This window comes from Mizuhopecten yessoensis, unplaced genomic scaffold, assembly GCF_002113885.1.
Source record: "Mizuhopecten yessoensis strain PY_sf001 unplaced genomic scaffold, ASM211388v2 scaffold716359, whole genome shotgun sequence".
Lineage (NCBI taxonomy): Eukaryota > Metazoa > Mollusca > Bivalvia > Pectinida > Pectinidae > Mizuhopecten > Mizuhopecten yessoensis.
The window spans coordinates 2,220,870-2,292,958 of NW_018480077.1; the positions used below are offsets into that span (position 1 = coordinate 2,220,870).

Sequence of the window (72,089 nt, forward strand, 5' to 3'; positions counted from 1 at the left end):
GCCCCCTGCCATAACACTAAGTGTAGTGTCTGTCTTAGCTTTTAGTGTAGTCCCCGGCCAAACCACTAAGTGTAGTGTCTGTCTTACCCTTCAGTGTAGTCCCCGGCCAAACCACTCAGTGTAGTGTCTGTCTAAGCCTTCAGTGTAGTCCCCGGCCAAACCATTTAGTTAAGTGTCTGTCTAAGCCTTCAGTGTTGTCCTCGGTCATAACACTTAGTGTATAGTGTCTGGCTAAGTCTTAAGTGTAGTCCCAGGCCATAACACTTAATGTAGTGTCTGTCTAATCCTTCAGTGTAGTCCCCGGCCAAACCACTAAGTGTAGTGTCTGTCTTAACCTTCAGTGTAGTCCCCGGCCAATCCACTTAGTGTAGTGTTGGTCTTAGCCTTCAGTGTAGTCCCAGGCCAATCCACTTAGCGTAGTGTCTGTCTTAGCCTTCATTGTAGTCCCCGGCCAACCCACTTAGCGTAGTATCTGTCTTAGTATTCAGTGTAGTCCCCGGCCAAACCACTTAGCGTAGTGTCTGTCTTAGTCTTCAGTGTAGTCCCCGGCAAACCCACTTAGTGTAGTGTCTGTCTTAACCTTCAGTGTAGTCCCCGGCCAACCCACTTATTGTAGTGTCTGTCTAAGCCTTCAGTATAGTCCCCTGCCATAACACTAAGTGTAGTGTCTGTCTTAGCCTTTAGTGTAGTCCCCGGCCAAACCACTGAGTGTAGTGTCTGTCTTAACCTTCAGTGTAGCCCCCGGCCAAACCACTTAGTGTAGTGTTGGTCTTAGCCTTCAGTGTAGTCCCCGGCCAAACCACTAAGTGTAGTGTCTGTCTAAGCCTTCAGTGTAGTCCCCGGCCAAACCATTTAGTTAAGTGTCTGTCTAAGCCTTCAGTGTAGTCCCCGGCCAAACCATTTAGTTAAGTGTCTGTCTAAGCCTTCAGTGTAGTCCCCGGCCATAACCACTTAGTGAAGTGTCTGTCTTAGTCTTCAGTGTAGTCCCCGGCAAAACCACTTAGTGTAGTGTCTGTCTTAGGCTTCAGTGTAGTCCCCGGCCAAACCACTTATTGTAGTGTCTGTCTAAGCCTTCAGTATAGTCCCCTGCCATAACACTAAGTGTAGTGTCTGTCTTAGCTTTTAGTGTAGTCCCCGGCCAAACCACTAAGTGTAGTGTCTGTCTAAGCCTTCAGTGTAGCCCCCTGCCATAACACTAAGTGTAGTGTCTGTCTTAGCCTTCAGTGTAGTTCCCGGCCAAACCACTTAGCGTAGTGTCTGTCTTAGTCTTCAGTGTAGTCCCCGGCCAATCCACTTAGTGTAGTGTTGGTCTTAGCCTTCAGTGTAGTCCCCGGCCAAACCACTAAGTGTAGTGTCTGTCTTAACCTTCAGTGTAGCCCCCGGCCAAACCACTTAGTGTAGTGTCTGTCTTAACCTTCAGTGTAGTCCCCGGTCAAACCACTTAGTGTAGTGTCTGTCTAAGCCTTCATGGCAGTCCCCTGCCATAACACTAAGTGCAGTGTCTGTCTAAGCCTTCAGTGTAGTCCCCGGCCATAACCACTTAGTGAAGTGTCTGTCTTAGTCTTCAGTGTAGTCCCCGGCCAAACCACTTAGTGTAGTGTTGGTCTTAGCCTTCAGTGTAGTCCCCGGCCAATCCACTTAGCGTAGTGTCTGTCTTAGCCTTCATTGTAGTCCCCGGCCAAACCACTTAGCGTAGTATCTGTCTTAGTATTCAGTGTAGTCCCCGGCCAATCCATTTAGCGTAGTGTCTGTCTTAGCCTTCATTGTAGTCCCCGGCCAAACCACTTAGTGTAGTGTCTTAGTCATCTTTGTAGTTCCCGGCCAAACCACTTAGTGTAGTGTCTGTCTTAACCTTCAGTGTAGTCCCCAATTAGTGTAGTGTCTGTCTTAGTATTCAGTGTAGTCCCCGGCCAATCCATTTAGCGTAGTGTCTGTCTTAGCCTTCATTGTAGTGCTAAGCCTTCAGTGTAGTCTCCGGCCATAACACATCCTTCAGTGTAGTCCCCGGCCGTAACACTAAGTTTAGTGTCTGTCTAAGTCTTTAGTGTAATCTCCGGCCATAACACTTAGTGTATAGTGTCTGTCAAAGTTTTCAGTGTAGTCCCCGGCCATAACACTAAGTGTAGTGTCTGTCTAAGTCTTCAGTGTAGTCCCTGGCCAAACCACTAAGTGTAGTGTCTGGCTAAGTCTTCAGTGTAGTCCCCGGCCAAACCACTTAGTGTAGTGTCTGGCTAAGCCTTCAGTGTAGTCTCCGGCCATAACACATAGTGAAGTGTCTGTCTAAGCCTTCAGTGTAGTCCCCGGCCAAACCATTTAGTTAAGTGTCTGTCTAAGCCTTCAGTGTTGTCCTCGGTCATAACACTTAGTGTATAGTGTCTGGCTAAGCCTTCAGTGTAGTCTCCGGCCATAACACATAGTGAAGTGTCTGTCTAAGCCTTCATGGTAGTCCCCTGCCAAACCACTTAGTGTAGTGTCTGTCTTAGTCTTCAGTGTAGTCCCCGGCCAAACCACTTAGTGTAGTGTCTGTCTAAGCCTTCATTTTAGTCCTCGACCAAACCACTTAGTTAAGTGTCTGTCTAGGTCTTCAGTGTAGTCCCCGGCCAAACCACTTAGTTAAGTGTCTGTCTAAGCCTTCAGTGTAGTCCCCGGCCATACCACTTAGTGTAGTGTCTGTCTAAGCCTTCAGTTTAGTCCTCGGCCATAACACTTAGTGAAGTGTCTGTCTAAGTCTTCAGTGTAATCTCCGGCCATAACACTTAGTGAAGTGTCTGTCAAAGTCTTCAGTGTAGTCCCCAGCCAAACCACTTAGTGTAGTACCTGACCAGACATTTCATTGTTGCTCCTGATTAGAACTTTCGGAATACTCCCCAGCTGAACCATTACTGAAGTCCCTGGTTAAACCATTAGTGTAATCCCTGATTTTGCCATTAATTAAATCCCTGGTTAAACTATAAGTGAAGTCTCTGGTTCAATTAGTGAAATCCTTTGCTAAACCATTAATAAAGTTCTGGTAAAACTATTAGTGAAGTTCCTGGTTAAACCATTATAGTGAAGTTCCTGGTTAAACCGTTATAGTGAAGTTCCTGGTTAAACCGTTATAGTGAAGTTCCTGGTTAAACCATTATAGTAAAGTTCCTGGTTAAACCATTAGTGAAATTCCTGGTAAAACCAGTATAGTGAAGTTCCTGGTTAAACCGTTATAGTGAAGTTCCTGGTTAAACCATTAGTGAGGTTCCTTGGTTAAACCGTTATAGTGAAGTTCCTGGTTAAACCTTATAGTGAAGTTCCTGGTTAAACCATTATTGAAATCCCTTGTTAAACCATTAGTGAAATCATGGTTAAACCGTTAGTGAAATCACTGGTTAACCCATTAATGAAATCCTCGGTTAAACCATTATAGTGAAGTTCCTCGTTAAACCATTATAGTGAAGTCCCTGGTTAAACCATTAATGAAATCCCTGGTTAAACCATCAGTGAAATCCTGGTTAAACCGTTAGTGAAATCACTGGTTAAACCATTGGATGTAATTAATTACTAAACCATTAGTGTAATCCCGATTAAACCATTGATTTCTATTTCTGACTAAACCATTCAGTGAAGTCCTTTCTGAAAACTTCAGTGTATTTTCCGAATAGCTAGGCTCTGCAGTGTCTCGTACACTCCGGTGATTGGGAGTGATCACAGATCTACAGGGTGGCATTAAGTGTCAGGAAACTAACTCCCTGTTTTAATTTGACATGCACACCAGATGTTATACCGCACATCTAAACAATGGCGTAACAATTCAAACTATTCGTGCGGTCGTCTGTTGGAAAGAGTATTACATATGCAATATTGTGGCTTGTGATTCATATCATGTGCATTTCAGAAATAGCATGTTTGTTTATATAAATACATTGTTTCATTCACCTTTGCCCATAAAAATTAATAAACATTAGCATATGGTTTTATTGTGTAATAAATGACTTAACAAGATAACAAGCTGCCATTTACGACATTCGTCATGTGACATTTGTTTACGACCGGTTACGTCCCATTCCGAGATGTATATAGAACAGCAGTCTTTTTAAATCACTGCAAATGTGAAAAAAACATCAAATATAATGAACTCACCTTTTAAACATTTATTTTGCGGTTTAATTTGCAATATACACTATAATAACTTCAAGAAGTTTAAATTATTTTATTACATTTATGGTTGAATTTGCAGTTTAATTTCATCTGTAAATGTAACTATATTTGGAGATAAATGTTTGAGCATCTGGGAAGTTATTGCATCATTTTGCGGTTGAGATTACACTTCAAATTCATCCGTAAATGTACTAAATTGAAACAATGAACATTTTGAAGTCACAAAAAAAAAGGATTTTAATTGATAATAGACACTGACTGATTACATTAGTTGAAGTCGATTGATGACATTGCTTCAAGGTAAATACACTGTTAAACTTCGGACTTAGTTTTGAGTTATATGGCATCGAGGAAACAGTTTATTTTGCCGACTACTATATGTGCCATTCAACACCGTCCCTCTGTTCGTCGTTTTAATAACCAGGAAACCCCTGAGGAAACTTATGGAAATAAACAGAAAAAAAGGCAAACTGAAATAAGTTAAGAATTCAAATTAAGAACATTGTAAATTTGAACTCGGCCAGTCAGGATGGTACAGGAAGAGGAAAATTTCCGGATCTCGCGGTTACACCTCTGACGTGACGTAGTTACCAAAAGCAGTAACATTACTCAGGAAGTGAGTGTTCCTCAGTGATCTGCCGACTTATTACACAAACGTTGACAGAGGCAGATGCCTACTTAGAAACATGCGCCTCTTCCGGACATATTTCTGTTAATTTGTTTTCAAAGAAAGTGAGTCAACCGTAATGAGTTCACCGTGCAAAAAGGAAATTTTCCCGATTGAAAGTTTTCGTTGATTGAAAATTGCGAGAAGCTATTTTGATTTCTGTGGTATTAATTGTCAGAAAAGAAGACTTCTATTCGGGAACCTAGAAAAGCTAAAAAAACACAAATACATTTCAAACGCGGAAGTTTATTAGTCAAATAGACCTAAAATCGATATCGGCACCATCAAATGGAGAAAAGACTCATGGAATGGGTCAAAGGTCAGGAACAAAAAAAATACCAGCTGAATTAAGACGTCCTATATCACAAGAACATTGAGAGAAAAATACACCCAGAAGATAATCTTAAGCTATCCGTATCCATTGTTAGCTTGTAGTAATCGGGTTTTTTTGCAATATAAGTGGTACACTTAATTATTGCGACTTCTACAACTTTACCAACAACTGATGTTATAATTTTGACGCTGCAGCCAGTGGTTGTCTTTTCCAGTTTAACGTGGATGTTTGTGACACGATTATTTATTCATTTGGTTATTACATTTATGCACATGCACCCGTTTACCCTCACTGGAACAACCAAACCCATCCAAGACCAGTCACATATGTAGTACACTTGCGTGCATTTGTAGTGCTCGGCTCGGGGTTTAACCAATGGTCGTTACATCCCCGATGGGATACAAATACGTATAAAGAAAGTTATTAAAGGATTAAATCTTTTAACATTTTTGATAGTGTGAAACACAAATCCGTTCAAAAATAGTCCGTAATTCGCGATATTATAGCCGAGCACAATAACCTGTACTCAAATATCTTAAACCTATTTATAACCGTATTGCCAACTATAGGATAGGTATGGCACGGTTTTAGCTTGTGGGAAACCAACAATAAGTACATAATGTATCGCATGGCAGTATCATAACCGTTTAATATGTATGCACATTTTTGATGGCAGTATACTATTTTATCTTGAAATTAAAAAAAAAAGTGAAAAAAGCAAAAATGAGCCTGAACAATTGTTATTCATTGTTCTATTTTCCGAAACATTCATGTCGTTCTTTCCCTCCCTAACAGAAAGTGTAATACTTTTTCTGTCACGTCAGCGATATAACAACACCTTCCATTGGTTAATAATAACTATCATTAGGCAATAGATACATTATGTACGTGCGTGTTCCATTTACCCTAATAAACCTACATAATCCACTGTTCCGAAATCTTCCCCGACCTCCTTGCTAACTGTTAACAAGTGGGCCATGTGTTACTGGTCTTGGACGAGTTCTCTTTGCCAAGTGCGGTTACAGGTATGCATGTACACAACTTATCGTTTCCGCATACATCCACGTTAAAATGGCAATATGACCACTGCATGGCTACAATGTCCAGAAAATATTACATCAGGTGCGCGCGACTGGTTGCTAAAAGACATATAAGGTATCATGTTATAAATAATTGCAGGAACAACAGAACAGCCATATCTACAGTATTTGGATAATCTAGGTCACGTTGCCATGTAAGCAATGAGATAGGCACGAAAGCATACTCCAATACATTTTGACGTAGTAGAATATGTATAATCACCATAGTTATGCTTGTGTATTTTTGTTGAATATTTAACTCGGGATTTTAAAACTGTTTGAAAAATGATAAATTATGCCGAAGCGGCTTATGTTCATTATATTTTCCCCAACATTTCTCCTCATTCGTTATGTATTCCGCCATAATGCACGCACATCGTAAAGGTACATTTTGCGGCGTTCCTCAATTACGATATGTGACTTCTTAGATTTCCAAACAAAAGTATCATTTTGTGGTTCTGTTTCTCTATGTGTTAATTGTGCATCACACATGTCCTAGCTAGAGCTGTCTTGTGAAGATGTAGATCATGCTGATATTTCCTTTTTGAATACGAAAATAGCACCAAACCTTGTAAGATGCCTCTACAATGCGTCGAAATCGCGTCTGCCAACACGTACGTGTAGTGTACATGACGGAATGTCATAGATACGTAAGTATCAAGAGTACATGAGTACCGGATGGTTGGGGGAGGGCCATTGACACGGTCAAGTAGACCCATATCCTGTAAACCACTCAAAACGTTATCAGTATATTTATAGAAGTATTACGTACAACTAGTAGCTGAACGGGGGCGTGCACCAATCTCGGCTTGTGTTTACAACAATATTTATAAATTTTAATCGTTCAACAATATTTTACTTTTCAAAAAGAAAACATTCGCCGAAAACGGTTTACACTATTTCAGAATATACTTTTTTCTGTTAATTTTGTAACGTGCAAAAGTAAGATGAAGAAAAAATATTGACAAACGAAAGAAGAATGCACGCCATTGCTAGTACGCCGTGTTACGATGTCCGCAATACGTCACGCGCGAGAAGGTCAAGTACTTGCATCAGCTCATATCCGTTAAGACATATTGCCTTCTATAGCCTACTTTTATTGGAAACTTTCCGATTTTTTTTCTTTCTCTAGATTGAAAAGCGCAGTGTTCCATTTCATGCTAAATGAAAAGTAATAAAACATTTAAAAAGAAAAGCAATATAAAGGAAATTTTGCTGATTTAATTACAGTAAACCCGGGATTAAACAACAGCCAAGCCTATATAAACTTAATAAAAATGCAAATGAAAAAAAAACTTTTGAAAATTGGATGAGATTCAGTCTCGAAAAAGGAAAAAATCCATACGAAGCTTCGTGGCACGGCTGTAAATAATTTACCGAGACCTGCTCCCAACGTTGATGTATGACCCGGCGAGCACTGCGGGTTGCAGTGTTAATTAAAATCCCCTACAACTTTTGACTGCAATTAAACTTGACGATAGAAGATTAGGGCTTTCCTGTATCACCCTGGCCCTCGACTGACATATAGGTTCTCCCTCCGCGATCCCCTCATCCCATCCATGCAGTGACAGAGGGTCCCTACGTCGTTGTCAGTCTGTCGCACTCCTCATTCACCGGACAAGCTACCAACTTGATTAAATTCCATGTGTCAAATATAATTCAACTTCCGCTCGTTATGTGTTCGAATTTTTGTTCCGATGACTTTGATCTCGGGTAGCTATAATCATATAGCATAGCCATGCTATTTCGCATTTAAAATGTATAGATTTATTTCATATAATGCATTTTTTTATTTGTTTTGGTTTACGGCCAATCGATGATTGAAGTAATTTCGAGCCAAAATGACACATGATAACATTGCCGTTACAACGCCGCCCTGCTGCACATGTTCTGTTTTGAGATATTTGTGGACTGTCGTGTAGATTAATTGAACGGCATTAACCATTTCACCCCTATATAACTTCAGTAGACTCTACCAAGCATTGATATGGATGAGTCCATTATGGTCTACAGTGGTGAAAGAGGTAATTAAAACGATACACGCACACAATTATAAGTTTTTATTATAGAAAAAAATGCTTTGTTCAAACCAGAAAAGACATAATAATCAGGGATTGAAATGCATATTCTTAATGTTATGATGGTTTGGATTGGTTTTATTTTGTTTAACGTCCTAATGTCATTTTTTGACTAACCTCCATGTGTGTAATGTATGCGTGCTTGCGTGTATGTGTTCTGGATGTATTGCCTTCTTGCGATAGCGCGCATCTGATGCCGACTTTAAAGTGCTACCTCACTGAAATACCATGCCGAAGGCACCCAGCACAGTATTCCACCCGGTTACTTCATCCTGACAAAGGCTCAATCAGTTGTTTCCATTACTCTAAATACTGAAGGTTTTTAAGGACTTTGGCATGTCCCAGCCTGGGGACAGAACCCATTACCAACCTCACTTAGGCGAACGCTCAACACTATGGCCAAAAGCGAGGTATTGTGCTGATAATATGAAAACCCATCAGCTTACGGAAATATACTTCAAGATGCCCTTCTCTAATCGGAATATGTTGGATAATTCTTTAATACTTATATTTACGTCAAAAACAGCAAAGACAATTCTATTTATCTTTCTGAGCGTCAGCATATATTTTAAACAAACTATTTCACCAAACAGCAGAACGCGTTTTCGGCAATGTCCGTCAAAGTATGAATATGACGTCACGGCATGATCATTCACCGATTATTATAACTGTATGACGCAAATACCCGAGCTCTCGGTGTTATGCTTTTGATAGCATCATTTTGTACTTTCGTGTAGGTATAACCAAGTTCATCGTGTACGGAATTTCATCAGCGTCCGCTGCAATTATCACCGGTTAACTTAATGTGATTCATAAAAAAGATCTATGTGAGTTTGTGCAAGTAAACTTACATTTGCCCTGATATTTGTAGTGGAATAGTATTTGTCCTTGGGTTCCCAAACAATGAATAATCATGTTAACTCATAAACCCCGTTCAATATTTGTGTATGTCCCAAAACAGCAATACAACTTTCAAATTTTCCGAATGTCAGCGATACGTTGGTACGTCCCGTGCTTCACGGTCCCACGGTACCAATATATCTGCCAGATATGTCGGCTGTTGTCAGGTTGGGAAGATCTCCGCGTTATGAAATAGGCAAATTTCGATGATGACATCAGAACAGTGATCAATATGTGATAAACAATGATGATAGAAATGTCTACAACTGAAATGTCTGCTGTGTATAACTGACAATGACTATTAAAATAATCCGTGCAGTGCATTCCGTGTCCACCAGAACGAGGCTGTCAGGACAAAGTACACCCAAGAGATGTGGGGCGGTTGCTGTAACAGTCGTAACGGACATTTGTGATTCTAGAATAAATATGGACACTTCATGTTAAAAACAATATACATAATTCCTTCAAAACCAGACCGACCAGATAACACACACACACATCAATATTTTCTTTCGCACTAACATCAAAACCTCATGAACACGCACTTAAAAAACCCTCCTTCAAACACACCTCAACAACCTCCTTAACAAACACATCAAAAACCTCCTAAACACACCTCAACAACCTCCTTAACACACACCTCAACAGCCTTATCAACATAACACAACAACCTCCTTAACACACACCTCAACATCCTCATCAACATAACACAACAACCTCCTAAAACACACACCTCAACAACCTCCTCAACACACACCTCAACAGCCTCCTTAACACACTCCTCAACAACCTCCTAAACACACTCCTCAACAACCTCCTTAACACACACCTCAACAGCCTCCTTAACACACACCTCAACAACCTCCTCAACACACACCTCAACAACCTCCTAAACACACTCCTCAACAACCTCCTCAACACACACCTCAACAACCTCCTTAGCACGCCTCAACAACCTCCTAAACACACTCCTCAACAACCTCCTCAACATACACCTCAACAACCTCCTTAGCACGCCTCAACAACTTCCTTAACACACCTCAACAACATCCTTAACACACTCCTCAACAGCCTCCTTAACACACACCTCAACAGCCTCCTTAACACACTCCTCAACAACCTCCTAAACACACTCCTCAACAACCTCCTTAACACACACCTCAACAACCTTCTAAACACACTTCTCAACAACCTCGTAAACACACTCCTCAGCAACCTCCTTAACACACACCTCAACAACCTTCTAAACACACTTCTCAACAACCTCCTTAACACACACCTCAACAACCTCCTTAACACACCTCAACAACCTCCTTAACACACTCCTCAACAACCTCCTTAACAAACTCCTCAACAACCTCCTTAACACATCAACAACCTCCTTAACACACTCCAACAACCTCCTTAATACGCCTCAACAACCTCCTTAATACACCTCAACAACCTCCTTAACACACCTCAACAACCTCCTTAACACACTCCAACAACCCCCTTAAAAAACCTCAACAACTTCCGCCTAATACATATTTCATTAACACACCATAAGAATTCTTCTGACACATATATCACCAATATAATATCCACACACATATATATCACCAATATAATATCCACACACATATATATCACCAATATAATATCCGCACACATATATATCACCAATATAATATCCACACACATATATATCACCAATATAATATCCACACACATATATATCACCAATATACTATCCACACACATATATATATCACTCAATATTTAAGAATCATAATAGTGAGATGCATGCGAGGTTTTAGGACAAAGATAATGTGATGCAAAGGAGAGAGTGAGAGAGGATGGGGATAAGGAAGGATGTAAATGAGAGTAAGGGATCAAACATGCACTTATAGAAAGGGAAGAATTGTATAGCATGTGAAATGTATCAAAATCTAGTGAAAGCACATGTTTAATACGTCATATATAGAATGTAGGCCACTTGTGCGAACTTGAAATTGAAAGTAAACACAACGGTTTTGTGGAAACATGAAGTGCAGCATGTCCTCCTTATAAATAAAGATACGAGTACAAATGCGTGTCTATGGGGTATCATCTCCTGCCAACACTGACAGGCCATACACGCGCATCGCCCGACAATAAACATTTCATCTGCTCAACTTCGCCGCGCCTTTTGTTTCCCCCATTCTCTATCGCTAGTTCTTGGGATTAGCGCTGGTCTGTGTTCCCGCCAAAATCAGAACGGGCTTCAGCAGCTGGTGAGATGGCACGGGATCTGAGGCAGGGTCGCTTCTAATCTCGCGACTTTTATTGGATAATCTCGTCTGTGTTGTATCATTTCATAACAAAAGTTGCCTTGTACCGTCTATGTCTTGGAAGCCCTTTTAATCTTATGTTTTATGGCAAATACATAATGCATGGAAAGTGACTGGCAAATTACAGTATTGTTGGTTTGTCTGTGATTTCACACAGATGTACACGCGCTAAAGGTGTTGGTGAGATTACGTCCCGCTATCAGCGCGCGTGTAAAACCCTTATGTCCAATCAGCCTAGACTAAGGCTTGTGTGAACGTATGACCTTGGCCACGTGACATCGGCTTTAAGTCCGCAAGTGAAAAACCCTTATGGTTTTATAGAATAAAACTATCATTAAAAAGAAAATGCGTAAGAGAAAATGACATTGTTTACACAAAGAACAATAACATTGATTACTAGTACATACATAATGTTACCTTTTTACACGAGAAATTCACATAGTTTACACAGAGATAGTAATAGCTAATGTTTGCTGAGAAAAGTCACCCGTTAAATAACACAGAACTAAGATCAATTGTTTATAATGATAAAATCGCACTGATTACATCGATAAAGTTACATTGTTTACAACGATAAAGTTACATTGTTTGCATCGATAAAGTTACATTGTTTACATCGATAAAGTTACATTGTTTACATCGTTAAAGTTACATTGTTTACATTAATAAAGTTACATTGTTTGCATCGATAAAGTTATATTGTTTATACAAACAGAAAGTGACATTGCAACACTGAGATAGTGACACTAATACATACAAAAAGTTAAATCGGCTACATGCCATTAGCCTGAGCAATATTGCATACATGGAGACGTGACAGTCCATAGGTTTACATATATAATTAAACAAATTACACGTGTTACATATAGTACACCTATTGAAAATGACATAATTAACACAGGGGACGTGTTAATGCTTCGTAGTGAAATAACTCTATTGAAGTGAAAAAGACATCCGGTACAGAGTCGTGATGTCACCGTATATGTAGTGAAATAACACCACTATATAGTGAAAATGACATCCGGTACAGAGTCGTGATGTCATCTGTGTGATGAAATAACACCACTATATAGTAAAAATGACATCCGCTACAGAGTCGTGATGTCATCTGTGTAGTAAAATAACACAATTATAGAGTTAAAATGACATCCGGTATAGAGTCGTGTTATCAGTGTAGTTAAATAACACCACTATATAGTAAAAATGACATCCGGTACAGAGTCGTGATGTCATCTGTGTAGTGAAATAACACCATTATTTCGTTGTGATTTCACCTATGTAGTGAAATAATTACCAACAGTGACTTTCATTGCAAAAAGAAAAAACAAACGCTCGAGACTAGGATTAACACACACTGAATGAACTTTAACAACAACAAAAGATTGGAAAGAACACTAAATCAACTCAAAATACCAGTAGACTTACTTAGAAATGTAAAACCGGTATACCAACATATAACCAGAAATTAAACTAAAAACTGTCTGTTATGTATCGTTGATGTTTTCTTACCAAACAAGCGTTAATCTGATGTTGTTTCCCACCCCTCCTATTGGCATGTAGCCAGGTTTTAGTAAAGAATGGATACACATCAGCGACTAACAAATTGAAAAAGATAAATTATCAACTCGAAATGCTGGTATCAAAATGTGCATATATATTTCATGTTAATGAATTATTCCTGACACAATTTCGGATGCGGTCGTGTCCTTTCATAGCCAAACATTGATAAGAGGTTCGAAGCTGCGTTTAAACTTGAATGTCCTACTTGAAAAAAATGAATAAAAAAATAGCACGTTGAGGACTTCAAAAATGTGTTCTATATTCCTGATTCTTAAAGGCCAGTATCATCTCTCCTCAGTAAATTTCACCAAAGTACAAACCGACGTTCAGTAATGTCATTGGAACCTGGCTTTACCGACACCGAAATTAACCGATATTCTACAGTCACCTGACTTGAACGATAGACTGTAATATCCGATATGTAAATACAACGATACCTGCATTTATCGAAATCTGACCTAAACGACATGTTTTTATGTAAAAAATATGAATAGAACGAATCCTGACTTGAACGACATTCAGTAATATAATACAAGTAAATACAACGATACCTGCATTTATCGAAACCTGACATAAACGACATGCTTTTATGTCAAACATTTTAATAGAACGAAACCTGAGTTTATCAAAACCTGACTTGAACGACATTCGGTAATATAATACAAGTAAATACAAAGATACCTGCATTTATCGACACATGACCTTAACGACATGCTTTCATATAAAAAAAAATAGAACGAAACCTGAGTTGATCGAAAGCTGTCTTGAGCGACATTCTGAAATATCCTACAAGTAAATACAACATTATCTGCATTTATCGACACCTGGCTATAATATCCTACAAGTAAACACAACGATACCTGCATTTATCGACACCTGGCTACAATACCCGACAAGTAAACACAACGATCCCTGCATTTATCGACACCTGGCTTCAATATCCGACAAGTAAACACAACGACACCTGCATTTATCGACACCTGTCTACAATATCCGACAAGTAAACACAACAATACCTGCATTTATCGACACCAGGCTACAATATCCGACAAGTAAACCCAACGATACCTGCATTTATCGACACCTGGCTACAATATCCGACAAGTAAACACAACGATACCTGTATTTATCGACACCTGGCTACAATATCCAACAAGTAAACACACCGATACCTGCATTTATCGACACCTGGCTACAATATCCGACAATAAAAAACAACGATACCTGCATGTATCGACACCTGACTTAAACGACATTCTTTCATGTCAGATATTTAAATACTACAAAACCTGAATTTACCGAAGTCTGACTTAAACTTTATTCTATAGTATGAGATTGTTGATGTTGGTACCTCCAGCTTTCACTGTAAATTTGTACATTAAAGGTTGCTTCTAATTTTTAACCGACATCTTTGATCCTCTTTCTTTTAAAAATTTACACTTTTTTGTACCGTGACACGTCTATTGGTTTGATCCCTTAGTCCGGGTAGCAAGAAACATAGTCCCATTGGCTGGCCTAGAACAGCCAATCCTTACTCTTGTTATTGTCAAATTCAGTCATTTGAAATCAGTTAACCTTTAGCTGGGCGGTTTCACTATATAGACAAGCATATAGTCAAAAGTGATCCTATGCGGCCATTATCAGCCGCACTGATCTGCATACATTTGATCAGATACCACTCAGAAATTTGTTCAATCTTAGAACGGCCGTAGATTAGCGAGTTAAAGAATTCCGAGAGGGTTTAATTACCTCCGATACCGTCAGACAACTGACGCGTAGATGCTTTGAGGACAGGAATGAAAGACCGGGAACGTTCTGGCCTGACCCGAACCTAACAGCTAGCGGCGAACAAGAGCTGCGGACGTTTTTTCTCTGAAGCAACCATTTTTGTGTTACTTTGCTATCAAAGTGCCAAACAATTTGTCCTTATTGAAGTTTATCGCTAACAAGTTAACTACAACTAAACCACGAACGCCTTCGGCCATTTTCTATCTGCGAATAACTTACAATGAGACGCTATATTCACTTGAACACGTACGAGGTTGTCTAAGATGTTCCCAGAGCTGGCTACACATCAAGCCCTTATGATAGTATAGGTGATTTTTAGGTCAGAAGAGTATATCACCCAAAATGTACATGCGTGTTTCTGTTAACCAAAATATGCAAGGATTTTCTTATAACAAGACGACCTCTAAGTATTAAATCTATTCTTGTACGTACATTATGTAAATGAGCATAAGTGATTTCTCAGCAATACTAAGTTGCGAGTTTCATCACGGAATGATTTAAGATTAAATTTTCCTATTTCAAATTTTAAATAGAATTTTTACATAAACTTTTACATTTTTCATTATTTTTTAAAGTTGTTTGAAAGTGTCTTGTTATATAGCATTATCATTACTATCATTGGGACCCCTTTGATCAACACGAAGAGAAAATGTATCGCGATGACTAATAAGTTACAAGTTAACGGTCTATTTATAGAATATGGTTCAAATGTCCACCGTTGACAATAAATACAAGGACTCTGACCATTGCACTTTTTGAATACATCAGTAGGACACATGATTAAGGTAAAACTGTTAGAGTTGAAGTCTGTTAGCTATCATGGTACTGAACGGGGTACGGAGTATTAAAACATTTTTTACACTTCTTTCAAACTTTTATTTATCCCATTACCTTTGTTTTACAATGGTATACAGAGATATGTAACATACAAAGATTACCTGTTCACAATAAGAAGCATGTCATTATAATTTTAATCGACACTATACGATGACGTCATAAAGCGTTTTTTGGTTGCACCAACGTGTTGTTGCACCGAGGGAACTTGGCCGCCCGGGGCACGGGATGTACAACTGGATACACTCATTCAAAGTAGGTTCCCTCTTAATATTATCGGTAACGCTATCCTAACCTATTTTAGTTTTCACCTAGAAATACATCCATTTGGTCAGATGTCTATCTGATGAGCCTACAGACATTCTTTCGCCCCGTTTCATCTCTCAAATAACCTTTTTCTATAGTAATTTAATTGAAATGTACGTTTCTTTTAAGTCTACCCTTAGTCACTTTTCAATCATCCGTGTAAAAATTTGCAGTCTTTTCTACTCCATCTGTGTTATGCAAAATAAGTTTTAAAATAATGTATGAAATGTGTTTGCTTACGTTGATCTGTGTGATAGGTAAAGTAGTTTTATTAGTCGCGGTGGGCAATCAGGTCTGTATTGGGGCCTCGCTAATGTGTGAAAGGTCTGCCCTTTTCTTTATCTTGCGCGCTATTAAAAGTTTCTGTCGGGTCACATTCTGGGTGAATTAGCATATAGTTTATATCCAGACGAGATGCGGATACATTAACAGCTAGAGATATCGCAGCCCTGTCTCTTGTTTACAGGTGTTGGGAATACAGATATCGACACTTTACTTATAGTCAGATACGTTCCGTTATGTAGGTATCCATTTAGTCGTTGTCCGTCATTTTGATGAAATAGACCAGTGAAAGCAAAGGGACCTGAGCATTTGTTACAGCTAGGTTTGGACATAAACTCGTATATTTATAATTGGTCCAAATGTAGCTGTAACAAATTCTCAGGTCCCTGTGGGTGAAAGTACCTATATGTTTACAGGACACACCTGCACTCAAAAGGTCACTATGACTAAAGTTATATTCGTTTCACGTGAACCAACAAACAGCTGTTGTTGGTTCACGTGGAACGAATATAACTTAAGTTTCGGTACTCACTAGGTTTCGCGAGGGAAATCCGCATATGGTCAGCTAAACCATATGCGGTGGAAATGGACGCGGTCGAAGGCCGTGACTAGGTTTAGAATTTGCCTAGAGCTCGTAGATCACGGGCTCGAATCTTGATATTTTCCGCCCTCTAGTAACACTTATACAAAACAAGGGCCGTAACTCTGATCGACCATCATAATGCAAACGGTTTGACCAAATTGGTTTATATTTTATACAAAGCTTTATGAAATATATGCTAGCTTCCGATATTTGCTGACTGTAGCAATGTACTTAGAGTAAAAAATGTAAATGTAGAAAATTATATTTTATATGAATTAATAGATTTAGAATAACTTCATACTTTAACTCACATTTCCTACTGAACACGTCTATGTACAATGGCTGGTCTTCGTCAATATACCGTTCCCTGTGTATTCCTACAAAGGCAGGATAGTGACGTACTGCCTGCCATTGTGTTGTGGTATTTTTACGCCAACAATTCTGATAACCATGAGTGTACTATTTATCTAACTAGAACGTCAAATTCCTTTTTTTCAAAAGACACGTAGATAGTGTATTAACCATATGTATAGCCTTCATTTTATTACATCATACTAAAGCAAAAAAAAGGGTTAATCCTAGTGACAAGCCGATAGTTGACCAGATTGAGACGGGGCCTTGAGAGTCTCCGGACCTGACGAGACATTGGGAGTCACTGGACCTAGCAATACATACGGAGTCCCCAGACCTGGCAAGACCTTGATAGTCCCCGTACACGAAAAGACTTTGATAGTCCCCGGACCTGACTTTATCATGGAAGTCCCAGGACCTGATGATACAATGTGAGCTAAAGGACCTAGTGGGACAAATGGGTTTGAAAGATTTATCGAGATCCTGAGAATTCCATGACCTAGCGAGACATTTAGATACCCCAAAGCTTACTTCACCTTGAGGGTATCCGGACATGACGTGACGTTGAGTCACCAGAACTGACGAGACCTTCCCGGACCGGGCGAAACCTAGGGAGTCCAAGGACATAACGAAACATTGGGAGTCACCGGACCTGACGAGACATGGGGGTCCAAGGATCTAACGAGACCATCAGAGTCTCAAAACCTGCAGTAAGCTTTAGTCATCAGAACTGACGAGACCTTGATAGTATCTGAACCTGGCGAAACCTAGGGAGTCCAAGGCCTTAACAAAACATTGGGAGTCACCGGACCTGACGAGACATGGGGATTACATGGACCTAACGAGACCATCAGAGTCTCAAAACCTGACGTAAGCTTTAGTCATCCGAACTGACGAGACATTGATAGTGTCTGGACCTGGCGAAACCTAGGGAGTACCAAGATCTATGACGAGACCTTGGGAGTCCAGGGACCTAACGAGAACTTAAATTTGTTACGTTTTGGCAATGTAAACCTGGCTTTGGATGTAAATTGTAATGTATTCGAACATGTGCAGTCCTTCATAAAATCCAGCGGAAGATTGTGAACATAAACTTTATGTATATATTTATTATAACTTATATGTAATTGACTCCTTTAAATCGTTGAATTTGAAACTAATTGTCTATATCATCACTTGTATATATATATATGAAATATTTGGTTGCTAGGAGATGGCTTCAAAAGTTGCTATAACTTGTGCCAAATCCTTTGTAGCTATTTTGGACAATAAAATATGTTTAAAGTCAAAGAGACCTTGGGAGTATCTAGACCTGACATGACTTTGAGTCCCCAGACTAAACGAGACCTTGGGAGTATCTAGACCTGACATGACTTTGAGTCTCCAGACTAAACGAGACCTTGGGAGTCACCGAACCTGACGAGAACCTGGGAGTCCAGGGACCTTACAGGACCTGGAGAGTCCCCGGAATTGGCTAGACCTGACATGACTTTGAGTCCCCAGACTAAACGAGACCTGACGAGAACCTGGGAGTCCAGGGACCTACGGGATCTTGTCCCCGGACTTGGCTAGACCTGCTGTCATAGGCTATGGGGCTTGTCGAGCGGCCCATGATACAGGTAAACTTAGATATACGCACCTGGTGTCTCTCCAAATAGATAATTTAATTCCGATAAAGAGATGGTTTCCTTTTGTAGTCTATTTTGGGTTGAACTTTGCGCCGCAAGGTCTGTATTTTATCTGTTTAAACTTGTTGTCAATGGTACAAAATGATTGGACAGCAAGTTTTATTAACTTTAGTTCTATTCCTAATACACACAGAAATATACATATTTCACAAAAAGATGATTTGAAAATTAAAGTGAATTATTTAAATAGAATTTAAACTGTTAGATATGAACTTTATCTCCAGTGGTGTTATGCCAATGTCCTTTTGACCTCCAGACCGCAAGGACGTTTAGGCTCTGTTCGGCCGCTTCTTGTAAGAAACGCAGTGTCGACAATAAATATTACGCAAAAGTTGTGATGATCTTAATGTGCAGATTCTTTTCAATAAAAAATGATGCTCCCGCAACAAATGAATTAACGTTAATAAGATAAAAGATTTTGTGCATCGAATTATAAAATAAGTGTTAATGTACATGTACAACTTCATTTCTTTAGTCTGTTATTTGGATAGTGTACATATCCCAGGTGTCGATATTCGTATGGTACGAGGCTGATTTGTGCCATTTCGTTACTTCACGTTTACAGGAGGCGACGGAACAATGGCTATCACTTCGCGATCGTCGCCTTCGTACTGCGAAGGAATGAAGGTTTTATTTAGAGCTATATTGTCATTGTCATGAAGGAACAAATCACTTTGTCGCCTTCGTGTAGTAGAGGGCAACGACACGGAGGTTATATTTATTGTTACTTCGCTACGAAGGAACGATGCTTGGTGTTTTTTCGAGTCATCGCATTCTCGTTGTGCGAGGCGAAGGGATCAGTTCCGTCGCCTCTAAATCTACAAAGGCATAGGGGCGAGAAGACAAACCAATTGAGACGAAAAGCGGACATTAGGGGAATGCTGATTAGCGCTTTGTTAATTTCGTTTCTTCGTTTCTTCCGTCTTTGATCTTTGAGTGGTGATGGAACTAAAGATTACTACTGATGATCGTTTCTTGGTGAAAAATTGGTTAAAATCGTTCCTTCACCTAAAACACAAGGTGATTAGTCGATAATGATCGATCCGTCGCCTCTTGTAAGGCGAAATACCGAAAAGAAGACATCATACAAATCAGCCACATAACTAGGCATATCAAAGTCACAGCGACTCCCACACGCCCACAGATTTATCAAGGTATTATGAAATAGGTCAACATTTTAAGAATGACTTGCTCAGCGTGTTTACTATGAACACGTTCGTGACTTTCCTTGACTCCAAATGCAATTGTAGATTCAACTAAGCCTATGCATTTTTTGCATTTTTTACATCAATGTCCTCTTCTGACGTAGATGCAACTTTTGTTTATTTGTTTGGAGCGTTTCGTAGTTTCTGAACAAGCTCTCTCTTAAAGAACTTTTTTGGTAGTGTTGTTTGTTTTTATATATCAAGTGTATTAATTGGTTTCCTTGACTATGTTGCGTTGATGCATTTGATTGGTTGCAACAGTCATTGTGTCTCTTGTCACAAGGGCTCTGATTGGTTATATCCACTCAAGAGCCGAACATAGAATATTGCGTTTAACTTATCAATGGAGTGTTATTTTGACAATACTTAAAAAACAAATAATTAAAATGAAAGGAAACGAATTAATAAGGAGATATATTCACTATAACATGAAAGATATGATATTTATTCTATGATGTTTATTTCGAAGAGATGACCCATTAATTCAAGTCTAATTTACACAACTGGCAGTAAAGGTCAAGGCCACGACTTACACACTGACCACGTGCTTCATTCACGAGCCGGAGAGCGATAACGAGACTGCAGATAAGGGAAGGTCAGACCACATTTCCGGTACGGTCAGATTATACGCACACAAGGCAGTAACCTGCTATTTCCTTTATATATACTTACATTAATATTTATATATACGTTCTTTACCATTGGCTCAATTTTTTAAACCGATATTTTTTTTAAAATATATTCACGTAAACGTTTGTTTGAGAAGATTTAATTACGCAGACGTTTATATTTTACTGGACACTTCGTGTAGAGAAAGAGAACACACAGTGTCACTGAGGCAGTTGGCTGAGCAATATTACAGTATGGTGTAAAATAATAATAGCCACAAGGCGACACACACACACATATATATATATATAATGTTATATAGGGTACATACCCTGTAAATCTCACACGAGAACCTGGCATGTGACCGACTTCGGCCAGGTTAAGTGTTATTGTTTTATAGCATACTAAAACAAATGTTAAGCTGCAATTTTACCGTAATAAACTCTTCTACTGGCGAACTCGGTGTATTTATGGTAACCAAATAATGAAATCTTCGTTAGCTGTTGCTTAATTATCTGTAAGTCTTATCAACAAGTTTTGTAGTGAATGATTTTTTTTTTTTTTTTTTTTTTACAAAAGGCCTGTTTTGATATTTTTTGATCGTGAACTAAGTTTCAACACTCTATATGTTTTGATGGTGTTTTGTAATCTATCCCAGGGTTCCTTGCGTTGCACTCCATTCATCTCTGTAAACGACTCAGGGAATGGATCTTTGACCTTGAGGTGAGCTATTCATATCGTAACAAGATGGCGGCGCCCTGTGTGGAAAGTAATACCGGAGCTACAAATAATTGTCACAAAGGGATAGAAACATAAGCAATACTTCACCATAACTGGGTTCTTAGATGTTCCGTATAACTACAATTTAGACGTATATGACTAGAAACATCTGTGTATAAAACGCCACATTTATGACATAAATTAGTTATCTCATCTCTGCGGATGGTTACTATTAACGTCATTTAATATTGTACATAAGATTTACAGATAACTTTTTATTTCTGCTTACAAAATCCTGAAATGTAGATGACCTCTCATTGACTTTGGAGTCATACCTAGGGCCCTTGATTTTAACATTCATGTTTCCAATGGAGATTACCCTTCTCTCGGTAGAGTACCTTATATACAATTGCTCTAAAACATCTGTGTGCTCATAGAAAACCTCGATCGGTCTCAATGAAGTGGGCATATAAACAGCAAACAAATACCCTTCGTCTGATGTTTGAACTTTCATTCCAATAATTCTTGGACTATCTACATATATTTCTTGAACATTTAGGCATTCACATTTGTAAAAAATTGTGACCCCTCCCGTAATGTTGCATTTGTTACGAAAGGGGTCAGTTTCGAAAACAGATTTTGCTATACACTTGTAGCCAGAACTCTCAAATGTGTTGAACAAAAGAGACATGGTATGTTCCCTAGACCAATGCTCCGATAAACCACAATTGTCAACATTTTATGTTTTCAAGCACTGTATTAGGTTTTGCGTACCGGCCATTACCCCTTCAATGGTCCAGCACATACTGTTCAAAGCTTGAGCCGCGCCCGTGCTGATCCAGGAACGCATCACGTGATATCCATTGGCGGATTATACCCCTTCCGGCCAGAAATTGCCTTTAGAAGACCATGATACCTTTGCTAACATATTCTGCCTACAATTATCTAGACATCGCTTCGGAGTAAAGACGACAAAGTAGAGTGATGCTAAAAATAATCTGTAAGAAGTAACGATGACCTTGACAAGTCAACGTCACCTGCAACACAAATTCGTTCGAGGTTTTCTAGTAACTAACTGAACTTGGATCAAATCCGTTAAGGACTTAAGAGTCCAAAGTAAAGCGATGACAAAATATTCTATAAAAAAAGGTAGGGTGACGATGAACTTGACACCCGGAAACACCAAGCCGTTCAAGGTATTCTCAAACATGATCCATATACAGTGATGTTTGATCACGATCCTTTTAGAAAAGTCGCTAAAGCAATGATAAAGTGTGAACATTACCAGACACGTCACTCGCACGGAAAAATAGAAGCCTAATTCAGTGTGTGTGTTAATTGTTGTACTATTGTGATCCTCTTTAATTGAATAATTTACCTGATCTTATCTTAATCCTTTTTCCTTACTAGCTGTGAAAGACATTAAGAAGGTGTTACCTAAAGTTTTTTTTCTGAACTGGCAGCTGCGAAACAGTTTCTGCAGATGCAGCTGAAGGAAAACATAGAATGAAATATTGAATTTTTGCAAATTCAAATGATTAGGTCTGTCGTTACAAAACACCATGTGAGCAACATTTACCATTTGAGGACTGACAACACTAACGCGGACAAATAAGCAGACGAAGTCGTATTGGCGGGAAGTGTCTGATCACATTACACCGCTAATCTGTCAATGGTGGACCTAGATCTGATTAACCCCTCCTTTAACAGCCCGGGGGCGTGGCGTCGACACTAACATGTCCCGGGGTGTCGGGGAAGACACTTCAGACGACATCTATCAATAGCTCTTTCCCTAGAGAAAAGACTCAATAATTTAACACATTCAAGAACAGATGGCCAACGACGTAAAAGAAAACACATTTAAAACAATAAGGGGCACAATCATTACTACTTAGAGCGACTAGACAGCTTATTAGCCCTTTCCTGACATACGCTAGTCTGTCGGGAGTGAACAATTCCTAAAATAATCCAATATGTAAAAAAATAAACCCACAACAACAAAGAAAATAAGTGAAGCTTTTGGTACGAGTTTTGTAAAACGTATTTGTCAAGTAAGTATTTGGTGACCTACCTTTCCCAGCACAGACTGTTCTTGCAAGATGATCCCTGAAAACCTATTTAGACGTCAGCTTTCGATCTTTGGTCCAGGTTATATTGCTTTAGATCCTAAATTGGTTATCTCTATGTGATATGTCTAAGTGATAAAGGTTCCTTACTAATTTATTTCTGTTCAGTGTACAATGCTGAATAAAATACATACATTGTACATACCATATCAAAGTCTATAACAGTAATTTAAACTTTGTAGAAATATTACAAACTCTATAACAAACAACACTTTGTAAAAATATTACAAACAATATTTAGTAACAATATTACACACGTCTTATAACAATATAACTTTGTTACAATAGTGTACATTGTTTCATATCAGACAGTTTGTAACAATTTAACACATTTCGTTACAATACTACACACTTTTGTTACTTTTGTAACAATATTGCATATTTAAATTTTTATTATGGACTAGCGTATCATCATTAGGACGCTATCAATTCAAGTTTGCCTTTGATGGAAAACTTAACGCAACACTTTCTATTTCACCAAATAGAGGATTCGTAGCTCTTTTGCTTGGCTATAAGTTATTTGGAATTCGGAAGAAAATGGGGATCATAAAATTGTAATAAAACGGCTATGGTAATTAAAACAAGGAGTATATCCAGACCCGCGAAGGTTTGGTATTTGGTGTCAGAAAAAAATATATCAAGGTTTATAAAAGATGGAACTTGATATATATAGAAGCACACATCAAGTTTAATAAGATAACAAAGATTGTTAATTATAGCAACTGAACGCGTGGGTATTTTGAGTATACTGCTTGTGAAAATGTATATGACAGACTGAACGGTATATACTGGTATTGACGGAAAAGATTTTAGTCACACGAACATTCTTAAGCAGTGGCTGTCGGTCACTCAATGGAATGTTTGATGGTATTTCGTCAAGGATAACAATACTGATGGAGCGGCACTCCAACAATCTTAGTCAATCAAATATACTTATACTTATGGAGCACTCGATATTCAGAACTCGGCTATACATCAGGGTACCGGAATAAGTCGAGGTTAGCCGAAAGATTCATCGATCGAGTTATCTGAAATCAAGGGTTACGCTCTTGATATCATATACCTACTCCGCACCTGCAGAGAATACACTACAAATATATATATCGAGAGCGTAATCCTTGACTTTCCAAGATTGCGTTCATAGTGACATGAACACATGATTCAAACACGCAAAGAGTTTCACATCAAACACCATTGCAAGCCCAATATCATCAGCTCAAGGTTCACGTCATAATCAGAACGCTCATCATTACGGCCTTGGGCTACGATATAGTTTCCTTGTTTGCCATAATGCATAGCAATAAGATTGTAAGCAATGCACTTGAAAATTCCAATAACGTTCATCCGAACAGAAAAATATTTTCAGGAGTGGTAACCAATATTTAACAACGGACGATGTAAGCCTTTTCTTTAGCTATCGAAGGTAATGAAAAATGGCATTTTAACTTCCCAGTTTAGTAAATAAAACCCGGTGTCAATACTGTAATTACATACATTAGTCTTGGTCTACGTGCTGTTTACATGTCGTTATACCCCATTCTTATCTATAAGTAGAAAATAAAGGCAAAAACACTAATCAAAATATCGAGAGAAAAAACACCAAACAAACGAAACGCGACAGAAGCGATGTGTACCACACACCTAATTTGGAGTAGAGAACACGAATCAACGGGCCTATGTTTCAGTATAACGAGGGTAGTAAGTGGGCCCTATAGATTTAAAGTAGTAAACATCCTTTTCCTTCCCTCCGCCCTTAAAAATAGCGTGTTTCCCGCCTCAGTCGATGTTCTTTCATTACAGTACGTCGTAACAGAAGAAATGACTTCCTACAGCGCGTAATTAGATGGCTGTGTATTACGTTATAGGACGAAGCGTAGGGCCGCATACATCATTTGTATAAACGGTGCCTGGCCGCATACATCATTGTAGAACGATAGAGTGGTAAGCGGTGGTGGCTCTCTATCATATTCCTGCTGTGTACATGTATATATAAGTGTCTACCTGGGGGACACAAAACATATATGTACGCTGTATACACTGAGTAACGTCTGCTCCGATCCACGGGCCCAATCATGGAATCGCCGTAACACGATAGGATGAAAACGGGATTTAAAACAATTCTTTTCTGATTGAAAATGATTTTGTGCTTTTAACCATAGTCTTCTCAAAGACTTCAAGGATGGCATCGTCGGACGCCAACTTATGCCATTGGCAAACAGTGTTTTCACGGGGTTTTTTGGTTGTGATTTTCTTTATTTTATTCCCAAAAACATCAGGTCACTTAGACAAAGACCTACGACTGTTGTCAAAGTTCCTGCCAGGACTTTACAGCAATAAGCAGCAGTACCTGGAAGATGTGAAAAATAATTTATCAACAGACCAAAGACATTTATCCATGCAGTTCATCTTCCGTCCCGTTCAAATTCATTTTCTACCCAATTCATTCAACGTGTATGTGGAGCAGTATATTAACTATGATCACACTCCGTTTAAACAGTGGTTGTACAACTTACGTACAGACTATAAAGGTATGATGATAGATATGAAAATCTACAACTTCAACTCTGAGGAGGTGAAAGCAAGGTTGAAGAATGATTTTACCACAATCAAACAATTGGATGTGTCTGACTTAAACTCAAGCGCCGAGTGTAACATGCTTTGGCGCAGACTTGGAGCAAAGAAGTTTATTGGAACCACCAGGCGCCAATGTCTAGCAAATATTAATGGCGAACAGGTAGGTTTTACATTATCGCTTGCTTAAAATTGTATTCAAAATTCCAGGTACATTAAACCTAATTAATCACTGATGATTTGTTCTAAAGAAAGACATCCGATTTAGCCTCCAAACAGTCACTAAAGATTGTATGGTCCAGAGACGGGCAAGACTGTTCGACTACTCCGATTGCCCAAACAAATCACACAGCTTGCGGAAAATCAAAAAAAGACACATGATCTCCCAACGGAAGAAATTTTAACAGAGAAACATATTATGGTACGAGTGTTACTTTCATTCGTGTTAAGACTGAATGTTCGCTCATGTGTTTGAGTAATTTGGAATTTGTGCAATTGTACAATTCGCCCATTCAAAAAGATAACCTAAATTTAGCCGATTATACATATTACAATTTTTTTTTATGTATTTTTATTCGAACGGAAAGACGGGTAAAATTAGTGTTTTTATTCAGAATTTCCCACAATTGTAGATGGGGCAGGTAAGTAGTCGTACCACACACCTGTCAATACGGGGTAACTATCAGGTAAATAGTGGTACCCTACACCTGTCGACGTACCACGTAAATTGTGGTACCCACACCTGTCGACGTACCAAGTAAATAGTGGTACCCCAAACCTGTCGACGTACCAGGTAAATAGGGATATCCCACACCTGTCAACGTACCAGGTAAATAGTGGTACCCCACACCTGTCGACGTACCACGTAAATAGTGGTACCAACACCTGTCGAAGTACCAGGTTAATATTGATATCCCACACCTGTCGACGTACCACGTAAATAGTGGTACCCTACACCTGTCGACGTACCAGGTAAATAGTAGTACCCTACACCTGTCGACGTACCAGGTAAATAGTGATATCCCACACCTGTCGACGTACCACGTAAACAGTGGTACACCGCACCTGTCGACGTACCACGTAAATAGTGGTACCCTACACCTGTCGACGTACCAGGTAAATAGTGGTACCCCACACCTGTCGACGTACCAAGTAAATAGTGATATCCCACACCTGTCGACGTACCACGTAAACAGTGGTACACCGCACCTGCCAATGTACCACGTAAATAGTGGTACCCACACCTTTCAGTGTAGCAGGTAATTATAAGGTATCTACAGTGTTAGTGTACCAGGTTTTATCTCACACCTGTTAGTGTATCAGGTAAAAAGTGCTGTCCTACACCTCCCGCGGTCCTTTCCGTCAAGGTGTGACCCATTCGCTAATTAACACTCTAACGATATAAATATGTATTATATGATATCATCGCAAGGCGGCAGTGATTAGTATATATGTATGCATTCTGCAAGATATGCATTTTAAAAATGACCTTGTCCTGTCAAATAACGTATTATTCTCTAGTCTAAAGCTGTATAAAATTAACACAGTTCGAGAGTATGGTAATATTGAGCAGTTAGAGGACATAGTGTAGGTGTTATACGTCCAAAAGCTAACACCAACAAAATCGCGAGTATCTCTATAATACTGTGTATTACGTCGCCTTTACGTGTCTACCCAACCGGGAACGTATTAGCCGTGTCCACGGTACGACCCAGCATGTGTTCATCGAGTTGTTTTGTGAAAGAAGTCTAAACTGATTTTCTTGTATTATGTTACCAGTGTATCTGTTTTGCGTGCTTTTTGTTAATGTCAAATATAACCTACAAACAAGTTGTCTGTGAGTGAATCATTCGACGGGCACATGACGTTTTTTTGCCTAATCGTATAAGCATGGCGATTGACGGTTAAATCAAAACGCTGACCTTCTTCATGTACTACACACGACCTTCATCCTTTGTGGAGCAGATTTGTAAATTGGCGAATTTACTTGCGGTGCCCCTTGACCCTTACGTCTGTACAAGGGACAGAAATACACTGTGTAACATAAACAATCACTGTAAGTATTGACGCCGTCCGGATCGTAATAGCTCATACATTCGTGACTATAAATTGTAATGTAGACTGCGATTGTTGGATCATTTTACCGGGGCCCTGTTAGCTCAACCCGAGACAACCGTGAAGGTAATCTTAACATTTAATCAACATTTTTTCCCCAAATAATTTTAATGTTAATAAAAATACCAAAAAAGTGTTCCGAAATAAAACTGAAAAAAATACTATTGAATGATAAAGGACTATTGTCTATTGTGTTCTATATGTTGTACCATACAGAAGAAAGCATACTGGACCGCCAATGATAATCTATAAACGTTTGTTGGGTAATATGGTTTTAATTCGGCGGATGCCTGCTGTGCACCGATCTATCGGCTATACCACACAGCTCACGTCCGACAATGGAGCCAAGTCATTAAAGTCCGATATTGCAGCAGTTTATGGATGCAGCGTCCGACCTAGGACGATTAGCGCGTCCCCATCTCGGTGGATTAGAGTATGACGACGTCGTAGTTCCTAGTGCTCCCCGGTATAGGGTAGTATAAGGTACAAAAAACAAGCTAAAGTACAAGAAAGTGATAGCCGCTCATTCATTCCGTCCCTAAATTAGAAGCATTAAAAATCGTTTTCTTTGGAGGTGTACGACAGTATACCAGTATTTTGTTACTAATTTCGATGTCCCGCATTAGGTTTTTAAAGTATGCGAAGTGCATCATTTGAATTTAAAACAAGCTGTCATCACAGAATCAGTCCATCCCCTGTAGGCTCCTCTGTCTTCGCATTGTAATACGTTGTTGTATTTGACGTCGTACGTATGCTAAAAAGTCACAATGCAAATGTCAATGAAAGAAGGCCCAGACGATATTCAGAGTCTGACATTTACTACAATTCAAACCTACACCGCAAAGCTATGAAATAGCTAAACGCGTCGAGGTGTTGCGCAGACAATCTGGCAAATGTTGGGATTTAGATGGTAGACCCTACTTACTTAGTATGTTAAGTCACGCCATAAACTGACGATCAATATGATCGGTATCATTACATAAGGCGGCTACGCCACTGTCATCGAATGCATGGAATTAGAAGTGACAGGCCCGTTGTACCTTTTGACAACATGACCATAAACCTCAAATAGCGTTAGTATCACCGCTCGCGCTCTCCGTGGCACCAGTGCATTTGGTGTGAGGTACAGTGTAGAGTCAGTCATGTGGTGGTGACTAGCGATTTCTACAAGTATAGACACCAAAGGAGGTAGATAATCAGTTTGTATTACCCCTATTAAACAATATTTATAGTATGTAAAATATATTTGAAGATACGTATTTAAGCTGTCATTTGGGAAAAAGCAAATATATGAATCCCGAAAAAAACAATAAAGAGATGTATCGGTTTATCCCGCATTACAATTTGTTAATATTTACGACGAGATTTACGTTTCGTTTCGCTTCTTTATTTACTAATGGCCAAACAAGTTACGACAAGCGATGATCAAACGATAGGTGTTTCACGACCATACCATATGGTTTTCTGTTTCAATAAAACTTGTCTCCTGGCCTGTGCAATATTTCACGGCTTATTGCGTGGAATGTGTTTTTGTCTGGTCATTCTCAATATAATGTCGTCCCAAAGTCCTGCGGAATGCAAACATTTGTCAAAAGTGCCACAAATCGGGATTGAAGTTTGGACAAAATGTAATAATTGACACACAGAGTGATAAAACTGACCGATCAAAGACCGTTAACGCCTAGCGGTCGTCCTCGTCAGGGGGATGATGGGCCGTAGCGGGGGGATTATATGTGTTTTACAGGGTGAAGTAGGGTTTTGTGTGTCCGTGCGAACACTGTTACATTATACCGCTGCACGCCGACTTGATGTTTAAGGGTTTACGATTCTCGGCATGAGTTCTGCCAGAGATCGTTTTTAATGACAAATCGATTAAAAATCCCGACGTTAATAACCATTAAGCGCCCACAAATCAGTGATACTTTTAGGTACGCGTCATAGGTAAGCGTCAAATGGGAATTAACATTTTGGAGTAGAGTCCAACTGTGAAACACGTGACGGTATATTGGTCGTTAGGGGGCGACACTGGCCGCAGTTTTATGACAAATGTCACGTGAGGTCATACCGACGGTTTTACAACCCCATAAACCAACAAAGTTATTAACTGTACGGCCGTTTTGTACTTGTTTATAGTCACCCGGTCTAGACCGTTCAACAATCCCGTCGTCCACGATATGTGCTCCTTTATAACGGCTGTATTTCGTTTTGTTTGTTTTTTACATAAAATCGTTAGTATCGTCCGTCGATGGCGATTAAAGCACTACAATTGTTCTTTTGAGATAGTTAGAATTAATTGGCGTCAAATCATGACAATATAGTTTACGACAGCGTTTTGGTGTTATTTCCCGCTCTGTCCGGAGCAACAGGAGACGTCACCGTATAGTGTTAACATCAAACACTTGATTAGGTTAACCAGTGGTATTACTGTATGTTGTAATTTTCCGACGTAGCCGTTATCAGGTTTTATCTTCGGTTGCTTATTTATGTTGTGCTACTAATGATCCGTTGTTTCTGTGTGCCATTGCTGTTGTTTTGGTCCGTAGTTTCTGTTAAATGTTCCTGTTAGTTTTGTTGTGTCCATTTGTGTTTTGTCTACCTTTGCTGCTGTTAAGATATTTAAGTTGTTTCTGTCTGATGTTGCTGTTATTGCTGCTGTCTGATGTTAATGTTGTGACGTTAAGTTGTTGGTTCTGTCAGATGTTGCTGCTGCTGTTACATTTCACGTGTTGTTTCCGTATGACGTTGCCGACGGGTTCTTTGCCTCTAAGGCTGATGTTGTGACGTTTAGTTGTTGGTTCTGTCTGATGTTGCTGCTGTTGTTACACTTTACATGTCAGCTCTGTCTAATGTTGCTGTTATTACTGCTGTTATTACTTCTGTTTATAGACTGATTTTGCTGTTGTTGTGACGTTATATATGCTTTTTCCGTCTGACGTTGGACAGCTACGTTGTTTTCAAGGCCGCTGTTGTTACATTTCATATGTTGTTTCCCTCAGACGTTGCCGGCGGTTACGTTGTTTCGAAGGCTGCTGTGACGTTTTTTTCGGAATGGTAACCATTGTCACGTAGTGACGGTTTTCAGTATCCTGTTATGTTTAACTAACATTGTGTGTATAGCGATAACGTTTTAGCGATTCTTGTGTTATTTCTAAATAGTTGATTTATGATAACCGCTCAATATAAAATCGCTATATGCATGCATGTTTAGACAGCTTAATCGATAACTCGTGGTGTACATGTGTGTGGCTTGAAAATTGTCGTCGATTCCCATGAAAATATGAGTAAGCCAGTATATATACGGCTACAGTATCGCCGTTCGGGATGTTATTGATATTGTTTGGTTTTGTTGTGGCTGATTGGTGATGTGTATTAATGTCTTAGATACGTTTATATGTCGTAATGATTACTTTGATTGACAGGTGTCAGTAAAGTGGCCTTCATGTTAGTGTCAGTGACAATGACTCGTTACGTTTATACATGCCGTATATGACAGCGGGGAAACATATCGTCCGTGCTACAGTTATACATTAGTTATTGCATGGATCACGTGCACTGATCAAGTGGCAGTTACGTAACGTGCTCGGGCTCCGCCGCCACCTCCGGTTCCTGGGTGTGTGGGACAGAACAGGTTAGGTGCAGGCTTCAACCCCGACATACAGACATATCAAATACAAACAGGCCTATTTACTTGTTAATACGAGCGTGAACTCGGTACGAACAGGTTTAGACGGTTTGATGTGTGGAATTCAGTCAAAATAAATTACCGGGCCAGTTCACATGGATCGAGACAAAGTTCAAAGGTCGAACGGCATGTTAACATGGTTTGTACCTGTCTGGCTAGTTAATTAGCTACATCACCTGTCAGCGGCCACGAGTACGCACCTGTCACAGAGACCTGATTTCAACATAGGATAATCAATAATATGTCAATAATACCTGTTTTTGTTTTAGTTTGATTAGGTATATCAAGGCCAATGACTAACTGTTACGGAATGGATATAAGTTAAGTGAATTCTTTTGTTGAACACACGAATGTATTAATTAATGAAGTTTGTCGACAGAAGGAATATTGAAAGCAAAAGTAAGAAAATAGAAAGAATGTTCTCCTGCGCAGAGAAAACCATCAGGACAACCAGAGACGTATAGAACATAAATGTACGTATCTGGAAAAAACAGTTTATTTTGCGACAATTGAAATATCGAGTAATTTGATAAATCAATTGATGCAGATAACAAAAAAAAAAATCAAAAACCAAATAAATAGAAATGTTTGAGCGTGACATCAGTTGTTCATGACAATATCTTTAAAAAAACCAGGTGCGATGTTTCACACTAGACTTGGCTACGCGAAAAACAACACCTGATATATTGTTAGTTGCGTCAAAATGAGGCGATCACACCGACGAACTCTTCATAGTGCTTAATATCACATGTGTTGGGACATAGAATAATTCTAAATAGGGAATGTTTTTACCCAGCAGGTGTGTAAAGGTCGACATGGTTCCGCGCGTCAGTCGATGATCACTGTAGCATGGCCACATTACGTATAGGCACCTGGTTAGCTTTTTATAAGTGAAACTTACATTTTATTCAAAATAATTGGAATGAAACTAAAAACAATTTTATTTGTGAGATGGAGGTAAACAGAAAATTGATTAGGCAGAGACAATTATGAGATAATTAACATAAAAAAGCAGAAATGAATTTAATGTGAATTCACTTAGACATGGTTGAGGTATCGTTTTGAATTTTTGCTTCAAAGTCGAATAATTTAGTAGTTTTGTACATAATTGATAGCGTCTATCCATCATGGTTACCAAGTAATTGAGGAAATCAAGATTTCAAAGAGGAGAAATTTAACTATTTTTCAAGTTTAACCAAGCCTCAAGCTCTGAATTTGGTCTCGATGTCGAAGATTAACAGTAAAACGTAAAGGTGTAACACATGTGTGGTTTGCATGTAAAATGAAGAGAGCCATATCGCATCCGGTTATAGCAATGTACGGGACAGTGCTGATGATACGCCATTAGTCCGAGCGAAAACATCAATGTGTTCTGTGTATTCATCAAATGGTATTTTGGAATTCAATAAAGATCACGCTAAGAGTTGGGACTTTTTGCTCATTTAAGCATTGCAGATTGATATATGGTCTCTAAAGCTTTACGCCATCGTTTCAGTTCAAAAATAATCGTCTCTTGGTAGTGCCCCCATTTCCCAACGATTATGATGAGATGAGGGCATTCTTAAAATACACGGAAATAAATATCACAGTCAGCGTGGGATATTACACGATAATTTAATTGCAAAAGCGTTGGAGCATTCATACCTCTATGGCAGTTTTCTCCCTATAGAGGAAGTTACATACAAGACGACGACCCGCCTCTTCTCCCGACGACTTAAACCGTCTTTACACCTTGATTAGGTGATATTAAAAAGTATGCCCAATAATTATTTTAGATTATGAAGATTTAACGTCAAAACGCCTAAAAAATTAGGGGTTACCGTCAGAACAAAACTGACAAAATTATGGCTATAACAAACAGCTTTGTAGAAAATGAGAGGTTAGCAACCAAACGTCAGTCCTGGAATGTTTACACAGATGGCCGTGTTCGGGTCGGGCTGTGACGGATGACAACACTTTTTGTCAGGGGTTTGAAATGCTCACCTCATTAAATATGTCTAGGTCCATATCTGTCTTTGTAAGCAGGGCGTTCTTATATCGACTTTCTGGGGCCTTGTATTAAATATCATTACCGACCCACTGCTGTGCGATTTAGCTCGTTTTTATAGGGATGGACACCCCATGTTAATGAAAGGAATCGCACAAAGTGTGTGTATTCACCTAATCATTAACACCTATTAAATTTTGACATTTTAATCCAGTCCTCTCCACCACACCACACCCTGTGTTTACCGCCCACCGCCTTCACGTGACGACTTCTTAACCGTGTATTGATAACATACTCGGACTTAAATCGTCCACATCTTGTTTTTGTATACCAATATATCTACCTGTATGTACCTGTTAGTGGTATTGTAAATTTCCTTTTGGATCGTAAATTTGAAGAAAAGGTAGTAATATTTTCCAACCTTTCAACCTTTCTTTTTTATTAAGCACGTTTGACGTATGAAAGACGGTATAGAACGTAAAATGTCGTGCGTGAGTCACGTAAAGCACGCGCTTCATCAGCGTTCCCTACTAGGCACGGGTAAAGGTAGTGTATTATTCACGTCTATGTGAAGCTGCTGCGCGCCTGTGTTACGTAGCAGGGTAAACTAAGGGTACATAGAGGTTAAAAAGCAAACCCGGGGTGGATATACCTGTAAATATTTATACGATTATTTTCATTCCGAGGTGTTTGGACAGCAACCTAACATATATCACAGGGAGCATGGAACCACTCATAAGATCTTATCTTACTGATTTGTACTCATTAGCGGTTGATATTGGACTTATGTTTGCTGACCTTCCGTGTCTTCTTGCAATTACCCTTCTTTTGATATTTTAACACCGGTACCGTTTGCTGATATTTCATGCAGCATTGTTGATATTTCATACAAACTTACTGATAGTTCATTCTTTTAGCTGATGTTAAACTCTTAAATTTCTACTCGCTGATACATGTAATTTAATGATCTTTTGCTGGTGTTAACAATTCAATTCCAACTTGCTGATAGTTCATGTCTTCCTGCTGATATTTCATGCGAATGGTACAGGAAATGTTGATTATATCTAATGGTATCCACATGCATCGAGCCCGATTCCTTGTTATCAATGTAAACTGAAGAGATTGTCTAAAACTTTACTAAATTGTATTTGATCAATATTACCAGAACATAAACCAAGATGAAGTTACAAACATGGGAATAATCAATATGTATTTATTTGAGTTTGGGATTCCCATTAACATAAATTAACATTTTCCACTGCAAAATCCTCTGTAAGCATAACCAAAAGAAATTGAGCTCATAGAGCCATGAACGCAATTTGATCAGTGTCATTTTGAAGCTTCTCCTCCCACCTCGAAATAGTGCGAGACTGCCGTTAGAAGCAAACATTTTGGAAATGTTACACTTTTCCAGGCATCTCGTTTTCACTGACGACATAGACATTTCCATAACGAAAATATAAAAGAATACCTATATGAAGGTCAAATTACAATGATACAATGTAACTAAAAATTTAGAATACAAATATAAGTATTGAACGGCATTTTTCAATATTCACGCCGGTATGAACACAAATCCAGCATGAAATTGTAAATAACTGCCACTCAATCCTGATTTAAAACGTGCTTTTACATATTTCACGAAGAACTAATGGGATAATCAAATTTCACGTGAATCTAGCGCATATTATTGTGATAAGGAGACTGTGCACTGTCATACAAAGCTACGGTAAACATCGGTGACCAATACGAGTACTACCTATAGGTAAAGAAAGAGTGGATTATGTCGAGGTACGTCAGCTCTAGCCCGGTCATAAAGTACGTGTGGGTAGAGTGCTGACTTGTTCGTCCTGTCAGCGTTTGTAGCGCGCGAGGACGATCTAACTCAACCTGACGGTAGGGAGAGGAGAAGAACGACGATACATCGTACGTCGGTCATTGGTGAAGGTGACGTTAACTGTGGGTTGTAATTACTAGCAGAAACGCTTCACGCGCGAGAAGGTACGCACAGATGACAAGAAACTAGCTCATCTCATCCGAGCGTCAAATTATTTATGGCGGGAAAGTGTCAGGCGTTAATGGCCGAGCATTGTTTTGGGTCCGTGTACTTGTCCAGTGTAATTAGCGTAATGTGTTAGTGTCATTACTTATCATAACATACAAATTGTTTCGTGTCTGCAAACATATTGAATTTTCTAAGTGCGACAAGGAAGGTCCTTATTTTAAATGTCATAAGTGACGAGAGATGTTATTGGCGACTCTGTATAGTCGCCACGCCTCCCCATGGTACACAGAAAAGGCCATCCCTACTCGCAAGAGGCAGTAATTTATTACACTAGATGACGTGTAGAGGAGTAAATAACCGTTGGTAAAACATGTATATATGGATATGTCTATAATAAAAAAAGTCACTTCTTCATAGAGGTCGAAGGTCACATCCGGTCAGAGGTCTACACTCGTGGTAATATAATTTTTCCTGTTTTAACTTGACTGCACTTTATGGAGTTTTTATGTTAAAGGTTAAATAATATAATAACCCGCTACATCACAAACATTGATCTAGATAAACACTGGAGAGATACATTTTAGGATGATCATTACAATAAAATAATTCAGGATAATACAACGAAAATTGTTATGCATTATGCTCCAGTGCGGTAGGCCTAGAGTAACAGCGGCGCTCTAAGATCCTCCTTTCGACAGAAGCTCACGTTTACTATATAACTGTTTTAGTTCCATAAGCTCCTCCCCGACATGGTAAAGACAGCGATTGAATAAAAACACAACTGAAATTTACGCCTCTACGCAATTGAGAGTGTGTCTTGTTCAAATGACAAAGATAAATTACGATGTCCTTACAACGCTTTAACCAAATACAAAATCAAAGGTATAGCGACCTACTTGAGTAGATAAAATGACTGCAACATTTATCATAGACGCGAAATCTAAATCCCTGTGACAGATTAAATGAATTAATTTATTTCAAATCCGTCAGTCGCTATCATTAAGATTACAGCATTGGACGCCGTGTACATATCCCTGTGCGGTCTGAGGGTGATTAATATCAAAGGTGCGGAGTCTGGACACAAAACCCGGATTACGGTACACACTAAACTCCAAAACGAACACGGACTAGACTGTGATTAGTGGCACATTGCGTGACATTACAAGCCACATATCAAACGTCCGTGTATTACCGGTGTGAGTCACGTGAGAAAATTTAGAGGGTTAGTAACAAAACATGGCGCAAGTGACAAATACCATGGAGCTAAATGACACAGCCATTGTTACAATTATCAAACCGTCCCCGACACGATTGTCTTGTATTGCAGCCTGTATCCCGGCGACCAACTCGTCCGTCTTGTCCCGTCTCCTTCAGAATTTTTGCATTTACCCATTTTTTTTATAACGTAATGGGAAAAAAATCAACAAAAAGTGTTGAATTGGTACATTTATAACATTTAAAATTCCCGGGATGCCAAAAACAATGACAAAAACATTAATGAATTTTGACACGTGACCTCTCAAACGATCTCACCACGTGCTTGGCAATGGTACGCTTAGTTATATTTCACTAAAAAACAACGACTTTAACATTTTCATTTTGTATCCTTTCCACACAAATTATAAAAAAACGCAATGAATTTACAGTTTTTTCTGCAATGATCTTAAACAGCACGACACAGCCTTTCCTCAAAAACATTATAGTTTTCAATGTGACGCGTCAATTACCTCATGTGTTAATTTCTTTATCTGCAAAACAAATAAGTCTCAAAATCAAAAGAAGAAAAAACCTGCATATCAGGCTCTTTTGATACAACAAGGATAAGCAGTTATCGTGTAGCATCATACGGTTATGACACTTGTATCATCATTCAAGTATCGTACAGGTATCATACAGGTTTCGTACAGGTATTTTACATACAGTTACCATACGGATACCATAGATATATAATGCAGATATCTTACAAGTATCATACACGTATCATACAGGTAGCTAGGCCTTCCATAAGTTTTCATACAAATACCATACATGTACAGGTACCATACAGGTACTTTACATACCGTTACCATTTGGATACCATAGATATATAATGCAGATATGTTGCAAGTACAGATAGACCTATCATTTTTTTTATACAAAATGAAATATCATACATGTACAGGTATTATACAGGTTTTATAGATGCATGTATCATGCATATATTACATCTGAATCATGCGGGCTCCATATATACCAGGCTGGTATCAAACTGGCATCATACACTTATCATACACATCATACAGTAAACATACGAGTATCATTTATACAGGTATCATACAAGTATCATAGTGTATCATATGTAGGTTCCATACATGTATCATATTGATATCATGCATGTACCATACAGCTGTGCTACAGGCACCATACACACGCTTTGTGTGAGGCCTGTGAATATAGGCACACGGGGTCAAACACAACTCGGTGGTAATCATACGCTCAGGGCTAATCACTACGTTATATTGTAAGATGGGGACGATAGCAGGCCAAATCATAAAGTGTTTATTCAGGCCGTATTGTTTATAATCTTTACCGGCAATTTTAGCACCGACTATTTATAGACCACATGACTGTACATTTTTAAAACTTTCGAGATGTAATAATTATAAAGGGCAATAACTCTATTATTTATAGTAGGTGCGTGGGAGAACCGCAGTGAGGATTAATCGGGTCAGATTAAGTGGTGACGGCTAGTTATCGGTGTAATGACGCGGGCTGTTACTATCATCACACACTTACTTGTTTTCTATGAATGCAAATAACATTTCATTACCGACACAAACTTCCCCGAGGACAGATGCTGGCGACTGATACTATTTCCATTCATTATGCAGGCACGTCTTATGACTACAAGTGTAAGTCACGGATATCGCGTCTATGTAAAGTTCATCAGCTTGGTTTTGTTACATATCATTAGGAATTTTCCCAAAACGATTTTAATCCATTTAATGGAGGTTAAATGAAACAGATATTTACATATTCTTGATAAAGCAAGTATACTAAATCATAGTCGTACACACGCTTTAGTAGTACGTCAGTACAGGTACATTACTGGTAACTGTCTTTCGTTTATCACTTGCATGTGTTTGTTTTTAAAAAGTTTGTCCCCTAACACTTCCAGATACTTAAGTATACAGAGGTATGTGATGAATCATTGGCGGTTGTCTTACGTGTAATCCTTGTTAGGGTCCCCTCACTTTGATAAACTGGGACATGGAACGATAAATCTTATATGTATTTATTTGAGACCTACGTCACAAGCCAGTGGAGATAATTGTATTATTGTTTTAATTTCGTATCACCATACAGTGTATATGATAATGCTGTTTAAAACGTCAAAGTACCAATGTCAATTATGTAAAGGATCCCCGTACTACTGCCAAAATACTGTGAATAAAGATGTGGAAACTGCTTATCCGGCATGTTTTAACTCTGATAAATCATTTCTGAAAAGAAAACCATACATTGTAGGGTTTTTGAGAGAAAAATATAAATGAATTTAACTCAATAAAATCGACATCAGTTTCCTGAGTGTAAAATTCAGCGGAGCTAGACCAGAATTCGAACCATGGACGTCAGATTCTTATACCATCGCCCTAATCGGTTGAGTTACCTGGTCAGCGGAAGTGTTCTGGCGAACTGTACTATAGTTATATCCAAACGGAAGTTTAGCGGAGGTTACTGTATATAGGAAAAAACACAGTGCAGTGGGACACGGATCCATTAGAACAACTAAATTTCATCGATGTTTTCAGTTTAAACTAACAGGAATCTCTTCATTGAAAATTCTGCCTTAAGTCATGCTGTGGCGAATCTTATAAGAGCCACGGAGTATCATTGGCAATTCCCTTCCTAGGCTTAAACCTACTCTCATAAGACAAATCATTGGTGGTTTTTGTGTAGACCAGTCCTGCATTATTGTCAAATTTCTTTAGACGGGTCGATCACCATATAGAAGAGTATCGTAATGATGTCTTTATGGAACAATGGATACGTGTCAATCGTAAACCAAGAGGAGACTTGTACCGTAACAGATAGTTATTGACAAGAGTGGAGACCAGTCTGAAAATATTGTCAACAGTAAAACTGATCGCTAACCTTGCCATGATGACCTTGCCGTGTGTCAGGCCCAGTCATGGTTGGCGTTGACAACGTTTATTGATGGCGATGATTTGGACAATAACGCAAGAAGACAGATCGAATAAACCTACATGTTTGTGTTGGTTTTTTTACACGGTATGAATTTGACGCAAACATGTAGTTACCTGTCTTTACTGGCAGGAAGGATAGGCCCGCACGTGTACCAAGTCACCTCGGCAGGGGGCCCATGTGCACGCACGGCACCGTTCTCTCCTCAAATCGACAAAATTAAGAATAACAATTTAGAAGATAAATCACTTCGATCTATCAGTGGGAACATCAATGTACAGCGGAGATTGTGTCATACATTATCCAGTTTCAATGAAGACAGGTTTTAACCCGATGCCTGGCACGACTTTCGTTTTAATTCTGATGTCTTTTTCTTTGACAGGTGCGGATCGCGATGTCTGCGACCCTGACGCAATCCTCGCTTCAGTGGCACGAAGGATGGTACCGGGTACTGGATGGGAGCGAGGTTGTCAAGACGGTTAGCCCTTATGACATGTTAAAGATAAAGAAGATCAAAGGCGAAAGGTAGGTCAATAGTGTATTATCATAATGTCGCTTCAATATGTACAGGTATATCTTCACTCTTCGCCCGAGGACAAATGAGAGTTATCGGCCGTGCATATCTGGTGTACATTACAGACGCATGGGAATATCTAATTATTATACCTATACATCAACTCCTTCACCACCACTTTGTCACGGTGCTTGTCTTAATCTGATGATGCACATGGGTGAATCTAGTAAGTTCCGGAGTGAATATTGTATTTAATTATTTTCAAGCGTCTGAAAGACATTGCGTCTTCCATTACTCACTAGACAGCAGTCTCCTCCGTCAAAAGAAGCGATGGCCATGATTGAATGGCGAGATCCACAAATGTGCACATACATTTACATAATGAGCCCACTACTTACCAACAAACGCACTTTAAAGAGTTGCCGAGGTGTACTTCAATAATCATTTATCATATTTCACAGGGTCAGTATTACATTAATCAGTATAATCACTGTTACGTGCAAGATGAACGATTAAGGAAATAGTGATGTACTGACTGCACAAACTAGTGACTGTCTGGCTGACTATAAACATTAGTAATTATATACATATATGTAACTACATGAGCCGTCCATCAATAAGTTAAATATACCGAGGACAGATATTTATTTGTTCTGTCGAAAGTATGTCCCAATCATCATGGCGAAACTGTGGTCCTGTGTGCCAGATCGAATGTTTTTGTGGCATTTAGCCATAGTTTGGAAACTCGTGTTCTTAAACGGATTTCGCATTTTGTAAACGGATTCCTTTTTCGCCAAGGAAATTGATTGAAAGTGTTTTTTTCTGTGGTCTGATTATTTTCACGAATCTATTTAACAAGAGTATGCATGCTTCAAGTTCCTAAATGCTATTCATGGGTCAGTTTTGGTTTTATTATATTTAAAGTCCAATTAACAGCTAAGTTCATTTAAGGACGTGTCTTCGTGTGTATATTGTAAGCGTGCATGTTTGTATGGGTTCTGGAGACAGACTGCTGGTGTATTTGCCTCCCTGCGAACAGATGCCGACTTTGGAGTGCTTCTTCCAATTAAATACTATGCCGAAATCGCCTAGCACTATATTCCCCCCAGTCACATTATACGGACTATGGGTAAGCCAGTTGTTGCGATAACCCTAAATGCTGAACGTTAAGCAGGAATTAATAACTACCATTTTTAAGGACTTGGTATGTCCCGACCTGGGGACAGACTTGGTATGTCCCGACCTGGGGACAGACTTGGTATGCCCCGAAATGGGGACATACTTGGTATGTCCCGACCTGGGTACAGCCTTGGTATGTCCCGACCTGGGGACAGACTCGGTATGTCCCGACCTGGGGACAGACTTGGTATGTCCCGACCTTGGGACAGACTTGGTACGTCCCGACCTTGGGACAGAACCCATTGCCTACCCCCTCTTCCTCGGTCGTACGTTCAACACCAACGGCAAAAGTGAGGTATTGCCAAGCAAGACGCTAGGAATCAAAAATGTTGTTACGAAGCAGAGAGGAAATATAAGATACCAAATGTTGCAACGAGGTCAACAGATCAATTTAGGTTTCTTTAATGTCCTTTTAATAGAGACAAATAGGAGACAAAGAAGAAAATCCCAAATCTGCAGGGCATCCACATTAGTCGCTTTTTACGACATGCAGTGGGATAAAGCAGGTCTTCCCGAACCTGTAGTCAAGGCAAAAGTATGACTCCAGTTCATTATATCTAGTCAAACTTATTCTGTATAAGTTAACCATATTTTATACAGTCAGTTTCTATGGATGACGTATACACGTATGAGCGTTTGTTACAGGTACATGCCGTCTAGTGACGCAGAGGATGAAGAGGCGAGGAAGGCCGCGCAAACAGGGGTCAAGGTCGGTCAGAGGTGGGCCAACAGTAGCAGCACTCTTCCGGTCAAACCCAGTACAAGGCATAAGGGTGGCGGTGTCATGAATGACAGAATAACCATTCCTAGAAAACACCGTTCCTGGAAGTTGCATAACTTCGAGGGTGTCATGGAGGCCTTGATGGAAGGCAGGAAGGTGCACTATGCCGCAGACATCCGGAAGTGTAGTTTGGTAGGACAGAATAACATGGAACGAACAGCCTTCGGGGACTTCATCAATGTGTTTGAAATCCATAGGACTAACAGTAACAATGGCAAGAACAGTATCAAGTTCTCCAGCTCTCAGAAGGTCAAGAACGGCAATGGTAAGTAACCACGTGTCCACTGTTGTGTCGAAAACAAGATTTTAATCTTATGAAAAATGTCGATTGAATAAGAGTTTGTATTAGTTGTATTAATTCACAATGCAGGAAAAATTATCATGAAACTCAGACAATCCCACTCTTGCAGCTTCTGTGTATGTGATTATTAGTTAGTATACATAAATACTATACTTTTATGTACAACTTATAAGCGACGTTTTTTTTTATTAAACGTATTTTGATGTTGCTGCAGACTTCGTGGAACTGCTGAGAGACGTGACTTTGTACTCGGACGGGACCACGGTCATCGACCTTTACACTGTCGACCCAGATAAAAACCAGATCCTTCAGCAAACTATCGCTGTCTGCTGGCTTTACTCCCCCAAAACCAGGTACGTGACTACGGCTATCAAATAATCGTTCCCTGCTAGCTTTACTCCCCCCTCAAAACCAATTACGTAACTACGGCTATCAAATCATCGCTCTCTGCTGGTTTTACTCCCCAAAAAGCTTAGTACGTAAGTACGGCTATCAAATCATCCCTGTTTGTTGAATCTGCTGTTAGATTGCTCTACTTTCCTATTCTGGATATGTTATTACGACTTTCAAACAATGTTGTCTGGTTATAATTTCCAAAACTTGATACATAATTACGGTTATCAACCTAATGCATTATGATTGTTCTACTTTTCAAAATTAGATACGTAGCTACGGCTTTCAAACTGGCACTGTTTGATTGTGTTACTTACAGTTAAAGCTATCCAACCATGTTGTCTTAAATAAAACTACAGCTTTTAAACCATCGCTATCTGGTTATATATTTTCCAATGTCTGGTTATATATTTTCCAAAACCGGATACGTAGCCACGTATTCTCAAACCAGCGTCGCCTCACGGTGTTGCTTTCCTAGACTGTGGACGTAACAAGTACTAACCTTTTAAAATGCTCTGGAAAGTCAAGTTACCTTGCATATCATGTTATCGGTTCTTAGAAACTGTTGAGCAGGAAAGTTATATTGTTGTGCCGCTGTAAACGCTTGTCAAACACTCTTTTAGGGAGTTGCATGATCACATTCAATACACTGTATTGAATTCGAGGTTATTGGCAATAAAGACATAATTGGAAGTAGAGGATGAGATAATACCTTGAACAGCAATTACAAGTGGCTGTCATTGTAACCAATAACCTAAGTCGTTGTTCAGGAATTGATTTAACTAACTTTAGTTCAGACCAATCACCGTTAGGGTACCTTTGTTGTTACGCATACTTTATCCAATATGGCGCCCGAACCTATACCGAATCGCTAAAAGCTACGTTTGTAGAAACGCGACTGAAATAGCCGGGTGCATATTTCATTGTCCCGGCTTATCATACTGATGAAACTGATTTTGTTATAAAAACACAGTTGCACATGGAAATAAACAAAACAAAAAAACCTGCTGCACCAAGCAAGAATCAAATTATCTTATAGACCATCGGGGAGGGACACAACATATATGCCATATAGCGTTTCCTCATCTAGGTATATAGAACAAAGGGGAGGGAAACAACTACAGTTCCAGCGAAAACTCATCAATCTATTATTTTGGTATTCAGAGTTTCACCTGCACACAACTTCAATGAAAATTCCGATTCATTATTTATATGACTCCGTGCGGATCTTTTTGTATCTACTTGGAATATATCATTAGGTTAAAAAATGGTGTTCCAGATATTCCTTGTGGAATCATGCAATCGGTCTAATTGACTGTAATCTTATTCCCCAGCGTAGTAAACAGACGTGTTAGCAAGTAATTAATCGATAAAGAAATACATATATATATCATTATGTTGCAATTCTTCATTGATTTATATCGTAGTTACTTATATGTACACGAGATCACAGGGACCTGATAATTTGTTACATCTATATTTAGACGTAAACTAAGGTGTTCAGAAAAATTCTGCGCGTTTTAGGGGTTAAGATGAACTCTAAATCCCTGATCAGAGTAATTTTACACGTTTTTGCCTCTAAAATGTGTAAAATTCCGTTGAACATCTTGGTTTAGGTCCATATATAGCTGTAGCAAATTCTCAGGTCCCTGTACACGAGATCATTCACCGCTAGGCTACACACACTTGCTGCTACAGAATACATGAACCCTCTTATAATTCATAGTTGATAAATACACATCAGTCTTTTACTTCGGGAAGGTTTACTTCACGTGTACAATATTTATACCCACTGGATGAATAATGTTTATGAAAACGAGTAAATAAACTTGAGTGACTGACAGACATTGTCTGTGAGAGGGGCGGTTGTATATACGGATGCTGGGTGCTCCGCCTCGGGTCGTCAATACTGCCGGTCTCTGGTTCGACCTCATGTCATATTCCAGTTAACGTGTGTCTACCTGTTATTAAAAATGAGTTCCAACTTCTGTTCGGTATTTTAAAAAATACGTTTTTTACCTTGCTTTAAATAATAACTTAAAACATAGGAAATGTACTATATTGTTGAGTGTCACGTGTGTGTAGTTTTTGTACCTTACTTCTGTCAGCGGTAACCAATCGGCCAATGGCATCTTTTTGAGGGATGTATTAGAAGGGTGCGAGTGTCACGTTTCTGTAGTTTTGTCAGCCGTTAAAACCCCGCCAATGACGTCACAGTGTTGAGAGGTGAAAGAAGAGTGTGAGTGTCGTTTTGGTAGCTTACTTCTGTCTCTGTCAGCGATCACCACAACGCAAATGACGTCACCGTGTGGAAAAATACTGGGAAGGTTTGAGTACTACGTGTGTGTTGCTTTGGAACGTACAGTTTTCAGCGTTCATCACTCCGTTAATGACGTCACTGTGTAACGACGTGCTAGAAGGCTTGGGTTGAGACGTTTGTGTAGTTTGGTACGTACCTTAGTTGTGTCAGCGGTCACCACCCCGCCTATTATGTCACTTTTGTGTGGCCATGCTAGAGAGATGTGAGAGCCACGTGTGTGAAATTTGTGAAGTTTGGTCACGTTACTCTGTCAGTAGTTACAACTAGATCCGCCAATGACGTCACTGTGAATGACTTGCTAGGTCTCAGGAAAAACACGTACATAAACAATCGTGTCAGTCTGTATTATATACTATTCATATAACTCCAACAACCGAAGTGGAGTATAAAATGGTCTGGGGTGGGTGTTGTGGTATCTGTGCTGTAGCATTCAAGTGAGATGGCACTATAGATGATACCGTTGGAAGCACGGTCCCACTACAAACGGAACACAATACATTTCCAGCACACACACAGGCATACACACATAGGAAGATATTAGCCAGGTGCCATATGACTAGTAGTTAGCGCCTGATAAGGCAGCTCTTGCGAATTCCTCAATATTGTATTGATTAATATATATGCTAACTGTATTGACTGTATAGAAATTGTATATCTATGTACACACATAGGAAGATATTAGCCAGGTGCCATATGACTAGTAGTTAGCGCCTTATAAGGCAGCTCTTGCGAATTCCTCAATATTGTATTGATTAATATATATGCTAACTGTATTGACTGTATAGAAATTGAATATCTATGTACTGTAAAGCGCTTTAGAGTGGCTTATGTTAGCTAGATAGGGCGCTATATCAAATGTTGTATATTTATTTATTTACTTATAGTTTAAAGCATCATTTCCTCACCGTCAAATTTTCCTGAAATGAATTTATCAATAAGTTTCCGCTCACAATTTATGTTTTCCAATAGCGATTTTATTTTTAGCGCCTAGGCTATATACTAAGCAAAAATAGATTTCAGTTTAGACTTTCCTCATTAATACTTATTATTTATTGCGTTTGGAATTCAGATTTATTCACCACAATCTTTCTCAATGAACCGCTATCAGGGACACACCAAAGATGTATTAAAACTGCAAGTTTAATGTGAAAACGTCGCTTTAAGGTTCGTGATTAGGATTTGAAATACATTATAAAAATTTGAGTTTTATTATCGACGACATGGAGCAGGTTTATGAAGACATGTATATAACCTAGTGCATGTCATCGGCAAATACCGCGTTTTAGTGCTGAGAGATCTGCTGAAGAATGACCTTAGGTGACCTTTAGGGATACAGATAGCAGCTTTAGCGGGTAGCTTGACTTAAATGGATTACATCCATGTTTTTATAGTTTACCTATTCATTGCTGTCCCTCTTACGTAGCATAAAGTTTTGTCTCGTTGAAAAGAACTTTTGTAAGTAGTTAAAAGTTTTTTGCATGTTTCAGGCAAAAAGCATTAAGTTCAAAATACAACAAGTATAAGTAACACGTGTTGTGGTTTTGTACCTTAACCACGCAATTCAAGCCGAATTATTTTAAAAATTTCGTCACCGGTTCTGGCTCCTTGTATATGATTGAAAATAATATGGTTTAACAAAAAATAAAACCACACACACACACATAAGATAATATAGCTCAAAGCACAAATTCATAAAAGCATTTCCAAACATGAACCTTATATCGATATACAGAATACTTGGTAAACGGGACTTAGGACACTGTACTTGGTAAACGGTACTAGGGACACGCTACTTGGTAAACGGTACTTAAGACACGCTACTTGGTAAACTGGACTTAGGACACTGTACTTTGTAAACGGTACTTAGGACACACCAATTGTTAAACGGTACTTAGAACACGCTATTAGGTTAACGATACTTAGGACTTGCTACTTTGTAAACGGGACTTAGGACACGCTACTTTGTAAACGGTATTTAGGACACTGTACTTGGTAAACGGTACTTAAGACACGATACTTGGTAAACGGTACTAAGGACACGGTACTTTGTAAACGGTACTAGGGACACGCTACTTTGCAAACGGTACTAAGGACACGATAATTAGGACACGCTCCTAAGGACACGGTACTTAGGACATGGTACTGAAGACACAGTACTTAGGACACTGTACTTGAAAACGGTACTTTGGACACGGTACTTTGGACAAGGAACTTGGTACATGGTACTTAGGACACGGTACTTAGGATACGGTACTGAGGACACGGAACTTGGATAACGGTACGTAGGGCACAATACTTAGGAGACGCTACTAAGGACACGGTACTTAGGACACGCTAATGAGGACACGCTACTTTGCAAACGGTACTTAGGACACGCTACTTTGTAAATGGTACTTAGGACACGCTACTTGGTAAACGGTACTTAGGACAAGATTCTTAGGACACGCTACTAAGGACACGGTACTTATGACAAGGTACTTAGGACACGGTACTAAGGACACGGTACGTAGGACACGGTGCATGGTAAACGGTACTTAGGACACGATACTAAGGACACGGTACTAAGGAGACGCTACTTGGTAAACGGTACTTATGACACAGTACATGGTAAACGGTACTTTGGAAACGGTACTTGGTAAAGGTTACTTAGGACACGATACGTGGTTAACGGTATTTAGGACACGATATTTGGTATACGCTGCTAATGACACTGTACTAGGGAACCATACTTGGGACACGCTACTTAGTATTAGTGACCTGGTAAACGGTACTTTGTACACTGTACATCATGCACTGTTCTGAGTTGTATGAAGAGTGTACATACATCACTTTGTAAACACCGATTGATCACAGGCAACCTGTTCACGTCTCATTTAATATCTTCATAAAATATTGAGATAAATCATTGCAAGTTTAAATCAACTGTCAATGGGAATATATGATTTATTACTGCGGTTACATCTCTCATCTCACCGTTATGATTTATAGACATATTAACTCCCACGCTGTTTACTTGTGTAATTGAATATAAGTAGTGGGCTCCTAATACATGTACCGTGTTTAAGGATGTTTACGACTCGCGCCGAATCTGGGGGTGAAAGTGTGTACATATATCTATATAAAATACAGGACGGTCGACTTAAGAGTAAATTGAAGTGTAAATATGGTCTGGCAAACGAAAAGGTATCTGCCATGTGATAGCTGTGCGATTCTTCACCCAGCAAAGCCCCTTAAACTGGTATTATCAGATATTATAGTATACCTTCCCATAAAATATCTACACTGCAATCACGGGATGTCACAGTTTTGGTGCCATTTTGATTAACTTGTGTACATTTACACCACAAAATATCGTAGTACTGGGGACTATTGATAAATCTCTTCAATTCGACACAACCCTTGTGAGAGTGTCCCATAATATTGGTGCCCTTCTCTCAAACCCATTTACATTGACATCACTAGAAGTAGTAAGATATGTCATTGTGCGTGCCTTCCTGATTTCTTTAAAATGACATCATAATATGTCAGTATTGCTGCCTTTATGATAAACCTACTAGATGTGGTAGCATTGGTGCCTTTCTGAGAAACCTTAAGATCTTTACATTAGCATCAGAGGGTGTCGTAGCATTGATGTCTTTCTGGAAAATCTCAATACAGTGTATGTCGGCATTTCAAGTTGTTGATGTCTTCCTGGTAAATCTTTTCATATTGGCATCACAACTTTGTTGGTGTCTTTCTGATTAACTTCATTTCTATCGCATCACACGAAATGCCACATAATTGTTTTGATGTCTTTCTGATAAACCTCATTACCCTGGCATCATTGGAGCTTGCTTATTATCAACGATATCGTCCTCTATTAAGATATCATGAGACATCATAATAACGATGTCTTCATCTCAATGCTCTTTTTCCTCTAGTTGACAAGTTATTACACTGAACTCTGATTCACTATTAAGACATTTTTTCTGTATTTGTGATTTCCCAGGAAAGGTGATGTGAGGTTCACCCTTGACCCGAGGCTCAAGGTCAGAGTGGAGACGTCCTTCAAGTCACTCAAGTACTCCCTACAGAAGGGCCGAAATATCCGCATGGTGGTCGATCTGGCCAACTGTGCCGGCTCGGACGAGCGACAGACAGTTATAGGTGGAGAACTTAAAGGTAAAAGTTCATGAATGTTTTAACTGGTTTCTCTTAAATGCGTTTTATATAGGAATCACAATTTAACTGACGAAATGAAATTTTAAAATTAAAAATGAATAAAAAAGAAAGAATCGGTTGTAAAACGTAATACCATGAATGTTGTGTTTGAAAGCAAAACAAATTTTAGGTACAAATTATTTTAATGTATAAAGTTTAATGCTCCTATGATTATGTATTGCCAGGCTACGACATATTCGGACACCAGAAAGAGATAGGCGTGGCCCTGGAAAGGACCATGACAAACACTCAGTCGGAGAACGTGATATCGCACCGCCATTTTGACGTGCGAATCACCCCAAACAGTCGCGCATCGTTGACTGTCACCGACCGCGGCATCACCAAGAACATCTTCAACCAATATGGCGGCAAGGAAACTACACACAGATGTACCGTTAGTAGGTCCAAAGAAAACTTTTCTCTCATTTTGTTTCGTGCGTGAATTCACTTTTCTCTCATTTTGTTTCGTGCGTGAATTCACTTTTCTCTCATTTTGTTTCGTGTGTGAATTCAGTTCCAGTGTCGTTTTGGACAAGCAAGTAACTGTACGTTTATCGCCACTAGATTGGGCCCACTTCTGAACACAACGCCATCAAGGGGATGGATTTTATATGCATTGGGACATACAGGTATTCATCTTAATTGTGTCGTTTAATGTCACGTTTGGCGAGAATCTCGCCTGTTTCTATTCAGACCAGCGATATTTTGGCTGAACCAGGATTCTATTCACCAAGGTTGTTGTTATTTTGTGCCGTTTTTTTTACCTTTTGAAATAATGTCTCTTTTCGTGTTTTTGGGCTGTATATATATTTCCATGTACATATTTATTTATTTAAATCGATTTATGCTCTTTTTATTATGTACAAATAAACATTTTAAAAAACTTCATTCGTGAGAATTTCTTTGACATTCAAAAATTCAGTTTGACATCATTGTTATTTTTGAATATGTTAATGAAGGAAAAACACGTTAATTTAAACCAGAGCATGCACAACCATGACTTATCAAAGTTAACAGTTAATGGGGTCCTCGATGTCTGACCCTAACAAGATTAATAGTACTGAACTATTGTGTATTACAAATGCTGTTAACGATATATATTCCAGTGGTGAATTACAGATATCTAAGTACGTGCTTTTAACATAACTGATGAATCATTTGCCGTATTTAGAACATGCTTTTAAGTTATGCACCTGTGAGTGTGGTACGGGGATGTCTCACGACTCTCATTCAAGGTCGCTCCCCCAGGGGTCTGTGGTAAGATTACCACCCACGTCGTCCGGGGCACGGGCAACCTGTGCGACGTCCACAAGTGACATGGAATACATGAACTTCTAAAATGTGTTTTGGTAATTAGAAAACATTGCCGCTGATGCAGAATTCTTAAACTTTTGATTTAGATGTGAATAAAAGAGGGGTTAAATCTGCGTCAATTATTTAAATCAATTAGTAAATTCTGGAGAGTGTGTATGTATTATTCGTGAGGGGGTAGTTAGATAAACTGGGCCGAGAAAATCATATGAACTTTCGACGCTCTCATAGAAAACATCCAAAACGGTTCCTTTTAAACAGTTGTCCAATGCGACAGGAGTGAAATCACAGTTAACCATCAATCACGTACGACATGATACAAACGTCGTGTTTTGGAGATACAGACGAACGTACGAACGGACGGACAGACAATTGTAGTGTAGCAGTATTTTCTGACGATGTAGGGAATCGGAATGTGGCTGTATTTGTAGACAATATAGGGAAGTGGACGTTTGTAGTATTTTCGGACATTATAAGGAAACTGGAGTGTGGAGGTTTGTGCAATCACTACAGGAATGTGTAAATGCGGGGTTGTATGAGCCTCTTATCGTTTTACAAGCCGGTTATGTCACCTTGAATGGGACGCTCTCTCATATCTATGCACATACACATACCTGAGGCGTTTAATTAGCATGGCCAGCTTCTCCAGTGAGATTACAGGTGCGATACCTGCATCGGTGTCTGCCTCCCGCAAAGATGCAGCGACACGCTGATTGGTCAATTCGAGCTCGTCTCGCCAGACGGAGGAATCCGACGAGCAATCTGAAGTTAAGCCGTGTAAATCTGCACCGAGATCGTACGCCATTTAGGTCGTCTGCTCTAACTCTGTGTTTATCACCTTATGTTTTACTACTTCTTAGTTTTATAGGGTGAACATATACAATGTGTACACAAATATGACCCGAGAGATTTAACAAACAACACCAGCTTATAGTTTGTCTAACAATATATACAGTTTACAGTCAATACTGCTTATTATATAATTTTCGCGAGATTTTCATTGTTGTTTCTCAAACATGTGTGAGAGGAAGTTAACTCCGGGAAAGACAGTGTCATTCTTATATATATATGTTATCCTTCTATGAATGTGTTAGTAGATTTTGATTTCCTATCAGTCCTCGCGAATTTACAAAAGAAACAATAATCAAAATATACATTTCAAATATATACAGCAAACGTCTGAAATCGTCTTCGTGGTGCCGACTGTTTTTCAGCGTTTTAGGGTATATATTTATGCAAGTGCAACTCGTTGTTCGTAGAGTTGTCGATGGTTGATTTAGAAATTGCAAAGAGTTCACTATCACTGAGCTACTGGTCAATGCATTACATAAACATATTGCATTTTTTTCTCAGAATTGTCGTTCCTAGGTGAGTAAAGGTGTAAGTGACTGTAAGGAAAAACAAATCTAGGTTGAGATTGCCGCACATTACAGTAGACAAGTAGACTACATCAAGTCGTCGCTTTATTACAACTACCATTAACCTACCATTGTACAGCCTTGAACTCCTAACAACAAACACCTTACCACTTATAACTAACCATGAATGAACTTTGGAAGGTCAGAACAACGATGAACTTACCAAAAAAGGATTTTGATGCCCGAGAACAACCATTACCTAATCTCAGGTTTTGGTAGTTAGGAACAACCATGAAAGCAGTACAATAAACCTTTGGTAGTTGAGAAAAAGACACGATTTTAACATAGCAGCACTTTGAAAGTTGAGAAACGTGATTTTAACATAACAGGACTTTGGCAGTTGAGAAACAACATGATTTTAACATAACAGGACTTTGGTAGTTGAGAAAAAATATGATTTTAACATAACAGGACTTTGGTAGTTGAGAAAAAATATGATTTTAACATAACAGGACTTTGGTAGTTGAAAGCAACCATAACAAATTGCACCATGATAGGTGAGCATTTCGTAGCTGAGATCAACCATGAACATACCACACCAATATTTTGGTAGTTAAAAACTATTAACTTTCCAAAAAACGACTTCGATAGTAAATCATCATGATCTTCCCACAATAGGTCTTCAGTAGTATAAAAAAAATACCCACGAACTTTGATAGTTGAGAACTACCATCACATTACCACAACAAGACATTTGTAATTTAGAGCAACTATGAACCTATAACAATAGCGCCTTGATGGTTAAAAGAATCCACCACTCGCCTCAGTAGGATTGTAATAACTGGCAACCATACATTTATAACAATAATAATTTGGTATTTGAGAAAAACTATCAAGTTTCAATAATCGGACTTTGATAGTAGAGATCAACCAGGAGCTGTCTATAATAGGGCTTTGGTAGTTGAAGACAATCATCAATTTAACAAAAAAAGGACTTTGGTAGCTAAGAACAACCACCAGCGTATCGCAATGGCACTATGGTAGCTGTATAAAGCCATCAATGTATATCACAACATGACATTGGTAAGTGAAATCAAACATGGACTTATCACAATAGGACTTCGTTCGCTAGAAACAGCAATGAACTTATCGCAACTATCAAATGATGACCTCTGTAGTTGAGAATAAACTCAAATCTACTACAATTGAACTTTTAAAAGCTGTTTTCACAAATCGTTAAAATCTTACTTGAATTTCTCCAATAGATGATTAAGTATTTTCACAAGCTGCAAATGGTTGGAAAAGTTTATCATCACGAGGCGTAATGTCATAATGGCTCTATTTACGTGAGGCGTGACGTCATACTACCTAATTATGTGAGGGGGCGACGTCATAAGGCCCATATTACGTTTCGGAATATCTTTAAATCTTAATCTACCATCCTCTATCATTATTTCGCCATCAGTTACCCCCTCCACGTGTCACTGGTTACATCACGAATGCTCGTAGCAACACCAGAAGTTTTGGAAATACGATGTCAATTGTAGAGATATAATGGGTAAACAACAAAATGATAGATTCGAAAATCTTTTGGATTTTTCGTGTCAATGACGACTGTTGGTGGGAGAAGAAAATGTCCGCATGTCTACGATTGTACCTCTGGTTTCGTTCACAACAAAACTTGTCAATATCAGAGGTGGCCAAGAAGAGCGGCATGTCTGCTCTCCCAGTGTTCAACATGAATTCTGATCCCGCGATGTGTGTTCTGTATCTGCGTGTTCCTTAAATATCCCTGGTGTCTCGTGACAGTGATACGCACGTGTCGTCTGATAGATCGCGCGCCTCTTCACCACAGGCCGGACAGATAACTCGTGCGTGACCAATAGTTGTCTGAACAATAACTCCCCTGGTACAAACACAGGCCAAAGTTTGGCGACTTTATTTGATGAGTTCTTCTATCTGTAAATCAACGCTATCCAATGTCGCTTACGCCAGTACAGGATCTCTCAGGGAAAGTGCAGTCATGTCATGATATTTTAAAGATTATGACGGAACGTTGCGTTTAGCCCACAAAAGACAACTTTTTTGTTAGTGGTCGTACACTGCTACTTTTTGTGCATAACGTTCAATCTCCACAAGTCGGAGATATCACGATAGTGTCATGTCATATCATATCAACATCATCTTTGTAATTCACGTATGTTTTTTTCGAATTTCGTAAATGGTTCCATGAGGTTTTTACCTATTGTATTAAAACACATTACTTTGATATTTGGTTAAAAACTTGATACTAAAGATATTAAATTAATTTTGTTCTGTAGGATAAATACATATATGTATATAGGGATTGAACCTGTACTGAAACAGAACGTAAAGATTGAATCAAACAGCTAACGTTGTAGATCACTAGCATATAAATATGAAGGCGTGTGAACACAATGAAGCTACTCAATACACAGTCTCGGTCAACCAGACGCTTAATCACTTGTAATTCGGCGTAGCTTGCGCAGACAACAAGAGTCTGATTGAACGAGACCACTCGATACATCTAACCTAAGATAACACAAACATGGATATTAGAACAAACAATTTCGTCAGTAGTCTAGAGACGAAAACAAAAAACTCCGAAAGGAATGCATCTTCACTCAGGGGAAACATTGTGAAATTTACCAGGTCAAGTCTGAAAGCTAGCGTTCATGACACGAAGATTTAAAAACAGTAAAGAAAAACCACCCCTTTTTAAATGATCACAGTAGGACTTTGCAAGTTTAGAACAACCATTTACTGAAAACAATCCAGCTTTGATAGTGGAGAGCAACCATCAACTCGTCAAAACAGCACTATAGTAGTTGAGAAGAATCACAATATCACCACAATAACAATTTTAAAATTGATAACAGCACAGCCGTCAACTTACCACAATATGGCTTAAATAGTTGAGAACCACCACCTTGCCACAATAAGACTTCGGTAGTTGAGCACAACCATTAACTTACCACAAGAGGAATTTGGTATTTGAGAACAACAATCAACTCAACACAGTACGAGTTTGATAGTTGATAACGACTATTAACTTACCACAATAGTAATTTGGTAGTTCAGAAAACCACTCGCTTTCCTAATAAGATTTTGGGAGTTTATGACAACTTATGACAATACGAATTTGGTAGTTGAGGACATCATACCTACTCCAAATAAGATTTGGTATGTTAGAATAACCATCAACTTACCACAAAAGGAATTTGGTAGTTGAAAACCACCAGCTTACTACGATAGAACTTTAGTAGTTGAGAATAACTTTTAGACTACCAGAATATGATATTGGTGACAATCACCTACCGAAACATCAAAACGAGTTCCTCGCAACTAGAAGAAATCTCGATTTAATCACACTTTCATATCAGCTAACTAGTATTTCACAAGTCCATGCCGACTGCAAGCTAACACTTTGCAAGACCAAACCTTACAACAGAACTTTGGTAGGTAAGAAAAAAGCTTCACCTTAACACAAAAGGAACTTTGGTAGTTGAGAAGAACTATCAGCTGGCCAGAATACGATTTTTGTAGTTGAGGACCGTCAACTTCCCACACCAGAGCTTAAATAGTTGAGAATAACCATCAATTTGCCGTAGTATTTTTTTTGCAATTGAAAATAACATCAGCTTGCAACAATAGCTCGTCGTTCGATAGAAACTGCAACAATTTTCAAGCTTGCTGCAAATTAAAATAGCCTCGAATTGATCACAATTGCCAACAAGCTAGCATTTCATCAGACCAAGCTGACAAGCTGGAGTGTACACAATTAAGCTCGCAAATTGCATTCAGCAAATTAAGACTAATCTTGCAAACTATATTTGCCAGAGCAAATCTGCTGTTAAGGCCGTAAGTTACATGTAGCGTTGATCTCACAAAACCTACAAGCTAGCAATGTAGCGTTGATCTCACAAAACCTACAAGCTAGCATTCACAAGACCAAGCCTGCAAATAACATGTAGCGTTGATCTCACAAAACCTAAAAGCTAGCAATGTAGCGTTGGTCTCACAAAACCTACAAGCTAGCAATGTAGCGTTGGTCTCACAAAACCTACAAGCTAGCATTCACCAGACAAAGCCTGCAAATAACATTTAGCGGTGGTCTCACAAAACCTTCAAGCTAGCATTCCTAGACCAAGACTGTAAGTTATATGTAGCGTTGGTCTCACAAAACCTACAAGCTAGCATTCACAAGACCAAGCTTGCAAGTTACCTGTAGCGTTGGTCTCACAAAACCTACAAGCTAGTATTCACAAGACCAACACTATAAGTTTCATGTAGCGCTGGTCTCATAAAACCTACAAGCTAGCATTCCCCAGACCAAGCCTGCAAGCTACATGTAGCGTTGGTCTCACAAAACCTACAAGCTAGCAATGTAGCGTTGGTCTCACAAAACCTACAAGCTAGCAATGTAGCGTTGATCTCACAAAACCTACAAGCTAGCATTCACAAGACAAACCGACAAGTTACATGTAGGTTTAACGTTGGTCTCACAAAACCTACAAGCTAGTATTCACAAGACCAACACTATAAGTTTCATGTAGCGTTGGTCTCATAAAACCTACAAGCTAGCATTCACCAGACCAAGCCTGCAAGCTACATGTAGCGTTGGTCTCACAAAACCTACAAGCTAGCATTCACAAGACAAACCGGCAAGTTACATGTAGCGTTTGTCTCACAAAACCTACAAGCTAGCATTCACAATACCAAGACTATAAGTTACATGTAGCGTTGGTCTCACAAAACCTAGCTACAAGCTAGCATTCACAAGACCAAGCCTGCAAGTTACATGTAGGGTTAACGTTGGTCTCACAAAACCTACAAGCTAGCATTCACAAGACAAACCGGCAAGTTACATGTAGCGTTGATCTCACAAATCCTACAAACTAGCATTGTAGCGTTGATCTCACAAAACCTACAAGCTAGCATTCACAAGACCAAGCCTGCATGTTACATGTAGCGTTGGTCTCACAAAACCTACAAGCTAGCATTCACAAGACTATGACTATAAGGTACATGTAACGTTGGTCTCACAAAACCTAGCTACAAGCTAGCATTCACAAGACCAAGCCTGCAAGTTACATGTAGGGTTAACGTTGGTCTCACAAAACCTACAAGCTAGCATTCACAAGACAAACCGGCAAGTTACATGTAGCGTTGATCTCACAAATCCTACAAACTAGCATTGTAGCGTTGATCTCACAAAACCTACAAGCTAGCATTCACAAGACCAAGCCTGCATGTTACATGTAGCGTTGGTCTCACAAAACCTACAAGCTAGCATTCACAAGACTATGACTATAAGGTACATGTAACGTTGGTCTCACAAAACCTAGCTACAAGCTAGCATTCACAAGACCAAGCCTGCAAGTTACATGTAGGGTTAACGTTGGTCTCACAAAACCTACAAGCTAGCATTCACAAGACAAACCGGCAAGTTACATGTAGCGTTGATCTCACAAATCCTACAAACTAGCATTGTAGCGTTGATCTCACAAAACCTACAAGCTAGCATTCACAAGACCAAGCCTGCATGTTACATGTAGCGTTGGTCTCACAAAACCTACAAGCTAGCATTCACAAGACTATGACTATAAGGTACATGTAACGTTGGTCTCACAAAACCTAGCTACAAGCTAGCATTCACAAGACCAAGCCTGCAAGTTACATGTAGGGTTAACGTTGGTCTCACAAAACCTACAAGCTAGCATTCACAAGACAAACCGGCAAGTTACATGTAGCGTTGATCTCACAAATCCTACAAACTAGCATTGTAGCGTTGATCTCACAAAACCTACAAGCTAGCATTCACAAGACCAAGCCTGCATGTTACATGTAGCGTTGGTCTCTCAAAACCTACAAAGTAGCATTCACAAGACCAAGACGGCAAGTTACATGTAGCGTTGGTCTCATAAAACCTACAAGCTAGCAATGTAGCGTTGATCTCACAAAACCTACAAGCTAGCATTCGCAAGACAATTCGGCAAGTTACATGTAGGGTTAACGTTGGTCTCACAAAACCTACAAGCTAGTATTCACCAGATCAACACTATAAGTTACATGTAGCGTTGGTCTCACAAAACTTACAAGCAAGCATTCACCAGACCAAGCCTGCAAGTTACATTTAGCGTTGGTCTCACAAAACCTACAAGCTAGCATTCACAAGACAAACCGGCAAGTTACATGTAACGTTGGTCTCACAAAACCTACAAGCTAGCATTCACAATACCAAGACTATAAGTTACATGTAGCGTTGGTCTCACAAAACCTACAAGCTAGCATTCACAAGACAAACCGGCAAGTTACATGTAGCGTTGGTCTCACAAAACCTACAAGCTAGCATTCACAAGACAAACCGGCAAGTTACATGTAGCGTTGGTCTCACAAAACCTACAAGCTAGCATTCACAAGACAAAGCGGCAAGTTACATGTAGCGTTGGTCTCACAAAACCTACAAGCTAGCATTCACAAGACAAACCGGCAAGTTACATGTAGCGTTGGTCTCACAAAACCTACAAGCTAGCATTCACAAGACAAAGCGGCAAGTTACATGTAGCGTTGGTCTCACAAAACCTACAAGCTAGCATTCACAAGACAAACCGGCAAGTTACATGTAGCGTTGGTCTCACAAAACCTACAAGCTAGCATTCACAAGACAAAGCGGCAAGTTACATGTAGCGTTGGTCTCACAAAACCTACAAGCTAGCATTCACAAGACAAACCGGCAAGTTACATGTAGCGTTGGTCTCACAAAACCTACAAGCTAGCATTCACAAGACAAAGCGGCAAGTTACATGTAGCGTTGGTCTCACAAAACCTACAAGCTAGCATTCACAAGACAAACCGGCAAGTTACATGTAGCGTTGGTCTCACAAAACCTACAAGCTAGCATTCACAAGACAAAGCCTGCATGTTACATGTAGCGTTGGCATGGTCTCTCAAAACTTACAAACTAGCATTCACAAGATCAAGACGGCAAGTTACGTGCAGCGTTGATCTCGTCTCAGCTAATATTCACTTATATTACCGGACAAATTCTTCAAGCAGCATTTAGTAACGCACAAACATTAGTGCTTCTGAAGCGTCATTATCAGCGATACAAATTGCAATATTAAGTGTGATAAGGGTAGTCACTAAAGTGTCATTATATATAAAGAGAGGTCCACTGAAGGGTCATTTATATGTATCACACAGAATTGTCATAAGTTTAATCCACCAAAGGATCAACTTAACCACCAGCTCTACGTCACTCATCGTCCAAATCCGAAACACCTCAGCATAAAAAATGCAGCTGCAGTATTTTATGCAACTGCACCTTAAGCTTCTGAACAAAGGTCGAAGTCCTAACGAGAAATTACACAATGATCTGCAGCATTGGGACCGATGATGTTCTGATCTCAATTGAGAAGACCACAACACCAATAACTGGTCACCGGACTTTCTCCTATCTTTAATATCTATTCTGCAAGCACAAAAACATCTAATGGTTAAAAAAAATGAAAACCGTAGATTTACTAATTACATTCGAGGAGCGGATCCAGGATCAGTTAGGGGGCCCCGCTTATTTATGCATGAAAACAATACTTCGAATAAAGGGGTATAACTCTAACAGAAATATTCGACTCGCCACTAACGCTACTCAATAGACGCGAGAATATTTTGTTTACGTCCTGTGTTGACAGAGGTATGGTCAGTTGGTAAGGTTTTCTTTAAACATGCAACTTAAAGTAGACCAAATTATGAGAGTTCAGACGGGAACAGCGTAGTGCATATATTGTTGGACGTGTACCGGTACAAATTAACCATGACAAATTATCTGAAAAAGCTCAAAGACCCGAGCACCTTGCGGATCTTCTTCTCGTCTCCGTTTGGTGGGATGGAGGAAGAGAGAGAAGAACTGACGCGACGGTACTTCCCTCACATCAACCATATATGTAACTCGCGAGGAGTCCAGTTCGTAGCTATTGATATGAGGTGGGGCATCACATCCGAGTCTTCGGCAACTGCCCAGGTCATCAATATATGTCTCAAGGAGCTGGACAGGTCCGACATGTTCATCGGCTTCTTCGGGCAGGCAAGTACATATATACTGTTTATAGGCAAGTACGTTATGTTTATAGACAAATAAGTAATGTTTATAGGCAATAATTTGTATAGGCAAGTGCATAAAGTCTCTAGGTAAGTGCAATACTGTCTTTAGTTAAGGTATTTCATACAGGCCCATGTCAGTGTATATGTGATGGGCTCATATACTTTTCCTCAAAAATATGGAAGTTGGTTGGTATAACCATGTCAAGAACAATGTCAATAATGACCTTTGCAGAAATTATTTGTCGAAAATATTCTTGATTTTGTCTGAAAAGTAACTTTTGAATGCAGAATTTTAGTGGCGCAAAATTGCCAAAAATGAGCCTGTATGAAATACCTTAAGTGCATTATGTTTTATAATAGGCAAGTATGTAATGTTTATAAATAGGCAAGTACATAATTAGACCGAGTTTCCTCTGGCCCTGACCCAAGACTAGACATTTTGACAGATAGATGTCTGGTGTGGGACATCTATCTGTCAAAATGTCTAAGTCGGGTGTCAGGGCCAGTGTAAACTCGGGCTAGTACATAATGATTATAGGCAAGTACATAATGATTATTGGTAAGAACGCAATGTTCAAAGGCAAGAATTATAATGGTGTACATAAGTAAGTACGTATGTACATGTAACGTTAATAGACATGTACATAATGTATATAATATAAACAGTATCACATTTTGTGAACAAATACTGAAACAACTTCCCATATAGAATATTGTAATGTTGGAGGATTTCAGGTTAGATACATATATATTTACAATTGTACATGGGCTAAACTGTTTTTGGGGTCCCTGACCTCGGTTTTAAGGAATTTTTAGCCATTGACATAGTCTGATTGTATGGTCGTGTCACAGGGATTGGCAATTATCATCAATATACATACAAACATTTTCATATTTGTAGAGAACGAAAACATGATTAGGATTTATCATGCCTAGAACTTATATATGCATTACATTTTTATATTAAACATAGTTATATATTGGATGACTTGACTGACTTGACTGCTGTCTCAAAAGGGTACTGTAGTTAACAAGATCGCTGGATTTTTCAGCACCACATAGACCAATGTTATCATCTATAGCTTAGTTTGTTCATTTCTGGTAGAGGTAGATCTTTATTAAAAAAGAATATAATAAAACCATTAATTTAACTGCGGTCACTTTTTTATGTCGTCTACTAGACGTTGAATTCAGAATACAGATTACTAAGTACACTGCAGCTAAAGGGAAATTCCTCGAGTCTATCAAGTAACAGGTAACTAGATCTGGTTCACCATTGGTTAGAAATATCTGAAAAAGTTGGTTTGAAAGGGGAATTAAAAGTATAAAGGGACATAACTCACCTGCTCAATTTTTGGGCATATATAAATTTCAATGTAAATAATCATTAGTTTACACTTTAGTTCTAAACATTTTCATTTTTTTTCTTCTACTTTATGTATTTAACTTCCTTTAGCAATATGAAATCTTCATTTAAAACACTTTCTCAGATAACTGTATATAAATTTATCATTTTCTCATTCTTTTATGTTAAACTTTTATAAAAATTGCTTAAATGTATCAATAATGAACAAAATATGTATAATGAAAAATGTATCAATGAATGTACCAAAATAGCAGCAAAAATAGCATTATCTTATATATTCAACTCCAGTAAATGGCAGAGTACAGCTAGCTATAGATTTGTTATCCTGTAATATGTACATGGACTGAATATCTAATTGGGCTTGGGATTTGAATCCAGGCCATCTAAACACTAGACAGGTGCTGAGCTATCTGGTGATTGAAGATTATAATTTGAGTCAATAGAGATTCCAGTATACTTTACCCTGATTGTTCAAGGTTTAAAGGGCATAACAAAAAAATAGTTTTTGTTGATTTTTCCTTTTTCTTCTTCTCAATAGCGAGGGACATACATATTTGAAACACAGGTGCTGAATAGTGTTTTTCTATACAAACAGAGGTATGGGTGGCATGGAGCTGACGACACTTCCCTCCAGAAAAACTTTGACAATGCTGCCGGCTCCTATCCATGGGTGTCCACATTTCGTGACAGGAGTGTCACAGAGTTAGAGTTTCTACATGGCCATCTCAATAATCCAGGAGCTCTCCCAGCATTCCTCTGTTTTAGGGACAAGGTTCGGACTTGTAGACTAGTAGATTTGATTATATGCATGCACACTACATATTTTCCAATATTAGAATGTTTATTATGTTTGATGAAATAAATATCTAAACAAATCCTGAATTAACGGTTATTTCATGAAAGCAGACAATCATATTTTAAGAAACATAAACTAGTTCAGTCCTGAACTTTCATTATGAACTATTCCAACCTTTGAATTGGAAGAGTTCAAATTTGTCTTCAGAGGTGAATGAGTTGATATAAACACATGTTAATTTTTAGTCCTGACATGTAAATGTAAGCGGAGGTATGTATATTGCAGGTGAAAGCATTAGGACCATGCATGTTTACCTGATATTTTGTAAATACTTTGGAAAAGATGCTTTTCATTAAATATTTTTCAAATTTTAAGTTTATAGTTACATGTATGAGTGACTCTGCAAAACTGCATGTTTCTCTTCTATATTTGGTATTGAAATGTCTGTTTCATCAGTTCAAACAATATTTTTGGAACAGCTTACATCACCTAAATGTTTGAACCCAATGATGGCCTCACATTATATGAGACAGGAGGAGAAGCTTCAAAATGACATTGATCCAATTGTGTTCATGGTCTGATGAAATACATTTCCTTTCGTAGTGTTTGTATAGTAGGTTGGAACACAACTATGAATATATATGATTACATTTTGTACCTAGGATTATGATTCTAAAATCTGTGAGGAGGCAAAGACGAAAGATGACAAGAAGATGGTGTTTAAGTATTCACCCGAGAGTGATCATGCAGCAGAATTAATGGATGATCTCAAACGAAGGTGTATGGACACAGAAAGTTTGGTAATAAATTAGATAATCAGAAATTTACACATGTTTTCATTGTTCAATGTTTTGTATCAGTACCCAATATCATTTCCTCTAGTGTAAGCCAAACAATTAGTGCTGAAATTTTAAAAAAAAACATGTGCTAGGATCTAGCCAACAAGAGTGATTAATATAAGCTGAAATAACTTGTTCGATAATTGTTGTAAAATGTAAGTAAAGTTTATATATAAAAAAACCCATTATACTATCTTGAATTACTTTATTTCAATTTTAAATGTATAAACATTTGAGTTTTAATTGATATATGTGTATGCCTTTGTTTTTAAGTCCTTGGGTGTCAATTTGTGTTACAAGAATCCCAAAGAGGTAAGCATTCAGTAATATCTCATCTATTTTTCAGTTATGACCCAGCTTAACTCATTCACCCCTGAAACTTCATAATGAACTATTCTAACCTTTGAATTGGAAAAGTTCAAATGTGTCTTCATGAGTATTGAGTTAACAAGATGTGAACTTAACACTTTTCTGACTGCGATTTTGATATATATCTTGATTAAAATGGTAAGGAAAATTTGGACCCTTAGAAATTGTATTTTGTTTTCAAGGGTGCAGAGCTTATATTTAATGCAATACACAAGCACTTGACCAAGCACCTGATGATAAGCAGTGTCCATGTAGTACAGGAGGATCGTAGTACACTGGCAAGGTCCCTCCATGGTGCCTTTCTGGCCAACAAGGTCAAGCTGTATGAAGGTGGCGACCAATATATCACACAGCTCACAAAGAATATTGATGCAGGTAATTTCTGGTAATGATGACTCGGGTAGTCCCAGGTAATAATGACACAGATAATCCTGGTTAATGATGACTCGGGTAGTCCCAGGTAATAATGACACAGATAATCCTGGTTAATGATGACTCAGTTAGTCCCAGGTTATAATGGCACAGGTATTTCCTGATAATGATTATTCAGGTTATCTTACTCAGGTAATGACTCAGAAAATCATAGGTAATGACGACTGAGGTGATCATAGGTAATGACGGTGCATGTAATCCTGGGTAATCACGACAGAGGTAATCTTGGTTAATGATGACACAGGTAACCCTGGATAATGATGACACAGGTAATCCTGGGTAATCACGACAGAGGTAATCTTGGTTAATCATCACAGGCAATCTTGGTTAATGATGACACAGGTAACCCTGGATAATGATGACACAGGTAATGCTGGTTAATGACACAGATAATCCTGGTTAATGATGACACAGGTAATCCCAGTTAATGATGACACAGATAATCCTGATTAATGATGACACAGGTAATCCCAGTTAATAATGACACAGGTAATCCCAGTTAAAAATGACACAGGTAGTCACTTGGGGTGAGGACTTATCTTTGGGCAGACCACTGGAGTTAATGACTAAAGAAATCTATGTGAATGATGACTCGGGATATCTTTGAAATATTGATTCATATCATCAATGAGAATCAGGATACTTGAATTTTGATGGAGGAAAATGTGACTCAGGTTATCAAACCGTTACTGGAATTAGTGACTCTGTAAATCCTGTCGGAGGATTATATTCCTTATTGTATTGTCATATTTGTTTGCATTTGATATTTTATAATGTATGTGTAATTGTGATACACATGTATGTGTTTGTGTCAGAGCCCCCTGTATCCTACCTGATCACTGGACCTGCTGGCTGTGGTAAGTCTGCCCTGATCTGTAACTGGTTACACAGTCTGACACAGAACCCCACCTACAGACACTGCTGTGTGGTACACCACTTTGTGGGATGTTCCAGGGACAGCGCCAGTAAGTCATCAACATGTTTATAACTGTAACCTGTGTATAACCACCACCTGTATATAATGGTCACCTGTATATAACAACAATATCTATATAATTGTAACCTGTGTATTACCACCACTTGTATATAATTGTCACCTGTACATAACAACAATATCTATATAACTTTAACATGTGTATTACTACCACCTGTATATAATGGTCTCATCTGCATAACAACAATATCTATATAACTGTAACCTGTGTATTACCACCACCTGTATATAATGGTCTCATCTGCATAACAACATTATATACATAACTGTAACCTGTGTATTACCACCACCTGTATATAATGGTAACACCTGTATATAACAACAATATCTATATAACTGTAACCTGTGTATTACTGCACCTGTATATAATGATAATCTGTACATAACAACAATATCTATCTAACTGTATATAATCGTAACACCTGTATATAACAACAATATCTATATAACTGTAACCGGTGTATTACCATGGCCACCACCTGTATATAATGGTCACCTGTACATAACAACATTATCTTTATAAATATGCCCTGTATAATGACACATCTGTATATAGTGGTCACCTTTATCTGTATAAAACACCTTGTGTATATCAAAACCTTCTTTTGTCGGCTAGATAATTGAGTATTTCAGTTGTAATGAAGATGTGAAACCACACAAACAAACAACTTTCCTCATAGAGACTTTTGTCTGTAGGTATTCAAAGTATCCTGAAAAGAGTCACAGAGGAGTTGGAACTGAAATGTGAAGAGTTAAAACAAAATGATGTGAGCAGTGGCCATGTTGAATCACAGAAAAAAGAGAATATTGATATACGAGAGCTGATGAGGAAGTTGTGTGTGGTCCTGGAGAGGCTGATATCACTTGGTAAACAACCAGTGGTGGTCATTGATGGCCTGGGAAACGTGAAGAAAACCACTAAGGCTGAAAAGGTACTTAACTGTTGCTGCAGTTGTCTGATTTTCTACCTTTATGAATATGCAATATTGACATAATGTAACAAAGCTTTTCATTGGTCAATAACCACAGAATATTGGACAACAGATCAAATGTGCAGATGCCCCAACTCAAACATCTTGTTTCCTTTAAGGATAGTAAAGTAGATTTCGCTTAATATCGCTTATCATTAGTCAGAGGAAAAAAATGATATTAATTAATCAGAATGTGACATAAATAGAAAACATGTTTTTCTGACCTTTTCAGCTGTCCAAACCCGGAAGTGAACAAGGATTTAAATGTCCAAGTGATATGTTTTTACAAAGAAGACTGTTAAGTAAAAATATTTGTAACTGACACATTTTTTTCTTTATTAACAGTGAAAAAAATTGTCTTATATTTGTTTATTTCATTGAAATATATGCAGCTAAACACCTGCTGAATTCCCAACTAATCCTTATTTCAGCCTGTGTATTGGTTACCAACATTCCTAAAGCAAGCTGTGTTAGTAGTGTCCACCAGACTGTCGGATGAAGACAACATTGCTGAACTGAAGGAACGCAGTTTCCGTGTGATAGACTTACCTCCCCTTGCTCCTGAAATCCAGCGGCAGATCTGTGTGGTAGGTTCACTTATACTGAAGCTGACTTGTATTTGTAGTTACAGTAAAACCTTGATATAATGCCCCTTGTTTCATTTGCCACCTTGTTAACATATTTCAATGTCCCTTTTTCTCGTTTTCTTACAAATTCCTTTATACATTTCCCTCAATTTATTGTCAAACCCCTTTATAATGCCAACATTTCTCTGGACAGATGGTGGCAGTATAACAAGGTTTTACTGTATTCTATGTGAGGATTTAACTCACCATTGGTAAGGAATTCTTAGTTCTATGATACTACGTTCATCATTGCATGATAATGAATTCTTTGTAAATTGGGCATGGAAAAAGTTCATAGAGACAAATTCACTCCAGGTGACTTCGGATAAAACTGATATGGGAAGTGTTTCATGTCTCAAAATGTGCCAAAGGAGGGCCTTCCAAATGATGAAAAAAACATGGGGTTTATGGAAAATTGGCAGGCTCATGGGAGTTCCTGAAGACCTAAAAGTCCTAGATTTGCTGTTGATTCTTAAAGAAATATATTTGTTTGCCTCTATTTCATGGAACTGTGCTTTACATAATGAGTTGATTACTTTGCTACAGAAAACACTACGCATGGCTGGAAAGGAACTGTCTGCAACCCAGGTAGACAAAATTGTACAAGCTAGGCAGACGGAGAATGCTCTGTTCATGAAAATTGTTCTCAACGTACGTATAGTGTCGTCATAGCTAACTTACTAATTATCTATATCAGAAGGGCAAGAAATTCACAGCCTGTATATTTATTTATATAGGATTTAATGGAAAAAAGGGTGAAACATAAGTGCTATGCAATGTAAGTGCTGTACAGTAAATATAAGTGCTGTACAGTAAGCTATACAGTAAATATAAATGCAGTAAATATTATTGCTGTACAGTAAATTTAAATGCTGTACAGTAAATGTAATTTGCTATACAGTAAATATACATACCATACAGTAAATATAAATGCTGTACAGTAGATATGAATGCTGTACAGTAAATATAAATGCAGTAAATATTATTGCTGTACAGTAAATTTAAATGCTGTACATTAAATGTAATTTGCTATACAGTAAATATACATACCATACAGTAAATATAAATGCTGTACAGTAGATATGAATGCTGTACAGTAAATATAAATGCTATACAGTAAATATAAATGCTGCACAGTAAATATAAGTGCTATATAGTAAATACAAATACAATACAGTAAATATAAATAATATACAGTAATTTATAAGTGCTGTACAGTAAATATGAGTGTTATAAAGTACATAATGTAATTACTATGCAGTAAACGTAAATGCTATACAGTAAATAAGTGCTCTACATTATTTCAAAGTATCAAGGAAAGTAAGAGTTAGTGACTTTTAAAAATAATTCACTTGGAACAATTTTTTGCAGAGATATTAAATAGTGTTTGCATACAATAAAGATATTCTTCATAAATTGTCATTACCGGTAGTCATGTCATACACTTTGATGTTCTACAGGAGCTGGTATCGTTCGGTTACTTTCGACTTTTGGACCAGAAGATAGATTCCCTTGTCTCATGTCAAAGGTGGGTGTTCCTATACGTTGTAGTGTGTGATGTGGAATGTAAAAGGTTGGTTGTAGTGTGTACAAGAAATACTGTGTTGTGTGAATGTGGTTGTAGTATGGAAGGTGATGGTGTAGGCAAACAAAATATCGGTTGTGATATAAGATGAGAGTTACCTGTACAAAGTTGGTGTTGCAGGTATAAGGTGGGTGAGGCCTATTCAAGGTAGATATTGACCTTTAGTAAGCAGTTGTGTCATAAAGAAGCTGGTGTGTCAAGTATTAATTGGGGTGCATGAATTAGATTGATATTGCATATTCAACATGGGTGTGGCATATATAAGGTGGGTGTGGTATGTATAAGGTAGGTGTGGCATATTCAAAGTGGGTGTGGTACGTATAAGGTGGGTGTTGCATGTTCAAAGTGAGTGTGGTATGTATAAGGTGGGTGTGGCATATTCAAAGTGGGTGTGGCACGTATAAGGTGGGTGTGGCATATTCAAAGTGGGTGTGGCACGTATAAGGTGGGTGTGGCATATTCAAAGTGGGTGTGGCATGTGCAAGAAGGGTGTGGCATGTTCAAAGTGAGCTTGGCATGTATAAAGTGGATACATTGTTTTGAATAAGGAAGATGTTGGAGATTGGTTTGTTATGTATATGGTAGGTGTGGAATATCAAAAATTAGTTTGGTGTTAGAAAAGCTTTCAAAACCTAGGGTGTTGCATTTAAAAGATGTTATGATATATGATATGTGTTTGTTGCATGTGAATGATGTGTGTGGTATCTCTAATTAAAGTTTCATACAGATCAGGTAAGTGTGGAATTCTAAAAATGACTGTGGCAATTTACTTTCGGATGTGTCACTTAATGGAAGGCACACATGTACATTTCATTAAGCACCAGGAAAATAGAATTAAATTTCAGCATATGTATGTTATTTAAGAGTAAGAAAACAATGGATGACATCTCATAACTAGGGACTATTTTATAATTTTCATATAGTGCTTCCTATTAATGAAATTATAATTGATTCATTTTCACTAGTCCATTATATATAATGGTACAGTCGTTTCAGGTGTGCATCTGATCAAACAGCTGTGGTCCTTATAGACAGGTGGTCCTGATAGACAGGTGGTCCTTATATACAGGTGGTCCTTATAGACAGGTGCCCTATATGTCAATTGTCATTGTTTACAGTGTCCAAGATTTGTTTGGAAATATGCTACAGAGGCTGGAGGAAGATTACAATGTACCGGAACACGAAGGGAACCTGGTGGAACAGGTATCACAGTGATTTATAATTGATATTAGTTGGTACACAAACACAAAATCCAGGCGGGAGTCATAACCATCAACATGGTGCTGGTTATTTCTGTGGGGCTATAATTTTGAAATGAAAGGCAAAAAAGTATGGCTCACTTTAAAAAAAAACAACTCCAAAAACAATGAAAAGGGTAATACCATAAGGTAATCCGGAAGAAAGTAAAAGAAAGATAGGGAAAGATATATTGTCCCGCAAACAAATATAAATGTACATAATTGTTAAGGGGTAAACTCTTATGGTGAGTAACTAATGGCCATTACAAAGGTATCCACAAGCTTATGAAAGGATTCAATTGCTACCCCCCCATTTCATGTTCAGGCACCTACTTGAATAGATCAAATAAAAGTTTACAATAATAGAATATAGTAACAAAGATGATGTACCATAAGAGGGTCTGTCCCACAGGTGATGTGCTCCCTCTACCTCAGTAGACAGGGCCTGGCGGAAAGGGAGGTAACTGGGATTTACGGGATCACCCGGCCTGTCTGGTTATCCCTGTACTATGCCATTGAAAACTATATCATCGATCAGGCGGGACATTTGTAGTGAGTAAATTATCAGTCAAAACTATTTTTCTGATCACCAATACATTTTTTTATGCATTTTGATTCATCATCCAATATTGGTGAAATTGCACCTGATGAAATTTATAAAAAGGAGGAAGCGATTTTGTCCAGTTGGTAGTATACACTTAATTTGACATTCATCGCTAATCTATAAATAAATAAAATGTTTGTGTAAAATAAAATGATACCTCAAAAGCTAGCTGTTGTGTTTTAAAAAAAATCATTAAGTATTGAAACATTTTCTCCAGATTTATACATTTAACAATGTTGACTGAACTCACACAACAGTAATTTCAGATAAGTTCTCTTGACGATATACATGGAAAATGTTTTGAATATGTGTCTTATACTGGCATTGGCAAACCTGTAGAATTTGTCTGTGTCGCTTACATTGTATACAGTTAGTCAAATGTTTGTCCCTATATTCGACATCTTCTCTCAGAGTGTGTACTGTTTCTGTCGTAGTATTGGCCTCAATGATCTCCGGACCGCAATATACAACAGATATCTACAAAAACCAGAGACTAAGTAAGCAAGATTATACTCAATGACTAGAGTTGTTCGTGAGAACTGCTAAATCATTGAGTCGGGACATTTAAAGTATCTGGGTATGCATTTACTAGGTGTTGAATAATCCTATATCCTGGGAGCCATATCACATACCAGTGGGTACAATATCATTGATGTTTTATCGGCATGATTGCAAGATGATCAATAATTACTGTTCACTACTGTATGTATAGAAAGGAAAAAGACAGCTAGTTGGTGTAAAGAATTGGCCCCGGGGATGAAGCAAGTTTTCAAATCACAAATAATTAATTCGGGCTTCAGTTGCCCTCTGTTATCATTTTTTTCCTAGCGCTTCTCACTTTCTGTATATATTCCACCACCGTGCAAGCATAAATTTTGAATAATCCTTTAATAATTTGTTTTTGTAAATTTGTTTAAGGTCATACTACTTGAAGAAGATCATCGGGTACTTTGAACAAAACCGAAAAGTAAGCATATGTTGCTCCTATCATCTTTTCACAATATTTGCCCTTTGTCTGGTGAGCTGTCTATACTACAGAAACTTGTGTAAACTCAGTTAAGTAACAAGTTTGCATCATGCTGTTTGACAATGACATGTCCATAGTACTTAATTGTATAAGGACTCACACAGCTAAATCAGCCAATCAGTAAGTGTTTCATACGATTGTAATCCCTACCTAAAATTTGTTCCGGTTTAATACAGTGCCTCTGAGTAATTTAAATAGGTAATTGTTGTCATATTTCACATTAAAGAAAATCTACAGATATTGAACTTTAGAAAAATGTATAGCTTTAGTAGATTTTAAAATGTGAATGGTGGATTGATATGGGATCAAATGTAAGGGGGTGTTCCCGTCCCATTTCACTGGTTTGGCTTGTAAGCTCCTGGTTGTCAAAAGCAGACGCCTGTAGTGATCTTATATGCCTCTAAACTCACCAAAAAATGCCTTTTGAAGCGTTTGTCAGGTATGTATCTATGAATCTAGACAGTTGTCACTAGTGTTGAACCTCAAATATTAACGCTATTAGCTCAAAAGCTTAGTAATAACATCTTGTAAATGATTTAGTTGTGTGGGTCCTTTAACATCAACCTGGCTGTTGGGAATGGTAAGGTTTATAGGTGTGCTGAGATGTACATAGTTTCCATACACTTGTGCAGCTTCGATACATGTATGTGTAATATCTTACCTTTA

At 38.5% G+C, this 72,089-nt stretch overlaps 2 protein-coding genes and 1 pseudogene across 2 annotated transcripts in view; all 3 read left to right on the forward strand.

Annotated features, from left to right (window-relative positions):
• The window catches only part of LOC110443809, a 19,616-nt pseudogene extending 8,997 nt beyond the window's left edge, over positions 1-10,619 (forward strand).
• Positions 10,620-25,321: 14,702 nt separating this feature from the next.
• On the forward strand, positions 25,322-50,654 carry LOC110443773. The gene is made up of 6 exons (XM_021488178.1): positions 25,322-26,284; positions 40,478-40,620; positions 42,434-42,834; positions 43,085-43,223; positions 49,572-49,744; positions 49,969-50,654. The coding sequence occupies exons 1-6, from the start codon at positions 25,730-25,732 to the stop codon at positions 50,223-50,225; spliced, it is 1,668 nt and encodes a 555-aa protein (XP_021343853.1). The 5' UTR covers positions 25,322-25,729; the 3' UTR covers positions 50,226-50,654.
• A 9,493-nt stretch (positions 50,655-60,147) lies between these two features.
• Positions 60,148-72,089, forward strand: part of LOC110443790 (TPR repeat-containing protein DDB_G0287407-like) — a 25,949-nt gene continuing 14,007 nt past the window's right edge. The window contains exons 1-14 of the mRNA XM_021488204.1: positions 60,148-60,559; positions 62,538-62,714; positions 63,401-63,538; positions 63,851-63,889; positions 64,129-64,321; positions 65,194-65,343; positions 66,069-66,304; positions 66,775-66,930; positions 67,516-67,620; positions 68,430-68,497; positions 69,673-69,757; positions 70,205-70,344; positions 70,831-70,893; positions 71,315-71,363. Of these exons, the coding sequence (XP_021343879.1) occupies positions 60,290-60,559; positions 62,538-62,714; positions 63,401-63,538; positions 63,851-63,889; positions 64,129-64,321; positions 65,194-65,343; positions 66,069-66,304; positions 66,775-66,930; positions 67,516-67,620; positions 68,430-68,497; positions 69,673-69,757; positions 70,205-70,344; positions 70,831-70,893; positions 71,315-71,363 (1,869 nt within the window). The 5' untranslated portion in view covers positions 60,148-60,289. The remainder of the gene's footprint in view (positions 60,560-62,537; positions 62,715-63,400; positions 63,539-63,850; positions 63,890-64,128; positions 64,322-65,193; positions 65,344-66,068; positions 66,305-66,774; positions 66,931-67,515; positions 67,621-68,429; positions 68,498-69,672; positions 69,758-70,204; positions 70,345-70,830; positions 70,894-71,314; positions 71,364-72,089) is intronic.

Bases quoted from the DNA above. Each gene is read 5' to 3' on its own strand.
- LOC110443773 (XM_021488178.1), top strand. From the start codon at position 25,730: ATGGCATCGTCGGACGCCAACTTATGCCATTGGCAAACAGTGTTTTCA. The intron at 42,835-43,084 runs GTAAGTAACCAC...ATGTTGCTGCAG, and splicing joins GAAGGTCAAGAACGGCAATG to ACTTCGTGGAACTGCTGAGA. The intron at 43,224-49,571 runs GTACGTGACTAC...GTGATTTCCCAG, and splicing joins CTTTACTCCCCCAAAACCAG to GAAAGGTGATGTGAGGTTCA.